The following is a 71,576-nucleotide window of genomic DNA, read 5'->3' as shown; positions in this document are numbered from 1 at the left end:
ACAAAGTGTAATTTCATGGAATTGCATCAATTCACTTTTGCCTAAGTAACTAAGATTGGGAATTTGTAAAACATTTAGTTACTTTTATACTTCATTATACTTATAATGGAAGGTTCTTGTCCAATCCTACCTGTTCGGCTAACGACCCTCCACTAGTCAAGAGTGCGGTGGGTAAGAGTGGATACCCATTCAATCGCCATTTTATAGGCAATTTCCTTAAACACCCCTTATAGACCAGCTTCGTGAATGAGGCCTACTAACGGTAAGACTGACTTTTACTCATACATATATAATGTTAGACTTTTAATGTTATATATTAGGGATGTCAAAAACCCCCGCGGGACCCCGATACCGTACGGGACTAATTTTTTTAAAAATTCGGGAGCGGGAGCGGGGGCGGGGGCGATATTAACTCCCGTTTATTTTCGAGACCGGGGGCGGGAGTGAGTATTTCCGTCCCGTACTCCCGCGGGGGCCCCGTTTATATTTATATAAAAAATATATATATGTTTATAACTTTGGTGATGTTTTATGTTCGATCAATTCTTGATTTATCAAGGGCTTACATGTTTGTTTATATACAAAAGTTATTAAAAAAAAACTATTTTTAGCCTAAAACAAAGCAATTTTTTAGCAAAAAAAATCCATTTTTAAGCCTATAAACCGGGAGTACCGGGGGAACAAGGGCGGGACCGGGGGCGATGGAGGTAACCGGGGGCGGGACCGGGGGCTGTGTAAGCGGGGGATCCGGGGGCGGGACCGGGAGCGGGGGCAACAAGGGATTTCGGGAGCGGGGGCGGGGGCAACCATTTTCGCTCCCGTTTGGTCCCGTTGACATCCCTATTATATATAGTATAGGGTGTATTTTACACTTTCAAAATACTAGGAGGTCAAATTTAACAATTATACTTTTAATTCAATTAAATTGTAAACCTAAACTTTTATGGATTTATTAAACCTCTTTTAATTATACACCTTAATTAATTAATAAAACCATAAGGGTGTGATTTGAACTTTTCAAAACAATACTAAGGTTTTAGAATTTAACATTCCTAAATTAAACTTTTAATCAACTTTTAAATTCCAAAACTTGAGGGCAAGTTTTGAAACATTTCAAAACATTGGGGTTTAGAATTTAAATATACATCAAAATTAAACTTTTAATGAAAATTTAAATTCCAAAACTTGAGGGCAAGTTTTGAAACTTTTCAAAACACTAGGGGATCAAATAATAAATAATCTAAATTAACATTTAATCACATAATTATCCATATTTGATTTATTTAATAATTTCTTGCAAAACAATTTACCAATTTAATCAAAATAATTAATCAATTATCACATAAGGAAATAAATATTTTATTAATTGATAAATATCTTCAATTAGATCAAGAATATACTCATATATATCATAAAATCGGATTTATATTGATATAATATGATAAAGGCAAGTATCTCAAAGATAAACAACAAGAAATCCCGATATTTGCACTTTCTGACGCTTGGACTCGCCGAGTACCCCAATGGACTCGCCGAGTCGAGCCTACTCGCCGAGTCCACTATGGGACTCGCCGAGTTCATCAGGCAGTTTCACAAAAATCGAATTTTTCAACTTGAATAAACATACAAGGCATCAATACAATAGAAACCAATCAAGGCTCTGATACCACTGATGGGTTTTGGTCATAAGAACATCCTATGTGCTCATACAAACCCTAATGCTTGGATCTAGGTTTCTCTATTGTACATGCAAGTTATCCAAGACTATAAACCCTAATTCTAGCATACAAGTAATCATATTAACATAAGAATGGGTTTAAGATATTACCTTGATTGTTATGTAGCAATAACAATCACAATTCTCCTTGTAATGACTTTAGAAAGCTTAGAGTCACAAATGTCACTCCTCTAATGGTTCACAAACACCAAGAGCAAGAGGATGAAGAGGAGGAGAGAAGGAGGCTGCCCAAAACATGTGGAAACCCTAGAAGGAAGCTTGTCCACGTTTTTGGAGCATAAGGGCTCTATATATAGTGAGGCTATTAGGGTTATCTAACAAGGAAACTCTAATATGGATGCTTAAGCCCTAAGCAACCCATGGACTCCTTTCCTTAAAGGCCTTGGACGATTTCTAATGGGTTTCCCCATAGAATTCGTCCATCCTTATAATATAAGGCAATCCATGGCCCAATTGCAATTATCTTATAATTACAATTCTAGTCCCTTAAGTTTAATAAATCTCTTTTTAGTCACAAACTTAATTCTTATTAATTATTGACTAATATTAATTAAACAATATGATTTCTCCTTTAATATATTATTCTCATAATATATTAATAAATCATATTTAATCCTTTCTCTCCATAATTCATCCTATCAAGTTGTTTTGGTGAAGGCAACCCAAAAGGACCATGCACCATCGGGTCAAGTACATACCAAATTAGTTATGGACTTAAACACTAATCCAACACTTTTTACACTTTCGCACCACTTGGCTTCACCTCCTCCTCCTCCTTCTTCAGTCTTTGAGAATTTCCTTTCTTTGTTGGACTTTGAAGATCCTTCATGCTTCCTTTTCTCGCCAACTTCGGCTCTCTCCAGACCCTTTTCCCTAATATGGGTTTCAACATTCCTGGCTGCCCAGATGGCTCCTTTCAAAGTGGCTGCTTGCTTGACCATTGGTCCAAAGTCTGCTGGTAATCCATGGGCAAACTTGTTGACCTTGGAAAGCTCAGTTGGAACTAGGTAAGGAACAAGCTTCATTTTCTCCGTAAAACTTGCAGCATACTCGATGACACTCATCCTTCCCTTCCTTAGATTCTGAAACTCGTTGTTGATCTCCAGAAGATCCTGCTCGGAGCAATACTGCATCTTTAACTACACCAGAAAATCTTCGCATGACATCTTGCTCGCTTCTCCTTTGGGCATCGAATTGGCTAGTAGTTTCCACTAGCTTAGTACTCCAGATTTCAACAGAGGAACCGCGAGAGCGGTCTTCTGCCTGTTGCTACACTCGCAACTCTCAAACATCGTCTCCATCTCAGAGATCCAGTTCATGACTTCCACCGGCGTCAGGCTTCCAGATAGACTCGGTGGTTTAGACTCCATGGAATCCTTGTATTTGCATCCACGTCCATCATTTCCTCCATCCTGGTGGTTTTGCCTAACTATCGGTGGGTTGGCTTGACCAACAGTCCCACTATAGTTTCCCTCCTCAGTCTGCCCTTCGTTCAACTCGGGCTGTTCGATCTGTATGGTCGCTTCCTCTCGATTTTGCTGGAGCAAACGTCTGGTTTTCTCCATTTGGCGATCCAACATCGCCTGGATCATCGCTTGCACTCCGGACATTGTTATTGGCTCAGCAGCAGCCACCACAACCGGTATTTGCTCAATCACTGGGGGTTGATCTCGGTTCCCATTTGCATTCACGTTTCCGCTACGGGTCCTTGCCATCTTGATCTATACACCGAATAAGGTGAATCTAGATCTTTATGTAGGATTGACGTTTAAATCATCCTTATCACTCCGAAACGTTTACATGCTAGTTCTAATATCGTTGTCGTACGTTTAGAATCCTAAACATATAAGGTTTCCAGATCCGGTCAGCAACAGACCATGGATCCGAATAAATAACAACATATATGGCACAAAACATTTAGCGCATAAAAGCATTTTAGGCATAATTCCTAAAATAAGCTAGTGCTCACACCTCACAATTATCGCTTAGCATTCTAACTTTAAGTCTAGAAATAAATCCATATTCCTAGTTCGCTTAAACTAATGCTCTGATACCAACTGTGACATCCCCATTTTCACGGCCAGAAAAGACCGATTTTGTTTATGCTTTATAAAAATCAGAGTACTTCTTTTCATAAAAATGTTACGGAATTTGTTCCCAGAAAAACATGATAAATACGTTATCAAAACATTTTCGAAGAAACGTATTTTATTTATTTTAAAACGTTTGGGATGTCATCGTCAATACAGAAACATAAGCATAAACAGAACTTACTAGTGATCTACATCTCTTTAATCTCTCAGTGTAATGTGACTTCATGACAACACATGTGACATAAATAAACTGCGTGGGTCAGGTTGGGAAACCTGGTGAGTATATAGGGTTTTCAACCCACAATAATGTATTTATTATGTTCAAACAATCAAACAATCGACCCAATTACCCATCCCCATTATCTTGTTTACTCTTAAGAATTAACCCTAAGAATCAACCATTCCTCGTTCATACATTCCTAAGGATCATCCTAAGGAATCAGCACGAAGTCCATCGTCGCCAGGGTTTAGGCACTAAGTCTGCATAGTCGCCAGAATTTATACAACATGCACTAAGTCTGCATAGTCGCAAGGGTTTTGGCACCAAGTCTGCATGATCACCAGGGTTTAGGCATCAAGTCTGCATGATCGCCAGGGTTTAGAGTACACCAAGTGAAAACATCGTTCACAACACCTACAGGTTGCGAGCCTGTTAGTGTTCCACTGGACTGTCTAGAATAGTCCGTGGTTGTCATCCATACTCTGCTGAATGACGGGGCCATCATTTTGGAAAAAGGCTTCTCACATCGTCCACCTCTCACCCTCACCTCACGGTCTATTTCACCTCTCAACTCATCATCCAACTCATACTCCATCTATTACATCTACCCATGTTTTACCCCAACATTATCTTAGATATAAAATACATATACAATTTAAATCATTTAAAACATGTATAAAATCGTTCATCCAGCATAGATAACAATTATACAGATAATATTCACACATAGCACGTAGTTTATATAAAATACTTCATATCCATGTGTAAGATGAAAGAGACCATGCACTCACTTGATTAGGTGGTGATTCCGAACTCAGACAGCACTTCGTTATCTCGAAACAATTTTCCTCAACAAAACCTAGTATCAATACCACTAGGGTTTAGTTTTTAACGTTAACCGCGACTAATTAATAGTTTGACAATTATTACTATTATATAAGCGTTAAATAACACTCAATATAACTCATAATAATATCCCAAATAATTATTTTAAGGTCCTAATAATGTTACTATAATTAAATAAAATCTATATTAAATATAGTATAGGCGTAGCTCACTTACAACGGGTTTTTATTAAAAATCGGGTTTCGCTGGAGCAGCGTTTCCGAGCCGAAAGCTTTTCTTCTCGGAGCCGTCGAGCGCTCCGGGGATTTCTTCTCGTGCTAGGGAGGTTCCCTAGACTTGGGAGGGGTTTAGGGAGGCTATAGAGAAGTTAGAGAGAGAAATAAATGCTTATGGTGTGAAGAAATAATGAAGGGTTCACCCTTTATTTATAGGGATTTTATAGTAAAGTAGCCGCTAAGTTTCGTCCGTATCTTCCGCGTACGAGCTTCGTTTTCTACGTTCTTTATATCCACGCGTTGGTATTTACGAGGACTACAATTTTCATTTAGACCTCGTCGGCTAATTCTCCTTCTATCTCAGATTTACAAAAACTGTATCGTATTTATCGCGCTCGAAGAGTAGCGACTAAGCTTCGTCCATATCTTTCGCATACGAGCTCCGTTTCCGACTGTATTTATATCAACGTGTTGGTATTTACGAGTAATACAACTTTCATTTAGACCCCGTTGGCTAATTCTCATTCTATCTCGGATTTATAAAACCGTATCGAATTTATCGCGCTCGAAGAGTAGCGACTAAGCTTCGTCCATAACTTTCGCATACGAGCTCCGTTTTTTACTGTCTTTTTATCGTTTAACTCCTATTAATGATATCTTCATTTATTGGTTAGATTATTTTGGCTGAAAATCGACCGATCTAAAATTCGAATTTTCGGGTTGTGCACTACTATGCTAAATCTTAGAAAAATCATAACTTCCTCATACGAAGTCAGATTTGGGTGTTCTTTTTATGGACGCTCTCGGTTTAACGTATTCTATGACTTTCATTTAGATTGCTAAGTCTAAATCTCGCTCTATCGTAAATTCACTATTTACGCTTCCCGGTATCATGCCAGTTCCGTCGCAAAACTTCGATGGGTCATAGCTTCTTCGTTATAACTCGGATTTTGGCGTTCTTTATATTTACGGAAAATTTGTAACATATACTAAAACTTGGTTAAGATTATTCATTCTAAATAATCTTTTTGTCGAAAAATTGTTTTCGACCCCTATTATCTCTAAATTGACTAGCCCGGATCTACGGGCGTTACACTAAAGGAGTCTAGATCTGAGGTTGCAACCTCAGATCTTAACCCAAATTGGAGAACCACCACACAAAAACCTAACAAGGGTCTCAAAACCATAAATGAAGAGATCTAAATAAAAGAGAGCGAAGGTAACAACTTGTTACCTCCAAAATGATGCCAAGACAGAGAAGAATCCGGATCTACAACAACCCATTGCTCCAAACTTCTTGAACTCCAAACATTTTACTCCAAAAATCCCTCTTCCAAGCTAAGAAGCACACAATTATAGGGAGCAAACACGAATTAGGGTTTTTGAACTCAAGGGAGGCAGTAAGATAGGCTAAGGGGGATAAGTGGTCCTTAAATAGGGTGTAAAACCCCAGAAATTAGGGTTTCATCCTCCAGCTCCTACTCGTCGAGTGCCTTCTTGGACTCGTCGAGTAAGTTACTTAAACACGCGGACCAAACCGCTACTACTCGACGAGTCAGGGCAACCAACTCGTCGAGTAGGCCTTGAAATCAAGAGTAATTCTTATATAATTAATACATGTGAATTGGGGTGTTACATAAAGTCTTATCGAATCATCTCGTATCAGAAATCTGAACTTTGGTAAGAAAGTTAACAAGTATTGATTTCTAGAAGCCCAGCTTATTTCTGGGTACATGTCAGAGCTAGTGGGAACATAAGTGTTATGCTCATAAGAATGTAATTATTATGCTAGTGGGAGCACAATTATTACATTAAGTGTTGTGACTTAGCAATGTTAATTATATAAAACAAAAGTTTCAATTCGCAAAGTTGCAGGGTTTGAAAGGTTGTTTTGCTATAATTAAGGGAGATAAATTCATACTTCATTTCAAATTTAAAAGCTTAGATTGAGATTTTTAATCAAATTTAGTCAAGGATGTATATGAATGTTATGTTGAAAAGATTTGACATAAGGAAACTCTATATATGGAAATATTATAGCAAGAGGCTGGTAAAGTATCATGTCTCTATGTGAAACATTATGTATTGTATCTCATATGCTTCAGGTATAGGATCGATTACATATGCTATAATATTAATTTGTTCTATATGCCAAGGGCATTAAGAGGGACAAGGGACTAGAACGAGATATGACTAAAATAGTTAAGAAATTGTCGAGGACAATCTGAGGTTTACCAAAGATTGGTTGCTAATGGACAGTTAGAAGTATATTGTAAATTTTGGAAGGACCATATTGACATACTATGAGAAGAGGTAACTCTTGTTCAGAAGTGATAGTCAAAATGGGAATATGGAAATGTTACCACAAATGGAAGTTAATAATTAAATTTGTGTAAGATTAGAAAACTTAAATGCAAGAAGGATGTTCAAAGGAATGTACTTTGAATATGAGACTTCGTTTCCATGGAATTGTTCTCCATTATAATACTTTGTAATGTCTGTTGTCAAGTCTCTGTGACTTTTGTGCATAGTCATTATAAGAGGATCATTGCATGTAAGTCTAGAATCTAACATATTACAGTAAATGGCAAGAATTTGGTATTCTTACATTTACGGTAAGAATTTGGAATTGTTAAAAAGCTTTCATTGAAGTTGTGTTCAATTGATCTATTTCACAAAGAAAGGACCACAGACAAACATAGTGTGCATGCTTGGAGCATGTCACAACTATTGTTTTAATTCAAGTATTAAGTTGATTAATTGAAACATTATACAATAAATAATGTGTAATCAATATGGTGATTAGATAAAAGGTGTTTTATTTATATTCATAAGTTCTGAGACCATATTAGATTCAATTATTCTTGTGCTTCACTTTGCGTGTTTTGACTTCCCGAATAATTAGGTTATTCAAACCATCCACGGTCAATCATACTTTGGAAGTAAGTGAAGCTAGACTGTCATGAATGGGTCTGTAGATTGTCTAAAGGCGTTTAGACACAACACAAGTTTGCTACAGTATTCATGAGTACTCCTGTAATAAGATTTGAGTATTGGATTAAACCCACGCTCATCTGAATCACTTCATGGATTTTATCACGAGTGATTGTGAGAGGATAATATATTATATTCTTGAAACCAATACATGTGAGTTGTAATTTATAAGTCGGTTGTAACGCCCCGTTCTAAAAGTACTTATTTATGAATTTCCGAGATCAAGAGTAAGGGCGTTTTGGTCTTTTGTGGGCATTGGGTTTCATTCGAGAAGGTTTCGGATCGGGATGTGTCGTTAGAAGCATAGGGATTCTCGCCACTTTTTCGTGGATATAAAGTTCGTCGGAAACGGACTTAGGATGAAGGAGTTATGACATTTTAAAGAAAGTGACATTTAAGTGACATTTAATTTTTTTAATGGAAAAAGTTGTCGAAGTAGGCCATGCATGCAATTAGGACACGCGTGGGTACGCCCAACATAGGGTGGGTTACGCCCAGCGTTGTAGAGCAAATGGTCACGAGTGCAAGGACGCGTACACCTAGCGTACTAGAGGTACGCCCAACGTACACTCAGAGTCCTTAAACCCTAATTTGAGGGTGGACCACTATATAAAGAACATAATGGCTCAAACCCTAGCCTCATTATCAGCCTCCCCAACCTCAGAGAAACCCTAGAACGCCTCATCCTTACTTTTTGTGAGATCTTGACCTTAGGAAGCTCATTTTGGTGGTTTAAGCTTGGAAGAGGAAAAGAGGAAGTTGTCAAAGAAGGACTTGGGAAGTTATAGCTTATAGATCTGGAATAACATCATCTTCTGGAGCCCTTTTGAGGTATAAAGTCTCTTGCTTGACATTTATTTTGTGTAGATCTTGGTGTTATGAGGTCTTGACACCATTTCTTGTCCCAAAAACCCCAAAGTGATGCATGATGCGAGTTGGTTGAGATTAGTTGTCCTTTCAGACCTTAGGAGAGGTCTTGAGTGAGAAAAATAAGGTCCCAATGGCTTTGGTTGTCTCATGTGTGATATAAGTAGGTCTTAATGGATTAAGGCCTTGGGTTAAGAGCTTTATGGACGTCCCAAGTAATAAAGTTTGAGACTTTATGAATCCTAGGCATATTTGGTCTATGGATCTGAAGTTTGGGCTTAAGAGCTTAAGCCATTAAGAACTTATGTGGGATTTTAGTTCAGCGAGAGTACGCCCCGCATAAATGGATGTACGCCCAACGTAGTGGGTCTGTGTCCCAACTCCAATCCGCGAGCATCGATGTACGCCCAACGTACCAAGAGGGGTACGCCCAGAGTACTCCCTCTGTTGGGTTTTTTTATTTTGGGCCTTAAGTGATTGGGCTGTTATTGGGCTAGTGGGGCTTGGGCCGTGACTGAACATTATGGATGGAGTAATTTAGACCCAATAATTATTATGGACCTTGGATCTAGGCCCGTTTGGAAAGGTGGGCCCAATTTAGTAAATTGGGCCAATAATGGGTTTTGCATGAGGAGTTGGTTTTGGGTCTTGGCCCAATAAGAGGATGATGGATTTAATGAGTGTTGTGGGCCCTTGGTCTAGAAAGTCATGATTGGACTCTAACTTGGTGATTATCATGTGATAGCTGGGAATCCCGGTGAGTCAGTGGCCGGAGATTTGCAGGATTTCGGCAGTTGCAAGGTGAGTTATCCTCACTATATCGACAGGGTCTACGGCACCAAGGTCGGCCCTTGGGCGGACCAATCACACTGTAGACTCGATGTACATAGCTAGACTCGAAGGGTGGACCGGGTGGACTGAAGGCCCGGTGCGGGCGGACCAGTCGCATAGCAGACCCGATGTGAACGGTTGTTTTATTTGTGATATGATATGAGTATGTTATGTGTGGTTGGTATTTTGGGGGTAACTCACTAAGCTTTCGGGCTTACAATTGTAGTGTTATGTTTCAGGTACTTCAGGAGATCGTGGCAAGGCGAAGGCGTGATCGTACCGCTCCTCATGTTTTATGATTTAAGTGATATGGTTATGGGGATGCTCTGATGTTTAAACTATTTTGAAAACGAAATGTATGAACTTAATGGTTTTTGAATGAAAGAAAAGGTTTTAAATTTGGTTGAAATTTTTGGTCGTTACAAGTTGGTATCAGAGCCTTGGTTTGAGTGAATTGGAGGAACATTCGTGTGAATCCAGTCTCAAATCAAGGAGGGATTTTCAAAAATGATTTTCAAAAGGTTTTCGAAATAAGTAAAGGAGGATGCAGAGGATACGATCAGCCAGAGCCAGTAAGTAGACCCCAAAATATCATGCAACTTAATTGTTTTGAGATATGTTAGAACAGCATGCTAGTACTAGGCTAGGGATCTTCAGGAATTGCATGATAGTATTGCCTGATTTATGATGCCTGCTAGCCTAGGGTTTCCTTGTTATGAGCTATTCAGTGTTCCTCTAGGGGTGAGGATTGAGTGCTTGTTGTGTATGTTTGTGCTTAGGGCGTCGTGGTAATACTTGAGACAAATATGGGTAGGTGTGGAAGGTAGTATGGGCCCGTACTACTGAAAGCACAGGACCCATATGTGTGTCAAGGAAGTCACAACACCTAGGTTGTTGATTTGAGGTTAGTTCTCGGTGGTTATGCGAGGGATCTGAGATTTTTATGGTTCATTCCAGTATGGAGGATGCGAGACGTTTGGAGGCAGAATCCAGTTCGGGATCGGGATCAGAAGAGGGTGGACGGGATGGACCCGTATCACCCGAAGTCATTGGCCAGATGAGTACGGATGAGTTGGATGCTAGGATTCGTGATATCCTACATGAGGAGGTTGCTGCTATGTTCCGAGCTGAGTTGCCAGAACTGTTTGGGTCAATCAAGACCACCATGGTTGAGTACTTTGATGAGCGCTATGCAGCTCTTGCGGAGACGGCTGCTGCGGCAGCTACAGCGGCTGTAGCAGCGGTAGGGGAGGAACCGGTCGAGGTTTTCAGTATCGGGACTTCGATAATACGAAGCCCCTACTTTCGATGGAGTTCAGGATCCGATTGTTGCTATGAGATGGTTTTCAGATGTGGAGGGTTGTTTCTTCACTTGTTCATGCTCTGCGGATTAGAGGGTGAGGTGTGCTTTGAACCTTTTGAGGCTCGGGGCGAATGATTTGTGGAGGTTGACTATGGGATCTTATTCTGATGCGCAACGGGTTGCGGTTACTTGGGATCAGTTCCGGGAGATGTTCAGTACTCGTTATGCTCCGCAGGTTGAGAGAGAGAGAGAGGTTGGCTCAGGAGTTCCTGGAGCTGAAGCAGGATTCAGAGTCGGTGATGGAGATCACCAGGATGTTCATTGAGAGGGCGATGTTTTGCCCGGAGTTCGCATCGGAGCAGGCTCAGATGTCCCGGTATCTGAGTATGATCAAGAGGGATATTAGACAGTTTGTGTCCACATAAAGATGTGATACCTTATTAGAGTTGCAGGAGGCCGCCAGGCGGCGTGAGTTGGAGATTGAGTTGAAGTTGCGAGAGCAGAGGCATGCCCCGGTGCAGTCGCAGCCGGCGCCAAAACGGTTCAAAACCGTTGACTCCAGGATTGGGGGTCAGAGTAGCTACACTTGTGAGAAGTGTGGGAAGGGTCATACTGGAGTTTGTAGGTCCGGTGGTGCGTGCCACAAGTGCGAGAGAGAGAGGGGCATTATGCGAGGGATTGCCGTCAGTCAGCCCCGGTGCAGGATATGAGGATTTGTTATCACTGCCATCAGGTTGGAAACTTGAGGGCCAATTGTCCACAGTTTGCTGCAGGATCGATACAGGCTCCAGCACCGGCCACTTTGAGGATTACTGGCAAGGGTCAGGGAGGAGCGGATCCTCCGAGGGCTCAGGGACGCGCATTCCAGCTTACCGCAGAGGAGGTCAGGGTAGAGCCGGATGCAGTTGCGGGTATGTTTCCATTTTAATATCTTGTTATCTTGTTAATTTTGTGGTATTGTAAATTTGTTCTCCTTTTTCGCATAAATCATGGTATGATTGAGGACCTTAGTAGTTAGGAGTTGTAGTTGGTTAGAGTTCAGGAGGATTCTTAGTCGAAAGATAAGGTTTATGATCTCGTTGCTAGGAATAGCGACTGCGATGCAAGAAGTGTTCATTCGGGTTTCAAACTCCATTGGAGTTCGGGTATGCGATGGTAGAAAGGGTTATTCGGTGGAGGTTGCTCACTCCCGAGGGAGTCAATTCATGGATAAGATGGAATATATGGAGTAAGGGCGATTGAACTATGCCGGTTTTAGGTATCAGTGGTTAGTAGTCTGTGCACTAAGTGGGGAGAATTGGAAAATTTTCCGGTAAAATAGCAAGTATCTAGGGTTGGTTAGCTGTTTAGATTTATCAGCGTGGTTAGCCGAGAGTGTGGCATGATTAGAGCAAGTGATAGACAGGTGGGGGAAGGGAACAAACCATGGTTTCAGTTAAGGTAGTTGGTCGATGTGAGGCATGGGTTTAGGCCATGGAAAGGATTTTGGGAATGGAACTGGAGTTCAGAACCCCAAGAGGGCTAGAGCAGACTGCATGGGAGAGGTTCCCGGGAAGAATGGATCAGGGTGACGTGCGACAGTCTTTGAGCGGTCCGGATAGACTGAAGGCCGATGGGCGTACCAATCAGGCCGAAGGCTCGGGGGAACGATCCAGATAGGCTAAAGGCCCGGGAGGGCGGTTCAGACATGCTGAAGGTTCTGAGAGTGGTCCAGATAGGCTGAAGGCCTATAAAGGCGGTCCAGTCATGCTGAAGACTCTGTATGTGATAGTGGATTGATATGATGAGAATGAGTAAATATGTCACCATGCAATAGTAATCGATATGGTTTGGCCCCAAGTATTGATCATGATGATGGAGATGGCTGGACACAGTGTGTGGGCCTTGTTAGTTATGTGATCGGATTCAGAGTATATGGGAGATAGAGAATAACGGTTGCTCTACATGGATAGTGTAGAGTGGGGGTTTAGCTATGTGGCACATATAGTTGCGGTAAGGGTTGTTGAGTAGACTTCCTGGAAAGGAAGGGTATGTAGCTCTGGAAGGAGTGTGGGTCCTCTGAGATGAAGGCAGCAGAGTAAAAGGATGATCGAAGATGCTTTGGTTATTGGTAGTAAGCTCAGGGATTGTACCAGATATATATGGAAGCACATACGGGTTGGATGCCCGTTGAGGTTGTGGCAATGTCGGATGATGCGCATGCATGTTTTCGGTCTCCTTGGAAGAGGAGAAGGAAAGGGATTCCCGATTGGAGATTAGGATAGAGGAAGGTGAGACAACAGGTTAACAGACTCGAGAGTAGTCTAGACCGGTGTTGAGGGATGTAGTATCCTGTCAGAACGTAAAGGATAGAACCCGAGGATGGAACGGGATTTGTTCCAGGTTGCAAGTTTTTAGGGCTATCACCAATTTTGGGCGAAGGAAGATGGGTTAGTGCCTTGGCAAGAGCTCAGTGGGTGTTGTGGTATCCAATTTTCGCAAGTTGCGAATGAATGCATGGGACGGAAGTATGGCACTCAGTTGATGAGCGTTGTCATTAGAGAAAAGAAGTTGGTGGCCGGCTTGAAGCAGTTGATCGGGACCCTGCAAGGGAAGAGATAGATTTTAGAGATTCGATACCTGTGTTTGAGGGAATCTGAGTCGGTTTGAGATCAGAGGCACTAGGAGTATCATCTGGAAGTTTGTGTTGCCGCAGGCTTCGAGGACGAAGCCTAATTTAAGTGGGAGAGAATTGTAGTGCCCCGTTCTAAAAGTACTTATTTATGAATTTCCGAGATCAAGAGTAAGGGCGTTTCAGTCTTTTTTGGGCATTGGGTTTCATTCGAGAAGGTTTCGGATCGGGGTGTGTCGTTAGAAGCATAGGGCTTCTCACCACCTTTTTGTGGATATAAAGTTCATCGAAAACAGACTTAGTATGAAGGAGTTATGACATTTTAAAGAAAGTGACATTTATTGCTCTTGATGGAAAAAGTTGTCGAAGTAGGCCATGCATGCAATTGGGACACGCGTGGGTACGCCCAGCGTTGTAGAGTGAATGGTCGCGGGTGCAAGGACGCGTACGCACAACGTACTAGAGGTACACCCAGCGTACGCTCAGAGTCCTTAAACCCTAATTTGAGGGTGGACCACTATATAAAGAACATAATGGCTCAAACCCTAGCCTCATTATCAGCCTCCCCAACCTCAGAGAAACCCTAGAACGCCTCATCCTTACTTTTTGTGAGATCTTGACCTTAGGAAGCTCATTTTGGTGGTTTAAGCTTGGAAGAGGAAAAGAGGAAGTTGTCAAAGAAGGACTTGGGAAGTTATAGCTTATAGATCTGGAATAACATCATCTTCTGGAGCCCTTTTGAGGTATAAAGTCTCTTGCTTGACATTTATTTTGTGTAGATCTTGGTGTTATGAGGTCTTGACACCATTTCTTGTCCCAAAAACCCCAAAGTGATGCATGATGCGAGTTGGTTGAGATTAGTTGTCCTTTCAGACCTTAGGAGAGGTCTTGAGTGAGAAAAATAAGGTCCCAATGGCTTTGGTTGTCTCATGTGTGATATAAGTAGGTCTTAATGGATTAAGACCTTGGGTTAAGAGCTTTATGGACGTCCCAAGTAATAAAGTTTGAGACTTTATGAATCCTAGGCATATTTGGTCTATGGATCTGAAGTTTGGGCTTAAGAGCTTAAGCCATTAAGAACTTATGTGGGATTTTAGTTCAGCGAGAGTACGCCCCACGTAAATGGATGTACGCCCAACGTAGTGGGTCTGTGTCCCAACTCCAATCCGCGAGCATCGATGTACGCCCAACGTACCAAGAGGGGTACGCCCAAAGTACTCCCTCTGTTGGGTTTTTTTATTTTGGGCCTTAAGTGATTGGGCTGTTATTGGGCTAGTGGGGCTTGGGCCGTGACTGAACATTATGGATGGAGTAATTTAGACCCAATAATTATTATGGACCTTGGATCTAGGCCCGTTCGGAAAGGTGGGCCCAATTTAGTAAATTAGGCCAATAATGGGTTTTGCATGAGGAGTTGGTTTTGGGTCTTGGCCCAATAAGAGGATGATGGACTTAATGAGTGTTGTGGTTTCTTGGTCTAGAAAGTCATGATTGGACTCTAAATTGGTGATTATCATGTGATAGTTGGGAGTCCCGGTGAGTCAGCGGTCGGAGATTTGCAGGATTTCGGTAGTTGCAAGGTGAGTTATCCTCACTATATCGACAGGGTCTACGGCACAAAGGCTGGCCCTTTATCGGATGGAAATCCGGGTATTGTTTGTTATGTTATTGTTTTGCTAGATCTGCATCCTGGTATTTAGGATGGTGTTACGTTAGTGACCGGTTAGGTCAGAATCTTGGTTAGGATGTTGATATGCTAAGTGACTTGTTAGACTGCTTGTTTGGTTAGAGATTTGTTATGTGATTGATTGTTTTGTGTGCTTATGGTTGTTTGACGGGGGTTGGGTTGAGGCGGGTCCTGCTTAGTGCTATAGGGCGGACCGGATATTCCGAAGGCCCAACGAGCGGTCTGGATAGGCTGAAGGCCCTAAGAGGGCGGACCAGACATGCCGAGGCTCGGAGAGTGGACCAGGCCGACTGAAGGCCCGGTGCAGGCGGACCAGTCATACTGTAGACTCAGAGAGTGGACCAGGTGGATTGAAGGTCCGGTGCGGGCGGACCAATCACACTGTAGACTCGATGTACATGGCTAGACTCGGAGGGTGGACCAGGTGGACTGAAGGCCCGGTGCAGGCGGACCAGTCGCACAACAGACCCGATGTGAACGGCCATTCTATTTGTGATATGATATGAGTATGTTATGTGTGGTTGGTATTTTGGGGGTAACCCACTAAGCTTTCGGGCTTACAATTGTAGTGTTATGTTTCAGGTACTTCAGGAGATCGTGGCAAGGCGAAGGTGTGATCGTACCGCTCCTCATGTTTTATGATTTAAGTGACATGGTTATGGGGATGCTCTGATGTTTAAACTATTTTGAAAATGAAATGTATGAACTTAATGGTTTTTGAATGAAAGAAAAGGTTTTAAATTTGGTTGAAATTTTTGGTCGTTACATCGGTTGCACATTGACATATGTAAACGCACCAATAACTTGGTGTTATAAAACATATCGTTGTGTGTGATTTGATGAGTAAGTACAAGCAAACATTTGAGTCGAAGTTTATCCATTCCTTTTACCCTTAGAGGGATAAAAGCAATATCTGTGGGCCCATCGATGATTTAGTGATGACAACCCTAAGTGCTTGGCAAAGCCTGGACTAATCTAATTTGTTCAGTTAGTCGGTCGTCATAAATTAGAAATTGAGAAACAACACATGAACAGATAGAATGATTATAATTCATGTCTCAGTTCATACGATATCTAGAATGGAGTAATATATGATCCCTTATCTAATGGACGCGTCATTTGACTAAGTCAGAGTTCGACAACGACTTTTAAGAGCTGTGATTGTTAGTCGAGATGTTGGAGTTGTACTTACAATAATAATTATTAGACTTATCCAAGTGGGAGATTGTTAGATTAGGTGTCTAAGCCCATAACTATAATTGATATGTACTTGAACCGAGAGTAGCATGGTCCATTTCGGGTTGCATATCACTAGGACAATTTGATAGGATGGACTTTTGAGAAGAGGTAATTATGATTTATTAATATATTATAAGTTCTAATATATTAATATGAAATCATATGATTTAATTAGTATTGATCAAAAATTAATTTGGAATTAATTTAGTGATCAAAAAAGACTAATTAAATTAATGGAGACTAATTGTGTAAATTAGTTATATATATACACACATACATATGGTTTGGGCTTATGATACATGATGGACTAAGTTTATGGATGAATCCATAAAGAGTTAGCCCACTTGAATCATGGATCATGGATAATAAGCCCAAAGGTATGGATTAGGATTTAACCATGACTCTTAGACTATATATAGAACACCCCATAGCTAAAATCGGTTACCCTAGTGTTCTTGGAGTTCCATAACCAATTTTGAGTGCATATAACATCTCTCTCAAGTGCTTTTTTGTCTAATGTGTGTTGTGAACTATTTGAGGCATCACATTTGGGGTGCTAAGTTCTTAAAGGCCAAAGACAACAAGCTGCAACAAAGAGGTAATTCTATAACTCAATTCTATGTTGTTTATGTCAATTGTATGCTAGTTGTAGGCTTAATGCTTTGGAAACAATATTGCATGTATAATTAGAGAAAACATAGATCCAAAGCATTTTAGGGTTGTATGCACACCATAGGATGTTGTAGTATACAAAACCCAACATAGGATGCCTATGAACATTGTTGAGATTCAACCCACTCAGGATTTCCTATATGAACTATGTTTCATTTTGTAAGCTAAGACCACAAATCTTAGTAAAACTCTCAGTTTTATAACCGTTAATCCGTAAGGAACGAGGAATAGAAAGTATAAGATTGATTATATAGATTTATACGGGTAGACAACCCTGCCCGTGGTTGTTAGTTACAACCTTTGTCCGACAAGTCGATATGGATGCTAACGTTTGGTCTTTATTTTGTTCACAATGTCGATGAAGCATTGGTGATATTTTTCAGCACGTCTCATTAAAGTGTTAGTGTAGAGGTTTCGTGTCGTAGTTCAGTAATGAGCTCATTATAGACCCCGAGTTTGCCCTATTGTCGTATAAAATTGAAATAGGATTTATACAAGGACCGTTCACTCTTATGAGTTGGATATACGACTGTAAGTAGTTGGAAAGTTTTACTCTACTGAGTGAGTGTCTGTTTCCAAATTAAGTAAGATAACACTTAATAATTATTAGGACACAGCAACACAATGTTTATAAACTTATTAATAATAAGTTATTCATATACACAATACCGTTACTTGTACGAAAATTCAAAGGGAAAGGCGGTTATTTTTATATTTTTCAAAAGGATAAAAGTAACCTCATTTTATATGAATTGATACTTAAAATTTTGTATAAAATTCCACTTTTGGTCATAAAGGTTCATGGAGTCAAAATATGTAGAACTCACAAATAATATTTTGTTGACGTATCTTAATACATGTATTTTCAAGAAATTAAGGCGCATGAGCTCACGTGTGGATCATGGAACCTTCGGTTTGCTCTTTTGTCATAAATTATATCTTGACATCGCTATCTGCCTCTTTGAATATTTGTAATGGTACTTGTAATAACGTAAGATATACTTTATGGTTGGAGATGTTAAAACCTTACACACACACACACACACACACATATATATATATATATATATATATATATATATATATATAGGGCTATGTTATTTTGTTTCTTACATTTATTGTGTGCTAGAATGCACCAATAGGAATTTAGTAAATTAAATAATTATTTAATTAAATAAATATAGATATTAAATGATTTCCATAATTATATGTATATTAAATGATATCCATAATTATAATTTTCTTTTTATGGAAACTAATTAAATCCGTCATTAATCTCAGCAATAACATTCTTTTAGAATGAATTCGCATCTATGTGTTTATATATGGGTTCGTATTTTGTTTCAAGACTCACTCGCTTAAAATACAATAAAGTTGCATGGAATATGAAGAACGAGAGTGTATTCTACTATAATATACTCTCATTCTGCTGGAATACACTCTCATTCTTCTAGATATGAATTCATTCTGAAAGAATATTATTGTTGACATTAATGACGAATTTAATTAGCTTTCATAAAAATGAGTTATAAGTAAGTATGACATTTAATATACATATAATTAATACTAAATTCCTATTGGTGCATTCTAGCACACAATAGATGTGAAAAACATTTGAACCTACCTCTCTCTCTCTCTCTCTCTATATATATATATATATATATATATATATATATATATATATATTGTTCGATGTACGTTATGACTCTGATTCAACTGACGTTGCTCACTCGGCGTTTTTGCTGCCAGGCAGGGGTGTGACATTTTGGTATCAGAGCCTTAGCTATATCGAGCTTGTATTTCCGTTAGGAATTACGACTATAGCTTAGGACGAACAGTCTTTGATTATGTTTAGTCCTCTAAACCTATAAATATTAAAGTATTGTAATTAAGTAGTAATACGTATTAATAAATAAATATTGAAATTTATTGTATAAACTCAACTAATAACACGTACCTAATACCAAAATGAACATAAAACTCAAGATTTTAGTGCAAATACTCAACTAAGTTTTATAGTACATATGCCGTATCACAACTAAACTTATCTTGCACTCCTAAGTTTATTATGGACCGATCGCATGCACTATGTAGCTTAAGTACGTTAGTTGAAAGACTAAAATCTTGGAGATTTTGAGGACCATATTGTAACAAAAATCATAGTGTATGATAAATAAATTCTTGAGTATGTATGATGCTTATATATGTGTTTGATTTATACATAGTAAGCATTGTACCCAGTGTTCTAAAAGGTGCGCAAGGCGCGCCGTGGCGTGAGGCGTGGCTCCGCCGTTACGAAAAGCCTCATAACGTTGTTGTTAGGCGTGGCGCGTGGCAAGGCGTGATATGGCGCGCCATGACGTGTTATGGTGCGTGTTTTTTCGTTTGAGACACAGTTTTTTGCTCTTTGTTATGTGTTTTCTAATCGGAGATACAGGTATTGTGGTTTTCGTTAAATTTTTGTTACTAGTTATTGATCTAACACTTATAAAAAGTAATTATATTTAATATAAATTTATATTTATGTGGTAATATAATTTTAAATTAATACAAAATCACCGTCTTACATCACGCCTTGAAAAACGTCATGGCTCGCCATGGCTCGTTAAGCTTGAGGCTTGACCTTTCCGCTCGCCACGCCTCACGCCATTTAGAACCTTGATTGTATCGACTAAATACTTTTTTATATAGATGGCCGATTGGATGAATTTGGGGGGAAGTCCATGCTTTGGCCCCATACTATCGGGTGACCCCTATTACATGGAGCGTCAGACCAGGTATCATCTAGCTGCATCTAAGGATGAGGCCCCAATAATGGTAGATGAAGAATAGATGGAGGAGGACCCTTTTGAGGAAGAGGGACTAGAGGTTGAGCCCGATGAAGAGCATGATTCTTCCGATGCCAAGGGATAGACCCCGATATTGCTCTCCGATGCCTATGTTAGGTGTTGAATGGCAAGGTTGTCAAATTGCTTGTGTGAGAAGGTTCTGCCCTTATTGATGTATATTGAGGCCTTTATACACAGTTGAGAAAGTCTGAGTTCTCGCTTCATTGACCGAGCTATGTTTTTATCCAAAGGTTGCAATGGTAGCACCCTTCAATATAATAGTGTTGCTTTTTCCATGTTTCTCGGGATGTTGCATAATATTTGCAAAAATGATTTTTTTGTTATAAAATATTGTTTTCCGGCTATTCAATTGGTTTGAGCTGCTGAATGGTGGTCAACCTGGTAAATTGTGGGTTTACCGTGTTGATTGGTGTCATATCATTTTTATGTATGAGTTAAACCCCATACAACATTATAAGACATTCATATAATTTGTAATTCATCTTACTAATCTAAAACAATCTTTTTAGTCTTATTTTGTTATAACTTATGAAGATCATATTTTTTAGGATAAACTTGAGGATGTGTTTGTGCATTAAAACTAAAATTATGACCAATATTAAAAAAGCCTAAAACTTAAGGGTCGTTTTTTGCAGTATATCTCCGATGAACCGCAACCAGCACTACCCACAGTCCTCGACGATTGAAAAACGACGTCGTAAAGCCGTCTGATACGCAGACAATTCGAACAAAAACAAGATGGAATCAGAGAAACCTCAGTCTCCCAGTCAACTTTCTCGTCCTCCTTTTTTGCTTTTTTTAACACACATTACAGAGAGCAAAATCTCAACGAGCTCAACAAGAATCTATTCATACTTCCCCGGATCGATGAACTTAAGTTGTAATTTCTTTATGGTTTTAGGATTTTGAGGGTGTCAATTTCGAACTAGGGGTTTTTTGTTGTGAGGGTTTGCGAGATTGTAAATATGATGGTATCAAGAGGTTTATTTGGTTGGTCACCGCCGCGGCAACAGCCGCTAACGCCGGTGTCAGAGGTGTCGGAGTGTCCGTCTCCTTACGTAGACACAAGTAACGATGCGGTTCCTACAGAGATTGATGATGTAATGGAGGAGACGGAGGAGATCGAGCAGCCTCCGGAAACAGTGCCGTTTTCGAGGCTGTTCGCGTGTGCTGATAGGTTTGATTGGGTGCTTATGGTAGTTGGATCGGTTGCTGCGGCGGCGCATGGGACTGCGCTTGTGGTTTACTTGCATTATTTTGCTAAGATCATTCAGTTGCTGAGTCATGGCGATGAGAGTTCGGATTTGCTTTTTCATAGGTTCAAAGAGGTAATTAGAACTTTATGCTTTTCATTCTGAACCACAAGTAATCGTGAGCTGCTGTTCTTTTCTTCATAAAGAAATTTCAAATCCAAAATTGGTGATGTTTTTAATTTCAGCTCTGAAAACAATTATATTGCTATTTGTGAATCTAGTTATTAGATTTCCTCCTACCATCAATGAATTCTGATCATTTTGAATCATCAGGATTTTCTAATGAGATTCAAAGTCAGTTGCTTCACGATATCAATTGTTCATAAGATCAAAATCATAAAACCATAAATTGATACACTTTCATGATTTCTGCAGCTTGCTCTGACCCTTCTTTATATTGCTGGTGGTGTTTTTGCTGCTGGTTGGATAGGTACGCATCCTTATCTACTCTCATTTATCTGTCATTTTCACAATTCCCCTTTTGTAATCACTCTTCCATTCAGAGGTTTCATGTTGGATTCTTACCGGAGAAAGGCAGACAGCTGTTATTAGGTCTAGATATGTCCAAGTACTTCTAAATCAAGACATGAGTTTCTTCGACACATATGGCAACAATGGTGACATTGTGAGTCAAGTATTAAGTGATGTATTGCTTATCCAGTCTGCACTTAGTGAAAAAGTACGTTCCTTTCTCATCAAGTTTTGCTTATTGGAATTAACATGTAACATTTTCTTTAACATCATCCATCATTATCATTAATGCAGGTCGGTAATTATATCCATAACATGGCTACATTCTTCAGTGGGCTTGCAATTGGATTCCTCAACTGTTGGCAAATTGCTGGGCTGACTTTATTAACTGGCCCCTTTATAGTGGCTGCAGGAGGAATATCAAATATATTTCTCCATAGACTTGCAGAGAATATTCAAGATGCTTATGCTGAAGCAGCTAGTGTTGCTGAACAGGTTAAGTATTAAAGTCATCATCAATCTAACAAATAGATCAGGACTAACATTTATTTTGTGGTTACTTATTGAAAAAAAACATGTAACATATTTTCATTTTGCAGGCGTTTTCTTACATGAGGACATTATACGCATTCACAAACGAAACACTAGCAAAATACTCATATGCAGCTTCACTGCAAGCTACATTAAGATATGGTATTCTAATAAGTCTTGTACAAGGGTTAGGACTTGGGTTCACATATGGGCTTGCAATTTGCTCTTGTGCTTTACAGCTTTATGTTGGAAGATTTTTAGTTATACACAAATATGCTCATGGGGGCGAAATTGTCACAGCTCTTTTTGCTGTTATCTTAAGTGGGCTTGGGTTGAATCAAGCAGCTACAAATTTTTATTCATTTGAGCAAGGAAGGATTGCAGCATATAGACTCTTTGAGATGATTGCTCGTTCATCATCCAGTGTTGATAATGAGGGAAACATTCTTGATTCTGTTCAAGGGAATATTGAGTTTAGAAATGTTTATTTTAGTTATTTGTCACGTCCTGAGATACCGATTTTGAGTGGCTTTTATCTCACTGTTCCTGCTAAGAAAACTGTGGCACTTGTTGGAAGAAATGGATCTGGTAAAAGTAGCATTATTCCACTTATGGAACGGTTTTATGATCCTACATTAGGTATGTAATATGTTACTTCTTTCTATCTTCACACTATTTCTTACAAAAGTATTAGTTCAGCGATCTATTGAGTCTCAACAAACAATTAGGGACTTAAAGTGCAAAATGCTCACAGTTTGTTGACAACTAATGACATTAACACTATTTCTTTTATGAGAACTGATGTAATAGTATAATACTAATACTCCCTTTATTTAATAATATATTCTTTTTTTATTTATTGTTTTCTTTTTCAGGTGAAGTTCTTCTGGATGGAGAGAACATCAAGAACCTGAAATTGGAATGGCTAAGGAGTCAAATTGGTTTAGTGACTCAAGAGCCTGCATTACTAAGCTTAAGTATCAGGGACAATATCGCCTATGGGAGAGATGCCACATCACTTCAAATTGAAGATGCAGCTAAAACAGCTCATGCACATACATTCATCAGCTCACTTGAAAAAGGATACGATACACAGGTAACTAAAAACCAAACGAGTATATGAAATTATAAAATTACCTTTTTACCCTAATGAAAAAAAATGTTTTGGTTTCAGGTAGGTAGGGCTGGTTTATCTTTAACAGAAGAACAGAAGATAAGACTTTCTGTTGCTAGGGCAGTGCTTTCGAATCCTTGTATTCTTCTTCTTGATGAGGTGACAGGTGGACTTGATTTTGAAGCTGAAAGATCTGTTCAGGAGGCTTTGGATTTGTTAATGTTGGGTCGTTCAACCATTATAATTGCTAGAAGGCTTTCTTTAATTAAAAATGCTGATTTTATAGCTGTGATGGAGGAAGGTCAGTTAATGGAGATTGGGACACATGATGAATTAATAGCTTCAGATGGGTTATATGCAGAGCTTTTAAGATGTGAAGAAGCAGCTAAACTCCCAAAAAGGTACATTCAGGTGCTATTAAAGTTTACTTCTTATGAGTAATTTTAATTTATGTAAAAACAATTAGTGAGTTTATTTGATATCATTTTAGGATGCCTGCAAGAACCCCCAACGAGACCTCAACATTTCAAATCGAAAAAGATTCCACCTTACAAGAACCATCATCTCCCAAATTTACCAAATCGCCCTCACTTCAGCGAGCCTCCAACCTACACACAGCAAGATCTCCAGATTCCAATTACAACTCACACGGATCTCCAAAAAAAACAGTTGAAAATGGAACAGAAAACCAGCCACCAATAAAAAGACAAGACAGTTTTGAGAAAAGATTACCAAATTTACCAAAAATCGATGTCCATTCAATCCCACGCCAACAATCACTCAATTCTGATCCCGAATCACCAATTTCACCATTGTTGACATCTGATCCGGATAATGAAAGGTCACATTCACAAACTTTCAGTCGACTTAATTCTCGTTCTGATCACCATCCGGTCAAAGTCAAAGTCAAAGTCAAATCAGTGAAGGAGAAGAAAGAACGAAAAGATCCGCCATCAATGTGGAGGCTTGTGGAACTTAGCTTTGCTGAATGGCTTTATGCTGTTTTGGGAAGCATTGGTGCTGCGATTTTCGGTGCTTTTAACCCTCTTCTCGCGTATGTAATCGCCCTAGTTGTCACAGAATATTACAAAAATGACACCCACAGACATATGCGACATGAAGTGGATAAATGGTGCTTAATTATCGCATGCATGGGTGTTGTTACTGTGGTAGCAAATTTTTTGCAGCATTTCTATTTTGGGATAATGGGGGAGAAAATGACAGAGAGAGTTAGGAGAATGATGTTTTCTGGTTAGTAATTCTTCTTCCTCAATCACGTAAATTACATTTTTGGTCCTGAATATAGTCGATTTTTGCAATTTTGGTCCATATTTGAGGTTCTTGTAACGTTTCTGGTCCCTGTTCCAAAACGTACAAAAGCCTTAAATAAGGACCAAAATTGCAAAAATCGACTATACTCAGGGACCAAAAATGTAATTTACTACTAAGGTTAATTTGATGATTGTTTTTTTTTCCAATTATAGCAATGCTTAGGAATGAAATTGGGTGGTTTGATGAAGAAGAGAACAGTGCTGATACATTGTCAATGCGGTTGGCAAATGATGCAACTTTTGTGAGAGCTGCTTTTAGCAACCGACTTTCTATTTTTATACAAGATGTTACGGCTGTTCTTGTGGCACTCCTGATCGGGATGCTTTTAGAATGGCGGTTGGCTTTAGTGGCTCTGGCTACAGTACCTGTTCTTACTGTTTCCGCTATTGCTCAGGTACGTACACGTTAGACTGCATGTTGTACATGTGTTTCTTGCTTTCGTTTGTTTTTTAAGGTTTTCATTAGGTATTGTTTCATTTGTTTGTCATTCCATATTTCCATTCCACGAACCAAACACTACCTTACAAATTTATACTTTTCAGAAACTATGGCTAGCCGGATTCTCAAAAGGCATCCAAGAAATGCACAGAAAAGCATCATTAGTCCTTGAGGACTCAGTTAGAAACATCTACACTGTAGTCTCGTTTTGCGCCGGAAACAAAGTAATGGAGCTTTACCGCTTCCAACTCCACAAAATCTTCACAAAAAGCTTCCTCCACGGCCTAACAATCGGCTTCGCCTTTGGATTCTCCCAATTCCTTCTCTTCGCCTGCAACGCCTTCCTCCTTTACTACACCGCACTCTCAATCAAAAACCATAACGTCAATCTCCCAACCGCTATCAAATCCTACATCGTCTTTTCATTTTCCACTTTTGCCCTTGTCGAGCCTTTCGGTCTCGCCCCTTACATTCTCAAAAGACGAAAATCCTTGACTTCCGTATTCGAAATAATCGACCGAATTCCCAAAATCGACCCCGACGACCCCACCGCGTTAAAACCACCAAACGTCTACGGCTCCATCGAGTTGAAAACCATCGACTTTTCCTACCCGACGCGCCCCGACATCCTCGTACTAAACAATTTTTCCCTTAAAATAACCGGCGGGACAACCGTCGCGGTTGTCGGCGTCTCCGGATCCGGTAAAAGCACGATCATATCATTAATCGAACGGTTCTACGATCCGGTTTCCGGAAGCATCACATTAGACGGACGCGATTTAAAACAGTTCAACCTCCGATGGTTGCGAAACCACCTCGGTGTAATCCAACAAGAACCCGCGATATTTTTAACAACGATTAAAGAGAATATAATCTACGCGCGACATAACGCGAGCGAGGCGGAGATTAAAGAAGCCGCGAGGATTGCTAACGCGCACCATTTCATAAGCAACTTGCCACACGGGTACGACACGCATGTGGGGATGCGAGGGGTGGAGTTGACCCCGGGTCAAAAGCAACGGATCGCGATAGCGAGGGTTGTTTTGAAAAACGCGCCGATTTTGTTGTTGGACGAGGCGAGTTCGGCGATTGAGAGTGAGTCGAGTCGGGTGGTTCAAGAGGCGCTTGATACGTTGGTTATGGGGAATAAAACGACGATTTTGATAGCGCATAGAGCGGCTATGATGAGACATGTTGATAATATTGTTGTGATTAATGGTGGGAGGATTGTTGAGGAAGGTGGGCATGATTCTTTGATGGAGAAGAATGGTTTGTATGTGAGGTTAATGCAACCTCATTTTGGGAAGGGTGTACGTCAACATAGGCTTCTTTAGGGTTTGTAGATTGAATGAGATTCGAGGAGAGTATTCTTTTGGAGGCGAAGGAAGCTTCGTGGTATATTGATTTTTGTTGGTTGTAGAAGAATGGTTGTGTACTTGTGTTTGTTTATTTTTGATGATTTTTTATAGATTTGTATATGCAAGTTGATACAGGCTAAAATCGAGGAAGTAATGGTAGTATTGTAATTCTTTGTGTATATAAAGAGACTTGGAATCCTTTCAACTTGCTCTTGTTTCGGTCTTTATTAATTCAATCATTTTTATATTTTTGTTATGACTTATGAGAATCTGGTTTATATGGGTGTGTTTGTAATTTAAATCTGTTGATGGAAGAGTGGAAAAAAAAACTGTCATAAAGGATGATTCATTTATATCTTTGGTTGGTTTCTATAAAAATCATGCATTATATGTTTTTCTTGTGTCCATGGATCCAAACCTCAAAATATGTTCATGATTTTACCTTTACTTGATCAATGAAGAATAGACAAAACATATGTTCATGTGGCACTTAACCTTTACATACAAAATGATGTGAAAATTGTTTATAAAGTATTGTAATGATGACTTGAATTCATATCCTGCCACTAAGTTTTCATGTGGCACTTCTTAACCTTTTAGTGTTCCCATATGTGTTACCTCTTTCGTTTTTGAACTTTGTTAGTTTCGTAGTTTTAATATTTTGTATCATATCTATATATACACACAAGAGGGAAAACACCAAGACCATTGAGACATTTAAAAAAGCAGAAAAACTTAAATAAAATTTAACATGTTTGTCGTTTATATAACCATATTATCTATTACAATTATAATATTTTGAAGGCATGGAGCATATTCTCGATGTCTTTCTATAATGCTTCTAATTGACCATCTATATTCATTAAAATTTTAAATAAGGAGCAGCTTATTCAAGACATGATCAAACCCAAGGAAAAAAATACAATTCAATAAGCAAATATGTAAAAACACATTTGAAATATAAGTATGTTGGGCACAACTGAAACACGTTGTTGTTTAATTTACTCACAGCATTCATATAAAGACCAGATAATTAACTCAACTGCAACATAAAAGGAGTCATTCTTGGATTTTGTGTAGTTATGATGGATAAAGTTCTAGACTGAAGAGATGTTCTGTTTGGGAGGATTTCTTAAGGGATTTCCTGGTTGATGTAACTGAAATCTATTTGATGGTTATGTGTGCATCTTATCTTCGCTTATTATCGAATGATCAAGCATACCTCATGTGTCCATCTTCAGTGTTGAAATTCTTCAAAATAATAAGAAAAGATTTGAAAGTACAATAATACAATAAGTACAAAAGAACAATGTTACAGAAAGGAAAAAAAAAATGAAACAGCATAGTACTTTCAAAATTTTCACAAAGAAATACACTTATACACACATAGTTACACAAACACAAATACTCACATACAAATTCAAATAGACACACAGATACACAACCACACGTATACAAAATAATTTCAGGGAGGGGGGGTACTTTGGGTAGTTTCAACTTTCAAGGCAAAAGAAAATAACAAATAAAAATGATATTGCCCAAAAATTTTGATTAGAAATTCAGAAAATGAAATCGATTTTGCAGAATACAAATTCTATAAAATGTAGTTAATTTTGCAGAAAAAGAAATCAGAAGCAAACCTAAAGCGGGCATCTTTTGGTCGTAGGAAGAACAGAGTCAGAAAATGCACAGTGCTGGGCGGTGTGGTGGCTGGAAGACGGAGGAGGCGGCGACGTCTGCTAAAGGACGGAGTCGGGATCAAATTTTTAGCATTCTGAACCCTAGAGTCGGGGTCAAATTTTTAGCTTCTTTTTAGCATCTTCTTGCTCCACCATACACATGTCACCACCTGACATCTTTTGAATCCTTTTTAATCGGGCTTGCTATGCAATACCGGAGTTGCTGAGCCGTTATTTCTGGTATTTATAAACACATACTCTCTCTACTTACCACCCAGATCACACTCAACATAAGTGATCGATTTTCAATTTTCCACACAAATTTGTTATTTTTCCCCAAAACATGCCTCTTTACAGAATCACCGTCGGATCTCCGGGGGAAGCCGCCCACCCCAATACACTCAAATCCGGCCTATCGGAATTCATTTCCACCTTCATTTTTGTATTTGCCGGCTCCGGCTCCGGCATGGCTTACGGTATGTTGTTAATTATGCTATTTATTTAATGAAATAATATATTTTTTTTTTAATTTCTTAATTAATTAACTATTGGGATCAGGTAAGCTGACGTATGATGCTCCGGCAACGCCGTCAGGCCTAGTGGCGGCTTCCCTATCCCATGCTTTTGCCTTATTTGTGGCGGTTTCGGTTGGTGCAAACATTTCCGGCGGCCATGTAAATCCGGCCGTCACATTTGGCTCCTTCATTGGCGGGAATATCTCGTTTTTAAGCGCGATTGTGTATTGGATCGGTCAATTACTCGGATCCCTTGTCGCCTGCTTGCTCCTCCAGTATGTCACCGGTGGAATGGTAAGATCAAACAGTTAAACGGAAGTCTGAACAGCTATACATTTCTTGTTTGTTTTAAACAACCCAAAAAACTTGACTAAAGTTATTAAGATGTTTACGTGTTTGTCAATAGTGATTCTTTGGGAAAATGACTTAAAAGCATAACTGAAGTTTCCGAACCATTCAAAAAACCCAAATTATGTTTTGTTTGTTCAAAAAAATCCAACGAATTTAACATTTTGTCTAAAAAGTCCAACAAAGTTCCAAACCGTACAAAAAATCCCAATTTTGTTTTGTTTAAGTTCGTTGTGTTTTTTTTGAACAGTCAAAACATGATTGGAGTTTTTTAAACGTTTTGGAAACTTCGTTGGCCTAACAAGTCACTTTTCCGATACGGTAATAAGCCACGTCATCTGTTTCTTTTATTTGACTTTCAGGAAAGTATAACTTCGTTGGGCTTTTTAGACAAAATGTTATGTTTGTTGGGTTTTTTTGAACAAACAAAACATGATTGAGGTTTTTTGAACGGTTTGAAAACTTCATTGGACTTTTAAGTCATTTTTCCGTGATTCTTTTTTCCTCAAAATACATCTCAACTTAAAATTTTGTATATTTGGTATAGAAAAGAAATAAAGTTTATGTATACAAACACTTTAAAGGTGTTTGAGATGGCTTAGTTTATTTATTCCGGTTTTAAAGACATTTTTTTTGATGTTTTGATAAAATAAAATAAAAAATGTTTATTGATTTAAACAAAATAGTTTTTAGTAAGTTCGTTACTTCGATTTTATTTGAAAGTGTTTATAACTAATTTAAAAATGCTTATTTTAGTAGGAAACTAGTTTACTTTTTACATATGTTTCAACCTTAAAAAAAAATCATATAGATGAACAATTAATTATACTTTTACCTATGTTTTTCTTACATATATAAACAAATTTGCCAAACACTACAAAAAAAAAATCCGCTTATAACAGTTAGACGCTACATAAAGTCATAAACTATCCAATTGTTTTTTTTTAAAGTTATATTTTAATACCACATAAGTTAAGTAAAAACAAACATAAGTTGTTTTAAATAAACAATCCCAAACGCCCATCTCTACAAATAAACATTATTACTTATTCACATATTAATTACATTTATATTTGAAAACATATGTTGTGAATTAAAATAAAAAGTGATTGTAGGCAACACCGGCGTTTGGGCTATCACCAGATGTTACAGTTGGAAACGCACTCGTGTTGGAGATCGTGATGACATTCGGTCTAGTCTACACGGTGTATGCCACCGCAGTGGATCCCAAGAAGGGTAATATTGGAATTATTGCACCTTTGGCAATCGCGTTCATAGTCGGTGCAAATATTTTAGTTGGCGGTGCGTATGATGGTGCATCAATGAACCCGGCGGTATGCTTTGGTCCAGCCGTGGTGAGCGGGGTGTGGAAAAATCACTGGATCTACTGGGTCGGCCCGTTTCTTGGTGCTACTATTGCAGCACTTATATATGATAATATCTTTATAGATGAGCACGAGGCGCTTCCGGTAACCGATTATTGATTATTTGGTTTTTTGGTTTAGTTTATGATTAGTAGTGAAATTGATTTTGTCATTTTTTGGAAATTAGGCTAAGTTTTTTCAATTGCTTTTAGGGGATTAAATAAGATGTGTTGTTTTGTTTTGTTATTTATATAGTATGATCTTGATTAATGGTAACTCCGTTAGAATTTCCAAATTACAATCCGTGGTTTATTTCATAAAATTGGTCAAAATGTGAGAAAAGATTGCATTTTTATGGCATGTGAGGATGCTTAGAACACAAACCTCCGTTACCTTCAACTTCTTCCACAAACTTGTAGTGAAACTTCACCTTTTTTGATTCTTTTTCTTTACCAAACGCCTGTCGCTTCGGGATTCTTATCAAACACCTGGTGTGCATCCCCTGACTCACGTCTACAACTCGAGGTTCAGCACCGAAAACTTCCAACATACGCTCCTTCAACAACATTGCGTCTTCCTCCTCCTTAAATCCTTCAAGTTTCACCATTTTCAGCTTCCGCAGTTGCCCTTTTTGGACCTTGATGGGCCTCTCATTATCACCGGCAGATGGCGTCGAGTAGCTTCGTGGGTCAATCTGCAAATTCATTGTGCCATGTTAGAACCTTCGTGGAAAAACTGATTGATCGATTAAACATCGATATCAGCGTGATTTACGACAAAAGAAAGGCGGGAACTTACAGTTATGAACAACCTCTTGAGAGAAGTGCAGAACTTCAAGAAACAAAACAACCAATTGATGTTATGATCTTCCATACAAGAATCAACCCACCACAAATCTTCAAGTTTGCTGAATCTGAAATGTTCCTCGTTTTGCTTCGAAAACAACAATGGTCCAAATACGTCCTACAAGAAACCGACGAATCAAAGACGATTCAACTACTTACAAGTCAATACAAACTTACCTTGAACATCCATCCATGGAATGTAAGCACTTTAACATCTCGAATTGCTCGCAAGAGCGGATTGTAAAGGTGATGATTCAAGTGGATAAACCCTGGACATTCGAAATCTAACATCACGTCTTCCAAGTACATTACATTCTTCAACGAAAACCAGCACAGGGGTCCGCCATATCGAAGAGTTTTGAGCTCCAAAGTCTGAATGAAAACCGACTTAAGATCAACACAATCTCGAACGATTAAGTTCGTAAGCTTAGCAAGACCTTCAACCTTCAAGGACCTCAGTCCATTACACTTGTCGATGATCAATGTCTCAACATACCGAAATTTGTTGATCAAAGACGAAACCAATTCACAGCTTAAATAGTTAACTGAAGTTAATCTGAGGGTCTTGACAGAAAATGGATATGGAGAAGGCTGTGCGAAATCCAAGGTGTTTAACACGATTTCCCACCCAAATTGCCTTGGGAATTCTTGTTTTCCTTTGGAAAAATCAAGATTCAGTTTCTTGTTCAACCCGATTGACGCTGTGACGATCGACCCTCGATCGAAATGAAATTCAAGCTTTCTGGGTTTCTTTAAAGGATTGTTTTCATCGAAATTAACAAGGAAACTACTAATGATCGATTCAAAATCTTGAAGTTTGACTGTTCTTCCTTTATGTTGGATGCAGGGTCTGTTCCATAAACCTGTAAAGATAGCTACTGCTTTTGATCCAGAATCCAAAGGGTAAATTGAGAGAATTTGAGCAAGAACTTCATATGGTAATTTGCTTATATAGTCTTCCTTAATCTTCAACCTGCAAATTATTCAATGTTTCATTGATTTCATCAAAAAACCCAAATCACCACTACTACAGTTGATGGAATAGTAAAAATTTCACTCACCTTGAGGTTTCATCAGTAGAATTGTTCTCTTGTTCTTGTTCTTGTTCTTCCTCCATGTCGTATTGGGTTGAACTTGATCGCTGAAATTTGAAACATTTATGAAAAATTTGTTTCAGTTAAGATTAAATTAAATGATTTTATTGTTATTGAAGGAGGAGCCTTGGCGAACAAGTGTTTGACCTGGTGAGGATGATGACAAATGTCTTCTTCGTACCTTTCCTTTTCTAAAATGCATAGTGTTTTTGCAAATTTATGCGTATATATAATCAAATTTACAACATTTTCGACGAAATTGATTCAGATATGCCTAATTCACAAGATTTTCTTGTAAATTTCACAATTTGCTGAGGTTCCGACGATTTGAAAAGAAATACTTACGAACTTCCATTGAAATTCTCAAATATTATATTTAATACATATAAATATACAGACAAAATTACATGTTTGGTTCAATGTCCTTGGTCCACATAAAATTACTACTTTACCCTTACATTATACTTTTAACTTTATTTACTACTAGCTCGTATGCTTCAATCCTGGTTTATCCATGTTTTTTTTTCTACTAATCACATTTGACTTACTACTATTTTCCTCTTCTGCATGTTATCACTTATCGGATCTAGAGGCTTTTAGTTAGTTTTATTCATGTATAATTGTATGTCTTACAAGTCACTTTGATTTGATTTCCATATGCATGCATAATGATAAAAAAAGGTCCTGTTATGATTCAAATTAATTACGGAAAATATTAAAATCCGAAAACCTGATTGTACTACATTACATATAATTAACAAATAAACGACATAGTGAAATGATCATTTACAAAGAGCGACTGATTAAATTACAAATTCTGAAAAAATAACTTGTGAAAATTAATGATATGAACGGCATCTTTATTGTGAATATATAATTGATCATATACATGTTAGTGAAATATTGTATAATCTACCCTAATATAATAGATTGAAATATATACCTTCCAACATAGAATAATCCAGTATATCGTTAGTTAGTTTTTTTTTTTTCGATGAAGAAAACCTCAATTACCGACGATAAATTTCTTAATATCTAAGGTTTGAAATAATCAATATCAGTTTTGATGTAAACTAGATACAAGCACGTGCTATATTATATATGGATGTGGAAATTGTAGAAAATACTCAAATAGCGAAAACTGATGGGGCCCTTTTGAAATGTAGAGCTGTGATTATTTCTCATCAAAATATGCCACATTCGATCCATAAATGAAGGTAATTATTCTGTTTAAAAAGTTTATTCATGTAAAATCTTGAATTTTTATCATAGTCGATTTTCCGGTTAAAGAATCACCCCCATAAAATATTCAGTGTGTATATGTGGGCCAGCCAGATATCCGCAAAGACATTGATTGGGCCAATTATAATTTATATGCTTGTGAATGTGACCAAGTAAAGATCTGGTTGCGATTGAACACAATTTTAATGCGCCTCTAAAATTAATAGAATGAAACAACCCACTAACCCATCAACTTTTCAATCTTTTTTATCAGGGGTGTTTAGGATCATTTATTTAAAACATTTAATCTTATGTTTTTTTAGTAAAAGTTTATTTGTTTATTAGGTGACAAAAAGAAATTAAATAAAAGGTTTGGTTTAGCTTTATTCGATACTAGAACATAATAAACTACTAAGTTAGTTTTTAGTGTTTAAGAAATGATGCTTATATGTGTAATTAGTAAATAGCCTACAAATAACTCCTTATATAAGTAAATAAGTTTGAAAAAAAAGTAATTATCAAAAACTCATTATATTTAAGTTAATAAGTGTTATGAAATCTTCATACCCAAACATCTAAAATCCTTTATTACCTGTGTGAAACAACAATAAGTCAATAAACATTTTAAATAGACAATGAAAAATACCAATTGTGAATTTGTGATCCACCCACAAACTGAGAAAAACACATTAGATATTTCATAACTCAAAAATTAGACCAAAACGTTTTGAAAAACACATATGGTTATTTGAAGCAAAAAGTTTATTAACTAGGCCGATTATGGTTGTATCAAATTAACTTGTCATGTCAGAATACGTTTATAGGATATTTTGTAGCTAATACTAATAAGTTAATAACTTGAACATTTAAATAAATACTAATGGAATAATTAAAATATTGTTGAAAATACTTAGTATTTTATAATATTCAATCTCATTATTTATTTATTATTTATTTCTGTTTTTGGGTAATTTCTGTTAATATCTGGATTCTTGGTTTGTATTCAAATTGTTCTAGTTCAGGCCAAAGGGTTTGTGATTGTCACTATGGAATTCTTGTGGGTTGCTGATTAAACTTGCAGGAAATATGCACATGGATCCTTTGGTTCATGGTTTATGCCCATGACCCGATTCATATCTATGACCTGGGTATATATGTTGGAAGAAGCGTACTGAGTTCAAATATTTTACACACACACATACACATTTAGTTGTCTCTCTCGTTCTCACTTTCTTTAAGTTAGGATTTCATAATAGTTTTGTATATTGGTGTAAATTGTTTCGGTTCTTGATCGTTATTGTAAACTATTGTATTTTAGGTTTAGTGTTTAATTCAGAGAGTAGATTAAGACTTTGTAGTGAGGTTTGAATTTGTAAGTTCTTGAAAACCTTTTGGTTCTTTCTCCTCTAATGATATAAGAACCATTGATGTTGTACATGTTGAGTTTCTATACCTTTTAACATGGTATCAGAGCTCTAAGGCTCCATTTTTTCGATTCCGACCACGTGACTGCGTTCTGGTGTTTGTCGAATCGAAAGGTATCTTCTAATCTCTTTTCTTTTTCAGATCTTGTTAGATCTTCACATGTTTTTGTTAGATCTGGATTTTTTCTTTCAAATCTCTATATTAGTGACATAAAGTGTGAAAATCTAGGCTTTTATGTTTCGATCTAGGGTTTCTGCATTATTATTTCTGAATAGAAACAAAAATTTGTGTTTAATTAAGATCCTGGTACTGCGAGGTCTAGTGTGATTTTTCAGGTTTGTTGCTTACGATATGTGGTGATTGTCTTGTCATTTGTTATTTCGTCTTATGTCTTTCGATCGGCCAATCCTCTCATCTGAAATAACTCTCTAAGGGTCAGATTTCATCACCGATAAACCCTAGAAGAGAACGAACAAAGGGAGTCAATCCGCCTTCGTTTATGCTTATTTGCTATGTGAGGGTTTTCTTGTTCACTTCTATCTCTATTTTTAGGTAGAGAGCTGTGGGAGATCCTGGTTGTCTTGAGTACACCAATTATTTATTCATTCTTAGGTCCTACTTTGATTTGTGTGATTGTTTTTTGACTCTATATTGATTGTCATGGGCCCTGCCATATTGACCATCTGGACTTTAAGTCAATACAATTGTCTTATTTCGTGATTCTTATTTTTTTATCTGATTCCTGCTATTTGTTTAATATGGTTAGTCCTACAGACATACCTGGTGGTAGTGGTAAAGATAATACTGTTGATTTTGATGATCCTCTTTATATTCACCCGTCTGATAATGCTATAACATCTATTATAACTATAAAGTTGACTGGAAATGAAAACTAGGTTATGGCGTAGTGCTATGATAAGGTGCCTTGAGGCTCCTAATAAACTAGGGTTTGTAGATGAGACTCTTAAACTTGATAAAGTGGAAAAACTAAGGAGTCTAAGTGGGAATGTGCCAATGCTGTTGTATGTTCTTGGATTTTAGGGTCAATTTTTGAGTCTATTTACGCTGGTCATGCTTATTCTAAAAAAGCTGAAGATATTTGGAATGAGTTATTTGAAACTTATAACAAGGTAGAAGGTTCATGTAAAACCATGTTCAGGATCATTATGTGATTCAGGGTCGTGAGCCGGAAGTGGATTGTGTAAAGGCTTTGGGCCTTAAGGACGCGATGTTTAAACATTTTGGAATGAGGTAATGATGGTTATGAGATCTAAACCTTTGAATTGTGTTTTGGAGTCAAAGGTTAAAATAGGAAAAGTTATAGGTTGGGTTCTTGCATGAAATATAGATTTTTTTCGAGAAGTTTTTAGTCTAAGATATTTGGATAATATTGTAGAGATCTTCAATAACTTATATTATAGAGATCTTCAATAACTTTCAGTGGATAAAAAGATCTTCGAAAACGGAGTTGGAACAAAGAAGTTATGATCGTTTGAAGTTAGGGCAGTTTTGGGGTTGAGCTGCGTACGCTGGGCGTACTCAAAGTGTAAGTTGGGCGTACTAGGGCATCTATAGTACGCTGGGCATACGCGATCAATGCCTAAACCCTATTTTCGTGGTTTGAGCCCTATTTAAGCTCCTTAACTTCCCCAAACCCATTCCATTCTCAGCCTCCACCTCTCCAACACCCTCTCTTGTAACCCTAACCCTAGATTGAGCCTTGTGAGAAAAAAGAAGGTGTTTTTAAGTGCTTTGGAGTGTTCTTGGTGCACCGTGAGGAATTTTTGGTTGCATTGGATCTTGTAGATCCAATCTTTGTTCACCTTGATCTTTCTTCTATAGGTATAAAGTTTGAATCTTGATGATGAAATTGTCAGATCTAGCTAGTTTTAGGTGTTATGAGCTTTTGGTCACTTTAAGTGCATAAATTTTAGATCTTGAAAGTTTGTGAAATTGTTATGGATAAAGTTGGAAACTTTATCCATCTAAACATCATTTGGTTTCAGATCTGAAGGTTGGAGACTTGTACTTAATGGATTAAGTTGAAAAAGCTGCACTTTTTGGGTCCCTTTGAGACTTAAAGACTAGATCTTGTTTGTTGGGACCATTCTAATGGATAAAGTTGTAAACGTTATCCATTATGGAACCATTATGAACCATAAAAATGTGATCTTGGCCCTTCTATCCCTTCCATACAAGAGTTATGATGTCATATTGGGTTGACAACTTTGGCTTTTGGACATTAAGCACTTTATAGCCATGCAAAGTCATAAAGTTGGAAACTTTATGACTTAGGACATCATTTTGGGCTTGGATTTGAGTTTTGGGCGTAAGGGATTAATGAAATAATCTCTTAATAGAGTTATGGGACCGAGCTGTGTATGTTGGGCGTACCTGGTGGTATGTTGTGCGTACGCGGTCAACACCCCGCTTTTGGTCAACATCAGAGTACGCTGGGCGTACTCTCTTGATATGCAGGGCGTACTCCGCTGGGAAGGAATATTGACTTTGACCAATTTTGACCTAAGGGCATTTTGGGTAATTTGATTTATAGTTTGAGATTTGGGTTCCTGTTAATTGTATAGGTGACCGGTAGATATAGCTTTTAGAGCAATGATCAGTGCAACTATTCTTTCAGGATGTAAGGTGAGTTTTCTCACTGTATCAATGGGTCGAAGGCACCAATGTTACAGTTCAGTTGTTTTTAATATTCATTAACAGACTAATTCTTTAAAACAAAATGGCTCATCTCTTTCAAATTACTTTAATAAACTTGACTCTTTTTGGATATAATTTGATGGCTTTACTAGTCAAATTGAATGTGTTTGTGAAGCTACAACTAAGTTTAATGATCACTCTAAACTAATGAAACTAATGCAATTTCTTAGTGGTCTTGATGATGTCTATAATTAAGTTCAGAGTCATATTCTTTTAATGGAACCTTTACCTAATGTTAAAATTGCATTCTCTATTTTATCTAGGGAGGAGTCTCATCAAAAGAATGAGTATTTAAACTTTAGTAGTACTTCCAAGAATACACAAGTCCCTGTGTTAAATATTAGGGATAATAATTTTAAGAAAAATCAAAATCAAAACAGGTCTAGGAATCATGGTTTATAGTGTAAACACTGTGGTCTCAAGGGTTATGTGATTGAAAAGTGTTACAAACTAATAGGATATCCAAATGATTTTAAACCAATGAATGAATTTAATAATCAATTTGGTCAAAGTAAGATTTTCGTGCAATTTTTTTTTCTGTTAACTCTAGTAGTGTCTCTTCTAGCTCTTTGAATCAGTTGGTGGAGGTTATTCTCATTATTTCACTAGTGATCAATACAACACGTTACTTCGTCTAATCAATGAGAATCCTACAACTGAGGAAGTCTATGCTACTGCCAATATGGCATGTATTCCAATTTTTCAATGCTAAAATGCATTTGTTTGTTCACAGTCATCTCATAATTGGATTGTTTGACTCAGGAGCTAATCAACATATGATAACTTCTGAGTCCCAACTTAGTGATACTGTGGATATATCATATAAATAAAATTGTAAATTTTTAGTTTTCTTCAATCTTACTCTTTTTGATGTTTTTGTTGTTCCTGACTTCAATGTTAATTTTTTGTCTGTTTATAAAATTTGTAAGGATAGTGGTTGTGAAGTAGCTTTTTTATAAACATAACTGTAACATCTAGGATTCACTTTCAAAGGAGACGGTGGACAGTGGTAAAGAATATGGGGGTTTATATTATCTTGAATTTTGCCCTCAGGTATAACTGCTGATTTGTATGCCTCTAAATGTTGTGTTTCGAAACTTACTTGGCATAGTCGTCTTGGTCACCCAGCTGATCAAGCCTTAAATTATATGAAAATTGTTTTGAAACTTGGCAATGAGCCTTTACCTCCCTGTGACATTTGTCATAAAGCTAAACAAGCTAGGTAATCTTTTATGCAAAGTCAACATAATACTACTAAACTTGCTGAATTAATTCACTTAGATACTTAGGGACCTTATAGAGTTGCTACTGTTAAAGGGTTTAAGTACTTTGTGACTATTATGGATGATTTTACTAGGGCCACATGGATTTTTTCTTTCGAAATATAAAGATGAAGTTTTTGATTGTTTTGAGTCTTTCTCTAGAATTTTGTTAAATTAGTTTAATGCTAAGATTAAAACTATTTGTTCTGATAATGAAACTGAATTTGTAAATAATAGAATGAAATATTTTTGTTTTGATAATTGTGTTATACATCAAACTTCGTGTTTTTACATTCCACAACAAAATGGAGTTGTGGAGAGAAAGCATAAATATATTCTTAATGTTGTTCGTTCTCTTCTTTTCCAATATGAAGTTCCTATTAATTTTTGGGGAGATGCGGTTTTGACTTATGTTTTCTTAATCAATAAGATGCCAACATATGTTTTAAATGGTTTATCTCCTTATGATCTTATTTTCAAACGGGCTCCGAGTTTTGAACATTTAAGAGTTTTCGGTTGTCTTTGTTTTGCTGTCAAACTTAATGTTAATGATAAATTTTTTGAACATGCTGAAAAGTGTATTTTACTTGGGTATTCAGTTGATAAAAGGCTTATAAAATCCTCAAACTTGATACTAATTCATCTTTTGTGTTTAAGGATGTTAAATTTTATGAATCTGTGTTTCCCTGCAAGTTAAGGTCAACTTCTATTGACTTTTTTTTTGATAATAGTGGCTCTAGTGATCATTTTTCCTATGATGAACCTGATTGTAATGAGTATATAAATGATTCAATTAATATTGATGAGTTGAGAATGGAACCCAAGTGGGATGATGTTGATGCATCCACCAATGTGGATGAGACTAGTATTAGTGAGTTCAGCAACCAAAGTGGCGAGGCAGTGGTGCCTCCTGCTAGTGGTTTTGTTCTTATTTTGTCTGATATTTGTAGGGAGTGTAGCAAATTACATACTTCACCTTCATTATTAAATCAATCTATTGGGTCCTCTAGGGCTAGACGTGAGTCTCATATGCCTGTGAAGTTTGTTGATTATGTTGTAGAGGGTAAATATAAGTATGGAATAGAAAGAACTACTAATTATTCTTTTGTAAATAATGAGTCTAGATGTTTTGTATCAAACTTGAATAAGACAACTGAACCTAAAAGTTACAATGAGGCCCTTTTTAATCCTAATTGTATAAAGGCCATGAATGAAGAAATGGAAGCACTTTACAGAATTCATACTTGGGATATAACTAATCTTCCTAAGAATAGAAAACCTATTGCCTGCAAGTGGGTTTATAAAATTAAATATAAACCTAATGGGGGAAGTAGAATATTATAAGGCTCATCTTGTAGCTAAGGGTTACAATCAGAGGGAAGGAATTGATTTTGAGGATACATTTTCTCCTGTAGCAAAAATTGTCACTATTAGAGTAGTTATATCTTTATTTGTTCATCACTCATGGCCTTTATATCAATTGGATATTAATAATGCTTTTTTATATGGTGATCTTTCTGAAGATGGTTATATGACTCTCCCTCCTAGTTATTTCACTAAAAATGATACTAGAGTATGCAAACATGTTAAGTCTTTATATGGTTTGAAACAAGCACCTAGGAAGTGGAATGAAAAGTTATGCTATTCTTTGTTCAAGTTTGGGTTTAGACAAAGCATTAGTGATTATTCTTTGTTTATTAGGAATTTTGAGAGTTCTAATACTATTATGTTAGTTTATGTGGGTACTGGAAGTCATGAACATGAGTTAAATAAGGTTAAAGTTTTTTTAAAGTCTCAGTTTTTGATAAATGAAATTGGTATTTTGAAATGTTTTTTTTTTTTTTGGAATTGAGCTTGTTAATATTGATAATGGTTAGTGTTTAAACCAAATGAATATTGTCTTGAGCTTTTGCATGAATATGGTATGTTAGGATGCAAACCTGTTTAAACCAAATGAATATTGTCTTGAGCTTTTGCATGAATATGGTATGTTAGGATGCAAACCTGTTACTACACCTTTAGAAACTCATCTTGTAGTTAATTATGGTGATTTAACTAAAAATGATGAACTTTTGGTCAATATAACTGAGTTTCAGAAGCTTATTAGTAAATTGATTTATCTTACTATTACCAGACCTGATATTCTGTATGATGTTAAGGTTCTAAGTCAATTCATGCATAAACCTAGGAAGTCTCATCTAAAAATTGTTTTAGGTTATTAATGTCTTTAAAAGCTAGTCCTGGTAACGGAATTGTTATAACTAAGTATGATTCATTTGAATTAAAATGTTTTGTGGATGCAGGTTGGGCAAAATACCTATCTACAAGAAGGTCTGTTTCTGGATATATGGTTTATTTTAATAACTCCTCGATTTCCTGGAAAAACAAGAAACAAATTTATTGTTTCTAGGTCATCTACTGAGTTTGAATATGGAGCCCTTGGATCTGCTACTTGTGAAATAATTTGGATATTAAATTTTTTGTTTGATTTGGGGGTAAAAGGACTCTTATCTCTATATTTTGTGATAATGATTCAACCATAAAATTAGCTTTGAATCCAATTTTTCATGAAGGTACTAAACATTTTGAGGCTCACCTTCATTTTGTTAGAGAGAAAATTTCAAGTGGTGTTCTAAAGATGGTTAAGATAGTTCCGATCAAAATGTTGATATTTTGCTGAAGTTTTAAACAACATGATTTTTTATCAAATAAAATGGGTTTACTTGATGTGTTTAAAAAGGAAAAATAAACAATTCGATTGAGGGGGGATGTTGAAAATACTTGGTATTTTCTAATATTCAATCTCAATATTTATTTATTATTTATTTTTGTTTTTGGATAATTTGTGTTAGTATATGGAGTCCTGGTTTGTATTCAAATTGTTGTAATTCTGGGCAAAGGGTTTGTGATTGTCACTATGGAATTCTTGTGGGTTGCGGATTAAACTTTCATGAAATATGCACGCGGATCCTTTGGTTCATGGTTTATGCCCATGACCCAAGCATATATGATGGAAGAAGCGCACTATAAAGCAGTTCAAATATTTTACACACATATACACATTTAGTCGTCTCTCTCGTTCTCAACTTCTCTCGGTTAGGGTTTCATAATAGTTTTGTACATTGTTGTAAACCATTTCAGTTCTTGATCGTTATTGTAAACCATTGTAGTTTAGTTTGAGTGTTCTATTCATAGGGTAGATTAGGACTTTGTAGTGAGGTTTGAATTTGTAAGTTCCTGAAAACCTTTTAGTTCTTTATCCTCTAATGATATAAGAATCATTATTGTTGTGCATGTTGAGTTTCTATACATTTAACCAATATTTTCACCATAACAAACATCAAAAGATACAACATAAGAAAATAATTAAAATCACAATATACGAACCTAAAGATCTGACAAACATTTTTTTTTCATTGTACTTTTCATGACATCAACTACTTGTGAAACTTAAAAAGAATTATTTACAAAATAACAAATAATTTGTTTTATTAATAATATTAGATGCCATTACTTGGTGAATGATCTTTTTTGTTATGAATTATCGATTAATGTGCATCTCCGGGGCTCCTTTGAATTTTAGATTGATTCAACATAGATTTCCATATCAAACAATGTTTTCATAATATTTTAACCTAATTATAGAACCATGACTCATAAAAGACATGAATAACGTATATTTTAGTAAAATAATCAACTCATTTAATAAATGTTTTTTAGATTTCGAATTAGGGTTCGAAATTCATTTTTTTCTGAAATTTTAGCTGCAAAACATGGACATCCAAACTGTAGAACTAATTTGGTTCGTTGTACTCTCTTCTAACTGCAAATCTATACTTTGTTTCGTCGAAATCGTTGATTGCAGGAGCGGACGTAGAAATACATAGTAGGTGTTACTGAGGTTGAAAGATGTGTTGTTGATGCAAGAAAAATAGGTAAAAAACGAAAAAAGTTGAAACTTTTTTCACTACGTACAGGAAAAATAGGTGTTGCTGGTGCAACGTCGGGACACCAAGCAAAACCGCCCCTGGTTGATGGAATCTATTATAATGTTTCAGGATGTAACATGTACCATATTATGGATTCTCTTTAAAAAATGGTCCATATAAAAAGGTAAAAACTATTAGTATTTGGTCCGAAATGACCTATTTTATAGTAGGTCATTGTTTGGAACTACTTAAATTTTGATTATTTTTTATAATCCCATAAAAAATATTTAAAAGTCATGTTTGTTTGACAAAATGGTTCATTTAGATATCTAATCACGCATAACATATTTTGGTGATTTTTGAAGACTAAAGTTATTGTCTTGTTTATTTCATTACTATGTTTCGTTAAGTTAAGGATTTTTGAAGCATATTTTGTTAACCGTAATTTTTGTAGCATATTTTGTTAGATGTATTACATGCAAAGGTTAACATTAATGACAAAAGACATTCGTAGTCATTTTGGTTTCTACAATTGCCGATAAGACGAGAGTGTGTGGCTGAAAAATTCCCCTTATTGTGGGTCAGAACACCATTTTTTTTTTACTTTCCTTTCCCTCACATAAATCCAAGGAATGGGTGAGAAGCTTCCTTATTTTTTTATAAAAAAAATATATTTCATACAAATATTTACTCATTTTATAGGGAATTAAAAACCATGAACTTTAATATATTTTTTTATAATTTATTAATAGGTATATAATTTAATAAATAATAAAAAAGATAAAAAAAAATCGGTCAATAGGAAATAGAGAGAGAGAGAGAGAATGCGTCAACTGGCTCCCTCATCTCCTTCCCTCAACCCACTACCTAAGTCAACTTTCAATGCATGGGGTTAGAGGCGAAGAAAATAGGGGGCTGCCGAATGCTATTCCCCTAATCTCTTCCAAAGTTCATGTATATAATACTAAAAATTAAAATAAAGAAACACTAAACTTTTAGCCCAATAAGGGAAACAAATGGGATGGCAAAAAAACCCGAACCCGACGGGGAAACCCGATTCCCGAATTTTTCGGGTCGGGTCGGGTCAGCACTATCGGGTATCGGACCGGGTTTCGGGTTCTTATCGGGTATTTTTTCCGGGTTCGGGTCAGGGAGTGGGTTGTGTCTGCCCCGACCCGCCCCGCCCCGATTATATATATATATATATATATATATATATATATATATATATATATTAATATTACACTTCAGCCCTAAGCCCCTAACAGTAACAAAACTCGTTCCCTGGTTCGCAAATCGCAACACTCTTCTAGGTTACAGTCGAGACCGAGAGCCGACATTCCAAATCGCAAGCTACGAGCCTGCTGCCTGCGATAGACGATCGACGTCTTCGATAGTTCGATCGAGAGCCGACATTAATAGCCGAGACCGAGAGCCGACATTCTACTAATCTTCTCTTCGTGACTTCGTCTTCTACGAACGACTGTGATAGTTCGATCGACGCCACAGTGACGCTCACGCACAAGGAACAATCACAGGTAATCGATCATTCGGTCGCATCTTTCTTTAATTCTCTTCATTTTTCTTGAAATTGAGCATATGTAATCGATCACTACTTGTATCTTTCTCTTCAATCGGTCACTGTGACTTGTAAATGTGTATCTTTCTCTTCAATCGGTCACTACAACACTACCTGTGGTAATTTGGATTCTTGAAATCAATTAGAATATGTGTCCTACAGTCCTACTGTAATCTGTTTCTTTCTTCCCTGTATCAATTTCTTAAAATCAATTTCTTATTTATGGCTGTGAATCTGTAAATCTTTCTTTCCCTGTAAATCTTTCTTTCCCTGTATCAATTTCTTAGAATAATGTCCTGATGGCTGTGAATCTGTAAAGTATGGTTGTATCTTTTTCATTTGTGTGACCCTGTGAATCTGTAAAGTATAACTGTATCTTTTTCATTTGTGTGACCCTGTGAATCTGTAAAGTATGGCTGTATCTTTTTCATTTGTGTGACCCTGTATGGCTGTATCTTTTTCATTTGTGTGGTTAAGAATAATGTCCTGATAGGTAAACTAATATTTTTCAGGAAATATGAATTCAACTAGTCAAAATCATGCTCCAACTGCAAGTAGTCAAGATGTGGGAGGTTCGGGTTCTAATCAACAAAATACTGATTCTGTGGATCAACAAGATGGAACAAATATTAATGATACAGACACAGTTTTTGATGAAGATGGAGATGAAGTTGTTGGTTCGAAAAGAGCAATACGTTCACCGGCATGGCAACATTTTATAAAATTTAAATTGAATGATGAAGTTAAAGCAAGATGTAAACATTGCTCTAAAGTGTTGGGTGCAGATAGCAAGAATGGCACAAAACATTTACTTGCACATTATCAGCGTTGTTTACACAAACCTTATCCAGATATTCGTCAATCTATCTTGGTGCAAGAAAAAAAGAAATTAGATGGTACTACAACGCATGTTTCAAACTATACATTTAATGCTGATACTTCTAGGAAGGATTTGGCTGAAATGATTATTGTGCATGAGTATCCGCTTTCAATTGTAGAGCATCATGGATTTAGGAAGTTTGTGGGAGGTCTTCAACCTTTGTTTAAGGTTCCTTGTCGAAACACCATCAAGGACGACATCAAAAGAATTTATGATTACGAAAGGGATAAAACTATGAGTTTGTTAGCAAAGACCAAAAGCAGAATTGCAGTTACTACTGATATGTGGACATCTAATCATCAAAAAAAAGGATTTATGGCAATGACAGCACATTTTGTAGATCAAAACTGGAACTTGCAAAGCAGAATTATGAGGTATATTATACTTATTTAACTATAATTTATACGTACTTATTATTTATATGTTAATATTAACATATATATTTATATATTCTTAAACAGGTTTATTTACGTGCCTTGTCCGCATACATCTGATGTTCTTGCCGACATACTTTATACTACTTTGTGTGATTGGAATCTTGATAGGAAAGTGTCAACTCTTACTGTGGATAATTGCACCACAAATGATGCAATTATCAGGATATTATTAGAGAAACTTCCTCTAAAATCACTAATGATGAATGGTGATTTGTTTCATATGCGTTGCTGCGCACATATTCTCAATCTTATTGTCCAAGATGGCTTATCTCTCATTAAATTTGAGATTGAGAGAATCAGAGAGAGTGTTGCATTTTGGTCTGCATCACCAAAGAGGGAGCAAAATTTTGTGACAGCAGCAGAACAGTTGGGAATACCATACTCAAAGAAGTTGATACTTGACTGCAAGACACGGTGGAACTCTACATTCTTGATGTTGAGTGTTGCTATAAGCTACAAAGAGGTTTTCGATCGGGTAAAGACAAGAGACTCGAAGTATACATGTTTTCCTACAGAAAAGGATTGGGAGTTGGCTAGTGAGATTTGTGAAAGATTACAACTTTTTTATGAGGTGACTGTTATGTTCTCTGGTTCAAAGTATCCTACAGCTAATGTTTTCTTTCCTTTGATATGTGAGATTGGGTATTCTTTGCGTGAGTGGACGAAATCTCCTATTGAGGAGATTAAGATGATGGCTGACCAAATGGTTTCTAAGTTCAATAAGTATTGGTCTGTAATTCATGGGGTAATGGGAATGGCAGCGGTTTTAGATCCACGATACAAATTAAAGTTTGTGGAGTTACTTTTTCCTGTACTTTATGGAGAAGAAAAGGCAAAGATTGAATTTCAAAATTTGGAGGCGTTTGTCCAAACTTTGTTTCAAGAGTACGTGTCAAGTAATGCATCTAAAAAAAGGAAGAGTGAAGGTATTATATTCTTCTTATTGTTTGTATAATAAATAGATCATATCTTAAATTATTAACATTTTTATAATAAACATTAGGTTTTTATGGTGGTTCAGTTCCTGGTTCATCTTCATTTGGTTCTAGTATCTCTTCCGGTCATCGTGTTGGATTCAAAAAGCTCTTATCGGATATTGCTTCTATTACTAGAGATGATGATGAATCAGGAGGTATGAGTGAGTTGGATAACTACTTGAAGGAGAAATTGTTGCCTAAAGATATGGAACTTGATTTGTTGGCATGGTGGAAAACAAATGGGATTAAGTACCCGACACTACAAAGGATAGCTAAAGATATATTAGCTATTCCTGTTTCCACTGTTGCCTCGGAATCAGCTTTCAGCACTAGTGGAAGATTAGTAAGTCCTCATCGTAGTCGACTTCATCCAAAGACATTGGAGGCTTTAATGTGTGCTCAAAGTTGGTTGTTGAATGAAATTCGAGGTAGTATACTATTTTATATTAATTATATGAAATTGTGATTTTTTTTTGCATATTAATAATATTAATTTTATGTAGCAACTTGTTCTGAAGAGACCGAGACATATTGTCGTTCTGTTGAATTTGATTATGATGTGGAAGAGGTAAAACGACACTTCTAAAAATATTAATTTTATATCGTTTCCATGATTTTGTTTGATTTTGAGTTTGTTTAATATTTTGTAGGAAAACACTAAAGAAAGCGGGACAACAAGTTTGGATGATTTTGTTTGATTTTGAGTTTGTAACTTTGTTTTAATGTTAATTGGTAATGTATTATTGTGATGAATTAGTTTTTCATGTTGTGTACTTGGATGTTTTGGTTGGTTGGTTGATGTTACAATATTAGACTATTAGTAATTTCTATTTGGTTAAATGATTGAAGAACTTATTTGGTATTTTAAGCCTATGCAACGTCTTAATTTATCATTATGTATTTGTAGTTTTTCCTTCTTTTTTTTCTGCCATAATTCGGGTTATAGGGTCGGGTTATCGGGTAATTATCGGGTTTCGGGTTTAGGGTCGGGTTCGGGGAAAGTTTCAGCCCCGACGGGGCGCCCCGATAAGAAACCCGTCGGGTATCGGGTCGGGTTCGGGTACATATGTGAAAATCGGGTTCGGGTTTGGGACACCATGCCCCGCCCCGAACCCGCCCCGTTGCCATTCCTAGAAACAATTATTGAAGGTCGGATGTGCAAAAACATGAGGAAGGCTAAGCTATTCATTTGTTTTGTGTTTTTTTCTATGTTTTTATATTATACTTTATTATTTGATGTTCTAAGTTTGAGTTTTTTTAGTTTAATTTTATTTTAAAAATTTGGTTGGAATGACCTTGATGAATGAGACATTTGTTTAGACTATCTAAAACATGCTAACTCATGTGGCCAATTAATTTGATGAGTGAAAATGTTTGATTGATTTTACGATCATACCATAAATTCGACTTTATCATCAAACATGAAGTTGCTGCGTCTTTTATGTCAAAACAATCATATCTATATTTCTGATGTTAAAATATTTTAACGAATCAAATGGTAAATTACTTTTAACAATAATAGGAAAATCACTCAAAACCTATATTGTTTTTCTATATAAACCATGACTCGGTATATATATATATATATATATATATATATATATATATATATATATATATATATATATATATATATATATATATATATATATATATATATATATATATATATATATATAAATGCATTCCTAGACTACTTAGGAGACCTAAACCGACTTGCTTAAGCCCCAAGATTGATTGGTCTCCAAGTCCTACTCGACTTAGGATTCCAACAATCACCATTGAATCTCTAAGTCCTTCTAAAGAATTCTTCAACTCCGATCCGGTTTTAGAACACAGACTCATCGTTGTCGTCACGTTCCGAAAAATCACCTTCTCGTAATTTTTGGAGTCGTTCCGGACATTCCGAGGCAAAGTGACCCGCTTTGTCACACCGAAAACAAATCACCTTAGATTGATCATTTTCCCTATTTTTCCGATTTTTGTCACAACAACAATTACATTTTTTGCAATTGTTGGAATTGGGTTGAATTAAATCAGAATTGGACTGTTTATTGGGCCGATTACTTTGAGAAACCCTATTATTCCCTTTGGGCCTACTTGATCCGCTTGATCCAGATAACCCACTGGATCCATGATTACAGGTCGATACCCTTGTTCCCTTTGTCGATCTATCCTTCGCTCCACCAGTCAAGCTATCGCCACCACCCGAACCACTAGTGCTGCCACTGCTCGATGACCACAAAACCTTTGGTTCTTCTCCTCCATCATCACCCTCCTCTCTAATCCTTTCTTCATAAGCTTTAAGCTTTCCCACAACATCTTCAAATCCAGCTGATTTGAGATCCAAGACTTGTTCCAAAGAAGCAAATATGTGGATGAACTTCGCTCTTAGTAATGATTTGAGAAACTTCTTCACAAGCTTCGTCTCATCAATTACTTCTCTTAGGGCTGCCGATTTTGAAGCTAATCCGGACAATCTTCCCGCAAAATCGTCAATCGATTCCGAGTCAGACATCTTTAATCGGTTGAATTCTGTCATCAAGGTTTGTAACCTAGCCTCCTTCACGCGGTCAGCACCCACATGCCTGGCTTTGATTGCGTCCCACAACACCTTTGAGGACTCCACATCCCCGATTTGCATAATCAAAGTCTCCGGGATCACCTGATACAACATCCCCATCGCCAGGTAATCTTTCTCTTCATTCTCTGTTCCTGGATCGGTTACAGTCCATGCTTTGTGAATTCTTAGAACAACCTTCATCCTCATAGCCCAAACCGTGTAGTTTGTAGTTGTCAACATCGGACAATGAACGGAGGTTGCTCCGATTTCCTTTGGTGGTGCCGATTTTGAGGACTCGCCCGGCATGGTGATCGCTCAAATCAAAAGAAAACTCAAAATCAAAGGGATTGGAAGTATCGATTCTTTCAAGAAACAAAGTAGAAAAATTCAATTTCAAACTAATTGAAAAAAAAAAAAAACGATTATTCCGAAAAACAAGAACGACTGACTCAATTCTTCTTAATCAATTTCACTTGGTGATTTTGTAATTCGCTTAATTCAAAATCAAAACCAATGCTACTGTTTGATTGGTAACATTAATGACAATATTCCAATCGACAATTCTTCAATTCGTAATTTAATATCGTTTACCAATTCATAAACGATTACTTCCCTTTAATCGATTACTAAAATCGCCAAATCATATGCTAATTCGAATCAGACTTTGTCGACACAGAAACCAATAAAAATCAATCGATTGTTGATTTGTTCAAATCGAGTGTCGGAAGGAAAAACGGGATCGACTAAATGACTAATTACTTATGCGATTGAGAGAGAACAACGCAGAAAAATAAATCAGTCGAGCACCTTTAATCGACAATAATAGATTGTCGACGACTTTCGTCGATCACCTCTACTCAGGATTTACTGTTTCTGTCGCATGAAGTTTTCCGAGCTCTGATACCAATTCAAGATAATAGAAAACACAAGTAATCAAACTATCTCTTTGATTAATAGGAAAATCACTCAAAACCTATATTGTTTTTCTATATAAACCATGACTATATATATATATATATATATATATATATATATATATATATATATATATATATATATATATATATATATATATATATATATATATATATATATATATATATATAAATGCATTCCTAGACTACCAACTTATAGAATAAGATTAAGAGACCTAAATCGACTTGCTTAAGCCCCAAGATTGATTGGTCTCCAAGTCTTACTCGACTTAGGATTCCAACATTTTAATAATTGATGGTAAATCTATCATAGATTTTCTTTCCTTTTTGTATTTTTTTTCAACATGTCACATAACCGTTGCTTAAGGGGGTGTTTGGCTTAGCTTTTCAAAGCCAAAAATCCTTTTTGGAAAAGAAAAAAAAAGCAAAAGATGTTTGGCAAACTAATTTTAGAAGCTACTTTTGAAGTTTTTACATAAGGAAAATGAACTTTCTGGAAAAGTGACTTTTTGTAATTTTTCCAAAAAGGACTTTTGGGGTTTGAAAAGCTAAGCCAAACACCCCCTTAAGAGTTCAAGAAACAACTTTATACCTTTTTGGATGCTTGTGGTTTTATTTTTAATTTTAGGCCAATTGATTGAGATTTTAATTTTAAGAATAACAATATACTATTGACTACATTTACGGCTTTACCTACGTTTATGATTAGTATTTAATAACTTATTTTGTCTTACAAAATATTTTTTTTGTAGTTTCTAGGGTTTAGGTTATTTTTGGTCATTTAATTTTTAGTTTTGTGTTTATTTGGTCATTTAACTCATTTTAAGTTTTAGGTTACCGAACTTTTGGAATTATGCTCATTTAGTCACCCAACATGTGGTTTTGTCACTTAATTTTTGGTTTTGTGCTCATTTAGTCACCTAACTTTTAAAATTATGCTTATTTAGTCACCTAACTTTCAAAATTGTGTTCATTTTTATAGCTTTATTTTAAAAGTTTAATGACTAGATAAACACAATTTTAAAAGTTAGGTGACTAAATGAACACAAAGCTTAAGTTAAGTGACCAAACTAAAATTAAATGACAAATGAACACAAAGCCAAAAGTTCGGTGACATTTTAAAACTTAAAATAAGTTAAATGACCAAATGAGCACAAAATCAAAAGTTAAGTGACTAAAAATGACCTAAACCCTAGTTTGTATGGTAACAAACAATTTTTTTGGATAGTAATATTATTTGTAATAATGAAACTAAAAGAAATGACGCAAAAGGGTTATCTGGTCCCGTAATCGGAAGCCACGATTTAAGGATTGATTTTAAATTTTTAACAATTGTTTAACTAGTTTTGATTTCAATTCCAACTTTACAAAAACTATTGGTTCCGATTCACAACAAATTAGATGAGTACCCGTCTATAATCACTTCCACTTGTAATACAAGCAAATCAGTAAAGTAGTATTTGGTGAACAATAATCAAAAGTTGTAATTAAATTTTCACAAACTTTTTTTCTTATATGTTAATATTTCATTCTATGGGATGTGGTGCTATTTTGCATTTAAATAGAATGATATTTTGTAATTGGGAAATAATTATCTCTAAATAATTTTACTAACATAGAAACATAATCAGAATTTTAAATGCATTAAGTTTATTATTTTCGAAACAATAATTAATGATTAAAAATGTAAGTTAGTATGAAGAAAGCTTATTTTATTAAATATATATTTTTTATTTTATTATTGTTAAGACTCCGATCATGATTTTAATATCTTATAATTTTAGGATCTTACAATGAAAAATGATCTCATCACACTTGCATCGTGTTGAGTACAAGTATCGTGTGATTTTCCGAAGCTATTATGATTCCGAAGTTCTTACTTTTCGAAGATTGAAAACCACATAAGTAATTTTGATTACGAGACTATGATGATACCGAAGTAGGTTATAAAGCATATTATGCTTCTTCGGTATGTAATTTCGAAAAAAGATCTATACTAGGATCTTAGGATCCTGACTAGAATCTTGATATCTTAACTCGATCCAATCTCATATGTTTATTCATTCATCAAGTCTTTAGCTTTATAAACTTTATAAAATTCATCATTTCTACTAAAAAAATCACAAGCATAACCTACACAATTGTTTATTCAACTTGAGATCAAGCCTGAAAATATGTCTATTCAACTTAAAATCAATCACTATACATCCTAGGAAGCCTCATAGAGCATTACAAACTTCATTCATTCGACATGTAGGTTTTTCCCTTTGTGATCTTGTATCTTTAGTTGTACATGACCAAAACTGAGAATTGAAAGTATGTTTTGGATAAACCAACCTCCCTATTGGCAAGTTGGAAAGTCGAGCTTCTTTCGATATGTGTGTGTCCGTGTGTGTGTGGGAGGGGGGGGGGGGGGATACTCACAATCATTAAGTCAATTCTTGGGAGTGTTAGCACTTATTTCATGAACTTATATTGTGATACCTATAAAACAATCGATTCCTTGGAATCTATTCGAAATCAAGTTTTTCATGGGAAGCGACAAGGGTAAAAAACTTGAAATAAATAGAAGAAGGTGATAACAAGTAAAGAAGATTTATGGAGATGATGGTCCTTGGAACTCATACATTCCAACTGGGCATATGTATTCCCCTTGATGGATATTGTACAGTCAGCCAAGTAATTGAATGACAAAAATATCAATTTACACTCTTTATGTTCCAAAAAAGTAGATGGTGGTAGGAATACTTCGTATTTGGAATGGAATTTGCGTGGGCGATGTATCATTTAAAATCATTTCTCAAGAGTCTATGTAACGCCCCGGTACGCAATTAAATTATTAAAGTATTATTTTTTAGCTACTCGACGAGTTGGTAGCCCTAACTCGTCGAGTAGATGCCAGAGAGGACGCGGGGTTTAAAGGGTCTACTCGGCGAGTCCAAGCATGGACTCGACGAGTAGGTCTGCCATGAGGAAACCCTATTTTCAGGGTTTTGCACCATATTTAAGCCACTTAATTCCCCTTTAGGCCTCCCTTACCAGCCCCCGTGTCCTCCAGAAATCCTAATCCGATTGAAAGCTTCTCCTTTGAGATTTTGAGTGTGTTTTTATGTTATAGAAGTTAGTTGGAAGAGCTTGGAGGTATCAAACTTGTGGATGAGGATCAAGATCCGGGATTACATTCATCTTTGGCAGCCTTCTGAGGTAAAAAGCTCTTAGCTTGATAACCCATAACTTAGATCTCCTTTGATGTTGATTTGTAGGTCTTTTTGACCCTTTTGAGTATGATAAGTTGCTTCTCATGGGTTGTATGCCAAGAAATCCCTCTTTCCTGTGATATTTAGCCTCTAGAGTCATAAAAGGAGTCTTGAACCCATTTCCATCCAATCCATGGTCATGTTCATGGAAGTAGGTTGCTATAACTTAAGTTTGGGTCCATTTGAGGTGTGCAAAACTATCAAGTCTCCAATTCTATATAAATGGACCATGGAAACAACCTAGATATGTATTTTGGATCTGTAGAAGGGTGAAATCAGTTATCTAGGTTAGATCTGCAAGGGACTCGACGAGTTCATAAGGGGACTCGACGAGTCTGATGAAGAAACCTCGATGATGTTCATAGGACTCGGCGAGTTGATTAAGGAACTTGGTGAGTTGGATGATCTTGTCCCTTTTCTGATTATGCCAGGGCTCAACGAGTCTGAGGACGACTCGATGAGTCAGTTCAACCAATCGTGATGACAAGTAGCTTAGGAACTCGGCGAGTCATGGGGTGACTCGGCGATCCGAGTCGCGATTCCAGGGTTCTGAGTTCTAGGACTCAGCGAGTTTGGTCAACTTGGAAAGTTGACCTTGACCAGGATATTGACTTTGACCATGGGTAAAATGGTTATTTTACCCTAAGAATAGTTATCAGTTTTTGACTACGTGTCATTATGGAATTTATAGCCGGAGAGTCACCGAAGTAGCAAACATGGATTCCTCACCCAAATTTTCAGCAGTCAATCATTCGAGGTGAGTTTCCTTTCAATAGGGACGGGTCGAAGGCACCAAGGCCGGCCCGTCTATATGATATGTTAGTAGTTGAGTGTGGGCGGGGCCCGAATCTCGTAGCAGTCTAATATGGGCGGGGACCGATTCTCTTAGTATTAGTTGAGCATAGATAGGTGATTAATTGGTAGATATACTTGTTGTCTGTGTGATACTTGTATGCATGTTAGTAGCAGAGTGTGGGCGGGGCCCGAATCTCCTAGACAGCGGAGTGTGGACAGGGCCCGAATATCCTAGACAACGGAGTGTGGGCGGGGCCCGAATCTCCTAGACAGTGGAGTGTGGGCGGGGCCCGAATCTCCATGAGAATGGGTGGGGCTCGTGTCTCCTAGTTGTATGATATGTAGTAGTTTGGGGAGACTCATTAAGCTTCGTGCTTAAAGTTTCAGTTTTGGTTTCAGGTACATCCAGTAGGAAGGGGAAGGGCTCGGGGTGATCGCTTGACACACACCACAGTATTCAACCTGGGATTGTTTTGAGACTTTGATATTTTATCATATGTTTTGTCATAGTATTTGATACGGCTTTTTGAGATACATGATGTATGGGTTTCTTTATGATTATGGGTGATTTATGGTTTTATAATAATTTTTAAAACGAAAATTTTGGACCGTGTTTTTGGATGTTCCAGTCTATCAACTTGATCTCAATGGTCAAGCTATAATTTTTTTAAAAAATTGGTTGGTGTATGCCTTTTTGTCTTTGACAACAACCAAGGGGTGAACATGATCAAATGCTTGAGCTTTTTGGTCTAATGAAAAACTTCATTCTTTTCATATCAAAGGGACATGTGGTGGTGTTGGGAGTTGGATCTTGGTGGCATTTACATGGTTGCATTGGTGAGGCAGTTGATTGATAAATGCACTTTAGTTGTCAATGGTATGCCTACAAAATGGAACAATCTTGTCTCAAGGTTAATTTCATAGTGTGGATGTTAAAGTTAAACAACCTTCTGAATAAAGTGAATCGAAACATTAACATTGATACCCTACTATTTAATATTTGTTATTTGGATGTTGAATCATTGGATCAGACGTTGTTTCATGTTCCCCTGCGGATGATATTTGGTCTAAATCAACTGGCTCGTTGGAGGTAGATTGCCATGCCAAATGTTATCGGTTATTATGATTTTCGGACTTGGGAGACTCGTTCAGATTTACTTCGTTGCAAAGGAAGTGTTTTCATGCGGTCACTTTTATGAATTTTTGGGTGACTTAGAAAGTTTCATAACAATGCACATTTTGGAATGGTCAAACAAAAAACGACTATGATCTTTTATTCCATAATCATACATTCTTTTTGTATTTATCAAATAGAAGTAACAAGCTTAAGTTTAATTGGATAAGTGGGTTTTATAGCCCAATAAATTATAACTAATTATTTATTACCTTGATTTCTGTTAGACCATTCTTAATGTTGTTTTGTCATTTCAAAAAAAAATGTTGTACATGATTTAGTATTTAGTTGTTCTTATTTGTTATATAAGAATTATAGTTAAGATTTATCATAGGGGGAGTTGAGGAGAAGGGGGGGATAAAGTGGTCAACTTTTTATTATATATTTTTATTTAGAAATAAAACTTATAATAACAATAAAGATTTTTTTTTTTCGTTTTGGGCTTTTGAAGATATTTAATTCCTTATCATCGGCCCTCAGATTTATGCTAACAAGATCATGTGAATAAATTTGAAGACTATTTCATTTTGATAGGATATATGTTTGATGTCGGTCATGATCTTGAAAAAATAAAACCATATAAGTAAGATCATGATCTTAACCACTTTTGTCTCTTTATATGTGAGTTTAATTTTATAGTCAAGTATACATAGCAAACAAGCTGTATTTCTTGTTTTAACAAAATATGATGATAAAATTTAACAACTTATAAAATTAATTTGTTAATTCTGTAATTACATTATGCCAAATCGATCTTACCATTTTTTAATATATACCAAACCGATTACGAGATTTTAAACACATGGGTTACAATCAAGTGATGCAGAATGAATAACTTGCATAATTGACAACATCGTACTAACCAAGTGGTCATATGAGTTGACAACACACAATTCTTGTCCGAGGCTTCATATGGTAATTTGGTAAAACACGAACGACAATTGCTATTTATCATGGGATTGTGGGCTCCAACTTCCAAGCCACGGATGTTAAGTATGTTGACGTACCCGTGACTTAACATCGAAAAGTCTACGATTGGTAACATGTGTACCCGTACACGCTTACTTATAATTTTGCATCTAAACAATTCCATATAAACTAAAGTTTAAGATAAGTTTTTGCTTCAATATCATTTGAAAACGATTGCAGCCAACGTTCTTTAGTTTTTCATTTGATTATTAGATTTTAAAATCAGTAAAAATATGCTTAAATTTTGCAAAAGGAAACTAATTATATAATAAACTTCTTCAAATATCTTATTGTTGCTAGATGCAGTACACGAACAATATTTTTCATCTCGCATTTGTTTGTTTTTTAAAAGGTCTTCAGAGTAAAATGTTGGTGATTTTTGTATCACTATGTCATTTTAAATAACTGGAACTAACATGTGAGCTAAAGAACTTCATAATTTGTACTCTAATATATGTATGGGGTTGTGCGGAGTGCACACATATATAAGATCGAATTAAAAGTCGGTTCGACGACTAGTCGGGGGTCCGGGGGAAGCGCCCCTGGGTCCGGGGTTTCCAAAGGAGCAGCGCCATTTTGGCGGGGTCTAGGGGCAGTGCCCCTAGCGGGGTCCAAGGGGCCCAACCCTAATGAAACCCTAATATCGTTTATTATATAAACGACTCTTCTTTTCAGAAGAGAGACATGAATTTTAGCTCTCGTTTTTATCATACTCTCATAGAATCTCTCTAGCAAATTGACTTATGATTTCTATGCCTCGAATCGTAAATGTCCACTGGAATTATCATAGGCTGAATTTCTTGCAACCCAGACATAAGGTAGAAATATCAGTTCAAAAAGTGTACTCACGATCCAAGTTGGTATCCAGATCTCCACAACAAACCCTAAAATTCCCTACATAAAAAACATCTACACATGTTCTGTTTCAGTAACACTTGTATCGTCTCTTCCATTTTTTTTGCTGAAATCTTGATGAATATTGATTATATGTTGTTGAATTTCCGTTTCACATTTTTTTTGGTTTATTATTGCTGAATTATCTTTTTCGTTTTTTTATATATTAAATAAATATAATTTCTTGCTGAAATAACATTATTATTTTTTGTTGAAATATCATAAATTTTTGCTAAAATGTTACACATTATTAAATTTTCGGTATTAAAAAATTATTTCAGTATATAAAATCAGATTAATTTATTTTTTTTAATATCTACAGCAGCATGCAGATGTTAAAAAAACAAACATGTTTTTTATTGCAGTTTGCAACCGTTTGATCTACTTCTTCTGTTGCAGAGGGTTGAAGAGGTGGTCTATAAACTTGATGATCTTTTGCTTAAAAAAAAGTAAAAAACCAACAACACCTTAATGGTGTACCCGGATAATCAATATTGGAAATACCGACCTGGGTAACCAGACTAAAAATTCAAAGCATTATTTTCCCAGACAATAAACATATAGTTGGATACATAGCAATATACACCAGGAAATACCCCTGAGCAAACATATCCCGGTAAATAAGCAAGGTATAAATATACGCAATAAACAAATCATTAAAAATACAAATAGACAACTTGGTTTACCCAAATTTTGTAATAGGCCCAATCCATCTCTTCCTCCTTAGGGGCCTATAAAAGAAAGACATTTTCAAAGATAGGGACATAGACTCACTCTTTACTGGTCATCCTATAAATAGAAATCAATTTTCTCTCAATTTCTCATACCTTTCCATTCTATTCTCTCCCAAACCCTCCCAAGGTCCCAAGACCTTTCTCTAGCACTTCTTAAGTGTTAGCAGCGAAGTTCTGGAGCGTCAGAAAGCTCCAAGAAATAGAGCTTTCGGTTTAGAAACTCTACCCGCACAAAGTGCAGTTTCTCGCTAAACCACATGTAAGTTGAGTTATGCTTATTGTATTTTAAGTATAACTTATGTTTAAGTTCATTAGCGTTATTATGAACCTATAAGCAAGATTTATCAGTGATTCCAAGTCGTTATACTGATTGATTTACTTACAGGAGAGGTGTCTAGAATGTTCACGTTGGCTTGGTTGTTGGATTTTAGAAAAGCTATACGCCAAAATGATCCTGCCTCCCAGCTGTCCTGCCTGGGCAATCCTTATTTGATAGATCTTGAAGTAGACTTTGAATTAATGATAAATCTAGACTAATAATTAGTCGCAAGAAATATTAGACTAAGACTCAGTGATAATAATACCATGTTACGTCGAAGGAAAAGACAGTTGCTAGGAGCAAAGCGCTTTCTGAGTTTTGAGTCATCACTTTAACAAGTGAGTGCATAGTCCCTTTCATGAACATGATTTTAATACAATTATGAATTAAAGTATTAAATATCTGTTAAAGAGTTTACGTGTGATATATTTTCTTTTTCCTGGAATACATGTTAATAACATATTTGATAATATATGAGGATTTAGGACTTATAGAATAGATCTAAATTAATTAAGATGAATATCGGGTAGTATTTACTTAAGGGTACGAGTGAGATAACATGGAGGGTAGAACTCTAACATTTGTCTTGATTGACAACATGGATTAGACATAGTCATTCGTCCCTAGTTCGAGAGTATGAATTGGGCATAGTCTTTTGTCATTAATCCGAGAGCATGGATTAGACATAGTCACCCATAACTGATCTGGGAGGATGGATTATGTAAAGCCAATTGTTTTAGATCCGAAAGTATGGATCGTGTCGTTGTGAGGATCGACGGGGTGGGGTAAATTGCTTATATGAGGTGAAATTGTATCTTGCGAGTTCAAAAATTATATGTTATAACATTAGCGATTGAAATCCCTATGTACTCACCAGGTTTCCAAACTGACCCATTCAGTTTATTGTATCACAGGTAGCGATATGAAAGATACATTCTGCTGAGAGATTCGAGGAGTATTAGGCCATTAGTTTAAATATTGTAAGGTCTGTAATATTTCATTATGCTTATGTTTCTGTATTGACGATGACATCCCAATGTTTTGATATAAATAAAAATATATTTCTTTGGAAATGCTTTGATAATGTCTTTATCATATTTTTGGTAACAAATTCTGCAATATTATCCTTCAAAAATTGTACTCTGATTTTTAAATAAGCATAAATTAATCGGTATTTTTTGGCCGTAAAATTGGGGATGTCATAGTAGATTTGAAGGTTGATTGACCAACACGTATCAACCCATAATATTCTCTACTAGTTATTAACCATTTGAGTATAATGATTGATACTAATCCCAATGAATCCTTCAAGTTCCATCAAATAAGAAATAACTAGGTAATATCGTATCAGATGTAGGATCCGTTTGGTATATAGAGTATACTATTTGGAAATCCTCTTTAAACACCTCACTAGATCTTGCTTATACATCACTCTCGTAAATAGATAAATCAGTATATTTAACTTGAATTAATGATTAACCTACTTCTTATAGATTTATAATAACGAGTAAGAACTTAATTATAAGTTACACTTAAGAGCGCGGTAAGTGTAACTTACCTTACAAATTTTCTATCAATGGTTTGGAAAGTTTGTAAACAAAGCTTCGATACCGAACACGTCTTGCTATCGGGATTTATATTGTTGAAATATATCGTTGCGAACACTTCAAGACTCAAAAAGTCGGAATCTAGAGAGAGAAAGGGCTTTTAGAGAGAAGTTCGAATTATGAAGTGTGTGGAATGGAGATCTCTTGTGAGCTATTTATATGGATGCATCTGCATTGAAGGCGCGTTGTGCCTATCCTTGAAGTGTGATGCACCCACGTGTCCTTCTTCTACTGGTTCTTCGACAACTAGAGGTAGGTGCGGGAAGTGGTTGTGGCCGGTGCCATGTTTGAAAAGGTTATGGAGTTGCGTTGCTTTAACAAGTAAAATCTTGCTTTCTTTGAAATAACATAGCTTACGCATACGAGCTCCATTTTTTATGTTCTTTATATCCATGCGTAGATATTTCCAGGTACTACAAGTTTCCTTTAGATCTTAACATCTAATTCTTTTTCTATTTTAAATTCATATTTTTACATAGATTACACTCTTAAAATCCATGCGAAAATCATAACTCCTTTATATAAATTTTGTTCTCGACTGTCTCTATATCAACTGCATGGTTGTCAAAATCGCAATCCTGATCGTAGGATCGTAGGATCCTACGATCCTAGGTATGAAAAACGATCCAAATCGTAAAAGGATCGTATTTGGGGGTAGGATCGCAGGTAAGATTGTAAAATCGTAGGATCGAGATCCGATCCGATCCTACCTTCCTTTGATTTTTTTTTTTGCAAATGAATTTTTTTTACCTCTTTATTTCTTTTACCCTTACCATTCTATCATTATCATTTTTTATTGTGACTTATGACTATTATTTTGAAGTTTTTATGATTTTTGAACGAAAAATTAAAATTTTTAAATATTTTTCATGATTAAATAATATAAATTAAATTTATATTATATTTTGTGGGATCTTAGGATCTCGATCCCGATCTTGCAAACCCATAAACGATCCTAGGTAGGATCCCGATCTTGACAACCTTGATCGACTGATTCTTACGAGATCTTGCACACTCGTTTGCATTGTTTAGCTAATAATCAACCAAATTTAATTTTGATTTCTGTACCGCACACCGTTGTACTATATCACACCGAAACTTTGAAAAATCATAACTTACTCATACGAAGCCAGAGACGTTCTTTATATCTACGAAATCCTATTAATATATACTACATTGTTATGATGATTATTTTGCCTAAAAATTAATATATTTATATTTCACATTTTATAACAAACAACTTTTTATTAAAATATACAATAAAGGTGAAAAATAGGGTATTATACCCCCCCCCCCCCCCCCCCCCGCACTTACAAGAATTTCGTCCCCAAAATTTTAACTAAATAACTTTGGGTAGTTTATTATCATCTCTTCTTCTAGTTCCCAAGTCCATTCTAATCCTTTCCGATGTTGTCATTGTACTTTCACCAAACCAATTACCTTGTTGCGTAAGGTATTTGTCTTCTTATCCATTATCACGACTGGTCTCTTTAAGTAGTTCAGACGTTCGTCTACATGAATATCCTCCAAAGGTACAATTGTGGATTCATCCGTAATGCACTTCCTTAATTGAGAGACATGGAAAGTGTTGTGGCTTTGACTGAGTTCTTTCGGTGGATCTAACTGTTATGCAACCTTGCCTACCCGGGCAATAACTCAAAATGGTTTGATATATCTGTTGGAATAGTGTCTAAGGCTGCAACTATATTAGACAAGTATTTGACCCGATTGTGCATGGTCCTTTTGGGTTGCCTTCACCATAACAACTTGATAGGATGATTTATTATGAGAGAATAAATATTATTTATATATTATGAGAATAATATAATGAATAATAATATTGTTATTTGATTAATATAAGTCATAGATTAATTAGTATTAATTTGGTGACTTAAAGAAATTAATTAAATAAGAGGGTATAAACTGTCAATTGTTTGATAGTTACACTTTGGGCTGTAAATCCTTCTTGGACAGAGGATGGACGAATTCTAGGGCTTGGGATAGCCTCAAATTCGTCCAAGGCTATCTTAGGTAAGGATTAGGATTGCTTTAAGGAAAGATTATCCAACTAGGGTTTAAGGGTGAAACCCTAGGAGCCTTACAAGTATAAATAGACCCCTAGGGCAAGGGAAATCGGCACCTCTGCTAAAGCAAAGAAACCCTGGCCGATTTCTAGCCTCTCTCCTCTCTCTCAAATCATCCTCCTTGCTAGTTGGTGTTTGTAAGCCATTAGAGGAGTGACAATTATGACTCTAGAGCTCCAAGACAACAAGATCAAAACAAGAGATTCAAAGGTAAACTTCTAGATCTAATTTTGTATTGTTCTTATACCTAATTAGTCATTAGAAGTCTTGGATTCAAAGCATGTTTAATTAGAGAAACCTAGATCCAAGCATTAGGGTTTGCATGTGCACATATGAGTGTTCATATGGCCAAAACCCATCAGTGGTATCAGAGCCTAGATTGGTTTCTATTAAATTGTTGCTTGTTTGTTTGAATCTTGCTTGAAAAATTCGATTTTTTTATGTTTCTGAGTCATGGACTCGGCGAGTCCCATGGTGGACTCGGCGAGTTGGCCTGACTCGGCGAGTCCCATGGTGCACTCGGCGAGTCCCATGGTGCACTCGGTGAGTCCCAGCGTCAGTAAGGGCCAGATTCGGGATTTTTTGATATTTATCTTATGGAAACTTGCCTTTATCATATTAGATCAACCCCAATCCGATTTTTGATATATATGACTATAATCTTGATCTAATTAAAGAGATTTATCAATTAATAAAATATTTAATTTCCTTATGTGATAATTAATTAATTATTTTGATTAAATTAGTAAATTATTATGCAAGAAATCTTAAATAAATCAAATATGGATAATTATGGAATTAATTGTTAATTGAGATTATTTGTTATTTGATCCTCCATGTTTTAACTGTTTAAAACTTGTCCTCAAGTTTTGAAATTTATGTTTTGTGATTAAAAGTTTTTAATTTAGAAAATTTAAATTTCCAACCCTAGAATTTTACAAGTTTAAAATACAACCCTATACTAATATAATATTACAAGATTTATATATATATATATATATATATATATATATATATATATATATATATATATATATATATATGTATAACTAAAATGCTAGTCTTACCGTTAGTAGGCCTCATTCACGAAGCCGATCTATAAGGTGGGTACAAGGTTGCGGCCTATAAAATGGCGCTTAATGGGTGTACACTCACACCCACCGCTTGCTTGATCGGTGGAGGGTCGTTTGCCGAACGGGTAGGATAGGGCAACCTCATCCTCTCATTAAAAGTATAATATGAAATACAAAGTAACTACATGTTTTTAAAATTTCCCAATCTTAGTTACTTTAGGAAAAGTGAATTGATGCAATCCCATGAAATTACACTTTGCACCTTGCTAAGAAGTTAGTGGAGCGTGTGTGGTTTACCGGCACGCTAATTGGTTCTAAGCGAAGGTGGAAAAGGGTGATTCATTGTTTATCATAGTTCGATGGAGCGTGTGTGGTTTACCGGCACATCGAATAGGTGATCGTTACAATGAAGGCACCATGTGAATTTGCATGGTAATTCACACCCGCTTTGTGATCCTCGGTATACCAGTCACAAACAAGAGGGGCATATCGAGATTTAAACATGCCATTGAAATGTTTCAATGAATCTCATCTAAACCTAGGAATTCTCAAATTCATTTAGAACTTAAAGTTAGGTTTTCATGGTGGAGAATTAGTGAATCGTCATTCACTTACCTTCAAATTGTTTGCATGTTAGATTACGGCATCCCTTTTCTAATATGTAAATATTGTTGTTGGATCCTAGCCCTAATTTTTCTTATTGGGTGATAATTAGGGATTCATATCTATCTATGTCCTTTCTATTTGTAGATGTCGAACGCAAACAACGCTGTTGCTAGTTCATTCACATTGATGAGCCTTTGTCAAAAGGTCACTTTCGATGGGACGAACTTTCGCGAATGGATAAGATACATTCGCACTATTGCTCGCTATGAGGATAAGGAGTATGTCCTCGATGAGAAGCTCGAGAAAATCAACTCTGAAATCGCTACTCCGGCGGAATTGACCGCTTTTGAAACTCACGAGCGAGATGCAACGAAGGTACATTGCATCATGATAGCCACTATGAACTCCGAATTCCAAAAGTCCTATGAGGACATGTACCCGTACGAGATGCATCAAAACTTATTGGAGAGATACCACCAAAACGCGAGACAAGAGCGTTATGAGATTTTCACTAACATGATTTCCGCTAAGATGGGTCATGGAGAGTCTCTTACCGTGCACCTGCAAAAGATGCAAAGGTATGTCGACCGTCTTCGCAAGTTGAATGTTGACTTTGGGGAAGATCTGGCGATCGACATGGTGCTTCACTCTTTGCCTCCAAGCTACAATCAATTTAGGATGACCTACCACATGAACAAAGAGGAGGTCACCCTAAGAAAACTCCAAGGTCTCTTGAGGGTCGCTGAGAGCAACTTCAAGGACAAGTCTGTTGCACCAACTCCCAATCCACCCGTTGCTCCTGTCTTTGCTATTGGACAAGGAAAGGGAAAGAAGAGGAAGGCTTCGTCTAAGAACTATCGCAAGGTTAAAGCCCGAGATGGTGCCTCTTCTAGTGGGACCAAAGTTGATCCTGCTAAGCCCTGCCCTAACCCAAAGGAGGCAGAGTGCCACCACTGCCACAAGATAGGACATTGGAAGAGAAGTTGCCCAGAGTACCTGCAAGCCATCAAGGAAGGAAAGATCAAGCCGTCTTTCGCAGATATATACACAATCAAATCTAACGATTCATCTCATGATATTTCTTGGGTTCTTGATACCGGTTGTGGTTACCACATTTGTTCTAATGTGCAGGGACTAAGAAGAAATAGGGATGTGGAGGCTAGAAGAATAAATCTAATCATGGGGAACAAAAGATCGTCGCTTGTGACCAAGATTGGAGTGTATTCTTTAGTACTTAGGAATGGTTTAGGTTTGGATTTGAACAATTGTTGCTATTCGCCAGAAATGGCTAGAAACATCATTTCATTTCATGGTTTATTTAGACAAGGTTTTAGATTTTCTTTTGATAATGAGAATGGTTCTATTTTGGCTTATCTAAATGGTGTCTTTTATTTTGAAGCTATACCATGTAATGGAATTTATGAAACTGTTATGATTGTTGATAACTTAGGAAATGATGTTTTGAACATAGATTCTTCCAATAGTATGGATAGAGCTTCCTTGTGGCATTGTCGTCTTGGACATGTCAACAAGAAACGCATAGCCCAACTCCAAAAGGATGGAGTGTTGGAGTCATTCGACCTTAGGGAAGATGACACATGTGAATCTTGTTTACTTGGAAAGATGACCAAGTCACCCTTCACAAGTACGTGTGAAAGGGGCGAGGGTCTATTGGACCTAATACATACCGATGTATTTAGACCGTTTAGATCAACCACAAAGGATGGGAACCGCTTCTATGTGACTTTTACTGATGACTATAGTAGATATGGGTATATCTATTTAATCAAGCAAAAGTCAGAAACTTTTGAAAAGTTCAAAGAGTTCAAGAATGAAGTGGAGAATCAATTGGGCAGGAAAATCAAGATGCTTCGATCCGATCGAGGAGGAGAGTACCTAAGTCTTGAATTCCACGATTATCTCAAGGAGTGTGGAATAGTTTCACAATTGACGCCTCCTAGGAAACCACAGTTGAATGGTGTGGCAGAAAGGCGTAATCGAACCTTGTTGGACATGGTTCGCTCTATGATGAATCATGCTTCACTACCTATCTCTTTTTGGGGGTATGCCTTAGAGACCTGCCGCCCATATCCTTAACCGAGTCCCTACTAAGAAGGTTGCCAAAACACCTCACGAGATGTGGACAGGGAAAGCTCCCTCGTTGGCACATATAAAGGTTTGGGGTTGCGAGGCTTTCGTAAGACGAGATACTCACGAAAAGCTTGAACCTCGTAGTGAGCGATGTATTTTCATCGGCTACCCGCAGAAATCCTTTGGATATCTCTTCTATAGACCGAAGGACAATGTTGTCTTTGTTGCGAGGAGAGGAGTTTTCTGAGAGCGAGAACTCATAGGCCAAGGAGACAGTGGGAGGCAAATCGAGCTTGAAGAGATTCAAGAGTCGATAGATGAAGGAACCTCCACCGCTGGCACTCAACCCGAGGAGGAAACTCCGGTTGAACCGATTGACGAATCCTTACCTCTTAGATGTTCCGAAAGAGTTAGAGTTCAACCCCAGTTTTATGGTTTTCATATTACTCCGAAGGGGACACGTATATTAGTGATGGTACACTAATAAACCTTGATGAACCTAATAGCTATAAGGAAGCCATGGCAGGCCCGAAGTCTGCGAAATGGAAAGAGGCAATGGATAGCGAGATCCAATCCATGTATGATAACCAAGTTTGGAATTTGGTTGATAATGTGCCCGGACGTAAGACCGTTGGGTGCAAATGGATCTTCAAGAAGAAGACCGACGTGGATGGAAACGTACACACATATAAGGTGCGATTGGTCGCGAAGGGCTTTACTCAAACTCCCGGAGTTGACTATGATGAGACCTTCTCACCAGTTGCGAAGATAAAGTCTATTAGAGTGATGCTAGCTATTGCCGCATTTCATGATTATGAAATTTGGAAAATGGATGTCAAGACCGCTTTCCTTAACGGAAAGTTGGCTGAGGATGTTTACATGGCTCAGCCAGAAGGGTTTGTGGATCCGAAGCATCCTAATAGAGTATGTAAGCTTGAGAAGTCCATTTATGGACTTAAGCAAGCATCTCGCATATGGAATCTTTGCTTCGATGAGAAAGTCAAAGAGTTTGGATTTGTACGAAGCGAAGATGAATTGTGTGTATATATCAAATCCAGTGGGAGTATAGTAAGCTTCCTCGTTCTATATGTCGATGACATATTACTCATAGGAAACGACATCCCGACTCTGCAGGAGGTTAAGTCCTGGCTCGGGAAGTGCTTCGTTATGAAGGACCTCGGAGAGGCTTCTTACATTTTGGGAATAAGGATAGTAAGAGAAAGAAGTAAGAGACTAATAGGACTTATTCATAACACTTACTTAGAGAAAGTACTAAAACGTTTTAGTATGGAAAACTCGAAGAAGGGAGAATTACCGATACAAAGTAATGCCAAGTTGAGTAAGACTCAAAGTCCGAGTACCGAAGCTAAAATAGCAGAAATGAGTCGAGTACCATATGCTTCCGCAGTTGGCTCAATCATGTACGCTATGACTTGTACTCGCCCTGATGTAGCCTTTGCTTTGAGCATGGTTAACAAATATCAAGGGAATCCTGGCAGAGCTCATTGGGTTGCGGTTAAGAATATCCTTAAGTACCTTCGGAGGACGAAGGAATGGTTCTTAGTCCTCGGAGGGAGTGATGACTTGAAGGTGCGAGGGTATAGTAACGCCAGCTTTCAGACTGACAGGGACAACTACCGTTCACAGTCGGGCTGGGTCTTTACCCTGAATGGAGGAGCAGTGACTTGGAAAAGTTCCAAGTAGGAAAACGTAGCTGATTCAACGTGCGAATCAGAGTACATTGCAGCGAGCGAAGCGTCGAAGGAGGCAATATGGTTGAAAAACTTCATCGGTGATCTTGGAGTTGTACCCGCCATAAAGGAGCCCATGGAGATTTTCTGTGATAACGAAGGAGCGGTTGCCTTGACTAAGGAACCGAGAGATCATGGTAGATCACGACACATCGACAAAAAATACCACTTTATTAGACATCGTGTAGAAGAAGGACAACTCGTAGTGAAGAGGATATCATCAGAAGATAACCCAACAGATTCGCTTATGAAGGGACTGAGTAGGGCTAAGCACTTGCTGCATGCTAGGAGTATTGGGCTGAAGGATGATATTAGCATAGATTAGATAGTAGTAGAAACGTGTAATAGATAAATGTAATTAACATTTGATGATTAAATAAAGGAGTTTTATTTATGAGTAATGTTACTATCTTATGTTAATTGTTTAACTATTGTTTCATTTTGCATGTTTTGACTTCCAGAATAATTGAATTTATTAAGAATAATCGAATTATTCAAATTGTCCACAATCGTTCATATGTTGGAAGTAGATATGAATGAAGATTGTCGTGAATTGGTGCGTAGATTGTCTAAATGGTATTGGACATGGCAAAAGATTGCTGCGACGTTCATGAGTGCTTATGAACTGGTTTTGAGCATTGGAACAAACCCGCGCTTGCTGGAATCACCTTATAGAATATGATATATAAAAGGGTGATCGCAAGATGATAATATCATATAGTCTTAAAACCTAGATATATGGTTTGTTATTTGTTAATTGGTTGTACATTGATAATGCGAAAACGCATCAGTAACTCGATGTTATAAAACGCATTGTTGTGTATAGTTGGTTAATGAATAAGTAAATGCATATAAGTCGAAGTTTATCTGTAACTTTTATCCTAAGAAGGTAAAAGCGATATCTCGGCCGCTCGATGATTTGATTTGACTTATGTGCCGGGCCCGGTCAGAACTAAATTGATGTGTTCGATTAAGTTCTATGTCAAATAAATCGGAGATCGAGAAACCAAAATGCTAGACTAATCATTCCATAGAATTGTCAGCATGATATCTAACAGAGGATTGTACGATCCCTTATCTAAAGGACAAGATTGATTAGATCAGAGTTTGACAGCGTCTTTGAGAGCTACGATTGCAAATCGAATTGTACTTGTGCATATAGTTACTAGACTTATCCAAGTGGGAGACTGTTGGAATAGTGTCTAAGGCTGCAACTATATTAGACAAGTATTTGACCCGATTGTGCATGGTCCTTTTGGGTTGCCTTCACCATAACAACTTGATAGGATGATTTATTATGAGAGAATAAATATTATTTATATATTATGAGAATAATATAATGAATAATAATATTGTTATTTGATTAATATAAGTCATAGATTAATTAGTATTAATTTGGTGACTTAAAGAAATTAATTAAATAAGAGGGTATAAACTGTCAATTGTTTGATAGTTACACTTTGGGCTGTAAATCCTTCTTGGACAGAGGATGGACGAATTCTAGGGCTTGGGATAGCCTCAAATTCGTCCAAGGCTATCTTAGGTAAGGATTAGGATTGCTTTAAGGAAAGATTATCCAACTAGGGTTTAAGGGTGAAACCCTAGGAGCCTTACAAGTATAAATAGACCCCTAGGGCAAGGGAAATCGGCACCTCTGCTAAAGCAAAGAAACCCTGGCCGATTTCTAGCCTCTCTCCTCTCTCTCAAATCATCCTCCTTGCTAGTTGGTGTTTGTAAGCCATTAGAGGAGTGACAATTATGACTCTAGAGCTCCAAGACAACAAGATCAAAACAAGAGATTCAAAGGTAAACTTCTAGATCTAATTTTGTATTGTTCTTATACCTAATTAGTCATTAGAAGTCTTGGATTCAAAGCATGTTTAATTAGAGAAACCTAGATCCAAGCATTAGGGTTTGCATGTGCACATATGAGTGTTCATATTGCCAAAACCCATCAGTGGTATCAGAGCCTAGATTGGTTTCTATTAAATTGTTGCTTGTTTGTTTGAATCTTGCTTGAAAAATTCGATTTTTTATGTTTCTGAGTCATGGACTCGGCGAGTCCCATGGTGGACTCGGCGAGTCCCATGGTGCACTTGGCGAGTCCCATGGTGCACTCGGTGAGTCCCAGCGTCAGTAAGGGCCAGATTCGGGATTTTTTGATATTTATCTTATGGAAACTTGCCTTTATCATATTAGATCAACCCTAATCCGATTTTTTGATATATATGACTATAATCTTGATCTAATTAAAGAGATTTATCAATTAATAAAATATTTAATTTCCTTATGTGATAATTAATTAATTATTTTGATTAAATTAGTAAATTATTATGCAAGAAATTTTAAATAAATCAAATATGGATAATTATGGAATTAATTGTTAATTGAGATTATTTGTTATTTGATCCTCCATGTTTTAAATGTTTAAAACTTGTCCTCAAGTTTTGAAATTTATGTTTTGTGATTAAAAGTTTTTAATTTAGAAAATTTAAATTTCAAACCCTAGAATTTTATATGTTTAAAATACAACCCTATACTAATATAATATTACAAGATTAATATATATATATATATATATATATATATATATATATATATATATATGTATAACTAAAATGCTAGTCTTACCGTTAGTTGGCCTCATTCACGAAGCCGATCTATAAGGTGGGTATAAGGTTGCGGCCTATAAAATGGCACTTAATGGGTGTACACTCACACCCACCGCTTGCTTGATCGGTGGAGGGTCGTTAGCCGAACGGGTAGGATAGGGCAACCTCATCCTCTCATTAAAAGTATAATACGAAATACAAAGTAACTACATGTTTTTAAAATTTCCCAATCTTAGTTACTTTAGGAAAAGTGAATTGATGCAATCCCATTAAATTACACTTTTGATGCAGCACAAAAAAAAACAACACAAAGATAACCAAGAATGAACCTGTTGATTCTAAAAGAATAGCCAGGACAATCTCTTCAAAACCACGTTGATTCTACGAATACCGTGGGATTGGCTTCAAAATCTGGGTTAACACACAGAATTTGGGAGAAAATCGAAAAGTTCATAAAATTGATGATTGACCATCCAAATTACATCAAAAACAGTTAAATAAGAAGCAAAAATTAAAATGAAACCCTAAAAGTCCATGGGCCAAATATAAACCCAAAAACAAAACCCAAAAATTAAGGAAAAATAACAAAATTGCTCATAACTTCATCTAGAAATCGATTTCTGGACTCAAAAATGGGTGAGTCCCCTTTGGGTACTTATCTAGACGTGCTCCTTGCTCCAAGCTTCGATTTGACTGGTCGTAGGCCCGAAACGGAGATTCGTAGCCAAAGTTATGGCCATTTTCGTGAAGCCCCTTTAGCCACACGATCGTGGGCCTCTAGGAGCGCAAGGGCCCGATCCTCCACACTAGGGCCCGCATCATCCCCTCCCGGGTAGACAAAATTCGACCTCGAATGTGCACCATGGTCATCATTAGAAGAATCCCCATAATAAGGAAGCAAATGCTTTACATTGAATACATCGGAACAACGAATGTGGCTTGGCAACTGTAGACGGTAAGCATTGGAATTAATCTTCTCCACAATCTCCACTGGTCCAATCTTCTTAGCTGATAGCTTGTTGTACTCACCAACCGAAAAACGATCTTTAGTCAAAACAGCCCAAACAAAGTCACCTACTTCAAAATCAACTTGTCTGCGTTTTTTATCTGCATCTTGCTTGTACTTGGAGTTAGCTCGGACCAAGTTGTCATGAACAGCCTTATGAACATCATGTAG

The 71,576-nt window shown here is 36.7% G+C and overlaps 6 protein-coding genes and 1 long non-coding RNA gene across 9 annotated transcripts; 5 read left to right on the top strand and 2 right to left on the bottom strand.

The window, feature by feature from the left end:
- The first annotated feature begins 20,851 nt into the window (after nt 1-20,851).
- LOC111898122 (ABC transporter B family member 6) lies at nt 20,852-26,918 on the top strand. The gene is made up of 10 exons (XM_023894050.3): nt 20,852-21,493; nt 21,794-21,848; nt 21,922-22,097; nt 22,184-22,384; nt 22,489-23,059; nt 23,296-23,516; nt 23,595-23,935; nt 24,025-24,785; nt 25,019-25,260; nt 25,409-26,918. The coding sequence occupies exons 1-10, from the start codon at nt 21,131-21,133 to the stop codon at nt 26,636-26,638; spliced, it is 4,161 nt and encodes a 1,386-aa protein (XP_023749818.1). The 5' UTR covers nt 20,852-21,130; the 3' UTR covers nt 26,639-26,918.
- Nucleotides 26,919-28,166: 1,248 nt separating this feature from the next.
- Nucleotides 28,167-30,814, top strand: LOC111898124 (aquaporin TIP1-3). 2 transcript variants are annotated; one of them, XM_042897848.2, is made up of 4 exons: nt 28,168-28,581; nt 28,699-28,817; nt 28,900-29,150; nt 30,320-30,814. In XM_042897848.2, the coding sequence occupies exons 2-4, from the start codon at nt 28,808-28,810 to the stop codon at nt 30,686-30,688; spliced, it is 630 nt and encodes a 209-aa protein (XP_042753782.1). In that variant the 5' UTR covers nt 28,168-28,581; nt 28,699-28,807; the 3' UTR covers nt 30,689-30,814. The 2 variants fall into 2 exon arrangements, with proteins under 2 accessions (XP_023749820.1, XP_042753782.1); XM_023894052.3 differs by having other exon boundaries at nt 28,167-28,817.
- A 41-nt stretch (nt 30,815-30,855) lies between these two features.
- On the bottom strand, nt 30,856-32,808 carry LOC111898123 (F-box protein At2g39490). 2 transcript variants are annotated; one of them, XM_023894051.3, is made up of 5 exons: nt 32,655-32,808; nt 32,475-32,554; nt 31,591-32,386; nt 31,367-31,531; nt 30,856-31,262 (listed from the first exon to the last, which is right to left on the bottom strand). In XM_023894051.3, exons 2-5 carry the CDS (start codon nt 32,528-32,530, stop codon nt 30,921-30,923), a joined length of 1,359 nt encoding a protein of 452 aa, XP_023749819.1. In that variant the 5' UTR covers nt 32,531-32,554; nt 32,655-32,808; the 3' UTR covers nt 30,856-30,920. The 2 variants fall into 2 exon arrangements, with proteins under 2 accessions (XP_023749819.1, XP_052623064.1); XM_052767104.1 differs by lacking the exon at nt 32,655-32,808 and having other exon boundaries at nt 32,475-32,629.
- A 1,927-nt stretch (nt 32,809-34,735) lies between these two features.
- Nucleotides 34,736-42,427, top strand: LOC122195696 (uncharacterized). Its single transcript, XR_006186243.2, has 2 exons — nt 34,736-35,266; nt 41,437-42,427. It is a non-coding gene; the product is annotated as an uncharacterized LOC122195696 (long non-coding RNA).
- A 2,731-nt stretch (nt 42,428-45,158) lies between these two features.
- Nucleotides 45,159-46,913, top strand: LOC122195344 (zinc finger BED domain-containing protein RICESLEEPER 2-like). Its single transcript, XM_042897172.2, has 2 exons — nt 45,159-45,895; nt 45,983-46,913. The coding sequence occupies exons 1-2, from the start codon at nt 45,159-45,161 to the stop codon at nt 46,911-46,913; spliced, it is 1,668 nt and encodes a 555-aa protein (XP_042753106.2).
- On the top strand, nt 46,912-47,769 carry LOC122195767 (zinc finger BED domain-containing protein DAYSLEEPER-like). The gene is made up of 3 exons (XM_042897866.2): nt 46,912-47,363; nt 47,439-47,503; nt 47,586-47,769. Exons 1-3 carry the CDS (start codon nt 47,093-47,095, stop codon nt 47,631-47,633), a joined length of 384 nt encoding a protein of 127 aa, XP_042753800.2. The 5' UTR covers nt 46,912-47,092; the 3' UTR covers nt 47,634-47,769.
- A 994-nt stretch (nt 47,770-48,763) lies between these two features.
- Nucleotides 48,764-49,804, bottom strand: LOC111898102 (uncharacterized). The gene has a single exon (XM_023894026.1). The coding sequence runs from the start codon at nt 49,802-49,804 to the stop codon at nt 48,764-48,766; it is 1,041 nt and encodes a 346-aa protein (XP_023749794.1).
- Nucleotides 49,805-71,576: the final 21,772 nt, after the last annotated feature.

Source organism: Lactuca sativa, chromosome 8 (genome assembly GCF_002870075.4).
Source record: "Lactuca sativa cultivar Salinas chromosome 8, Lsat_Salinas_v11, whole genome shotgun sequence".
Classification (NCBI taxonomy): domain Eukaryota; kingdom Viridiplantae; phylum Streptophyta; class Magnoliopsida; order Asterales; family Asteraceae; genus Lactuca; species Lactuca sativa.
The sequence above is the reverse complement of the archived record's forward strand: the minus strand, read 5'-3'. Positions and strand labels throughout refer to the sequence as shown.

Coding starts and splice junctions, on each gene's coding strand:
- LOC111898122 (XM_023894050.3), top strand. CDS start 21,131: ATGATGGTATCAAGAGGTTTATTTGGTTGGTCACCGCCGCGGCAACAG. Junction 21,849..21,921: donor TTTTGCTGCTGGTTGGATAG/GTACGCATCCTT, acceptor TCTTCCATTCAG/AGGTTTCATGTTGGATTCTT. Junction 23,517..23,594: donor AAAAAGGATACGATACACAG/GTAACTAAAAAC, acceptor TTTTGGTTTCAG/GTAGGTAGGGCTGGTTTATC.
- LOC111898124 (XM_023894052.3), top strand. CDS start 28,685: ATGCCTCTTTACAGAATCACCGTCGGATCTCCGGGGGAAGCCGCCCAC. Junction 28,818..28,899: donor CGGCTCCGGCATGGCTTACG/GTATGTTGTTAA, acceptor TATTGGGATCAG/GTAAGCTGACGTATGATGCT. Junction 29,151..30,319: donor AGTATGTCACCGGTGGAATG/GTAAGATCAAAC, acceptor AAGTGATTGTAG/GCAACACCGGCGTTTGGGCT.
- LOC111898123 (XM_023894051.3), bottom strand. CDS start 32,530: ATGGAGGAAGAACAAGAACAAGAACAAGAGAACAATTCTACTGATGAA. Junction 31,532..31,590: donor TCCATGGATGGATGTTCAAG/GTAAGTTTGTAT, acceptor GGTTTCTTGTAG/GACGTATTTGGACCATTGTT. Junction 31,263..31,366: donor TCAAGAGGTTGTTCATAACT/GTAAGTTCCCGC, acceptor ATGAATTTGCAG/ATTGACCCACGAAGCTACTC.
- LOC122195344 (XM_042897172.2), top strand. CDS start 45,159: ATGAATTCAACTAGTCAAAATCATGCTCCAACTGCAAGTAGTCAAGAT. Junction 45,896..45,982: donor TTGCAAAGCAGAATTATGAG/GTATATTATACT, acceptor ATTCTTAAACAG/GTTTATTTACGTGCCTTGTC.
- LOC122195767 (XM_042897866.2), top strand. CDS start 47,093: ATGAGTGAGTTGGATAACTACTTGAAGGAGAAATTGTTGCCTAAAGAT. Junction 47,364..47,438: donor GTTGTTGAATGAAATTCGAG/GTAGTATACTAT, acceptor AATTTTATGTAG/CAACTTGTTCTGAAGAGACC. Junction 47,504..47,585: donor TTGATTATGATGTGGAAGAG/GTAAAACGACAC, acceptor AATATTTTGTAG/GAAAACACTAAAGAAAGCGG.
- LOC111898102 (XM_023894026.1), bottom strand. CDS start 49,804: ATGCCGGGCGAGTCCTCAAAATCGGCACCACCAAAGGAAATCGGAGCA.